The sequence below is a fragment of the Haliotis cracherodii genome, unplaced genomic scaffold (genome assembly GCF_022045235.1).
Source record: "Haliotis cracherodii isolate W230 unplaced genomic scaffold, xgHalCrac1.p SCAF_14, whole genome shotgun sequence".
NCBI classification, from domain to species: domain Eukaryota; kingdom Metazoa; phylum Mollusca; class Gastropoda; order Lepetellida; family Haliotidae; genus Haliotis; species Haliotis cracherodii.
Genome location: NW_027266269.1, coordinates 20,239,917 through 20,294,807, shown reverse-complemented (window position 1 = coordinate 20,294,807; position 54,891 = coordinate 20,239,917). Strand labels below are relative to the sequence as shown.

The window sequence follows — 54,891 nt, the reverse complement described above, 5'->3', positions numbered from 1 at the left end:
CAAAGGTACTGGTAGACGCAGTTTTTACATGCAATGTATACCGAAATTATCGTCATGTCAGTGAGCCTGACCACCTGTCCCGTTAGTCGCCTCTTGTGACAAACATGGGTCGCTGAAAACCAACACCAACCAAGATCTTCACAAGGCTGTTTAGGATATAAACAATAAGCATACCAAACAAAAGCTTACATAGAAGGAGACATATACCGATAAATTAATTGTGCTTTGTTACTGATATATACATAATTGTTATTTTGTTAAAGGATGTTAAAACAGGTTTCAGAAAATGTAAGGGCAATGTCTTTACAAACCTGTGTCAGAAGGAACTAAAATGAACTTCTTGTGTACCAGAAAACGTGTATCATACTTCATTGTGAGCGTATCGACGGTTCTCAGAAACACTCATGCTTGTTGAATAAATACGCTATGCTATCCTTTGACCTTTGTGTCATGTCATAACTAACACATCCAGTTCGCTAACAGACACCTCAGTTCACTGTTCAAATATTATACTTAGTTAACGTTATGAATGTTATTGATTCACTATTTAAGACTATTTTCCTTCCGTTTCATAAAACAATATTTAAAATCTTACACGGCTTAAGACTATATTACACTATCCCATGCTCTGAGTGAGTGAGTGAGGTTGTACGCCACTTTTAGCAATATTCCAGCAATATCACGGCGGGGGACACCAAAAATGGGCTTCACACATTGTGTCCATGTCGGGAATCGAACCCGGTTCTTCGGCGTGACGGGCGAACGCCTTAACCACTATGCTACTCGACTGCCCCCCATGCTCTGAAGATATTTTCAAAAATAAAGGTGATTAAAAGGAGTTTGCGTTACGCATAAAAAAGCGGAAGTGGCTCATTCGCTAGGCCTTCAGAATATCCCCAAAGTCGCACCACACTATAACATAGGACCTGTAACATCAAACACTCATCCCTCATGAATATAAACAATGAACCATGAACCATGTGACATCCAAAAAATCAGCTAATCTCGCTACTCACACCTTTTTAGATGGCATGGCATGTCCATTTTCGGGAATTATATAACTTATAATATTATATCTATGCACAAAGGTACTTGTGGATGTAGTTATTACATGCATAGCACAACACATTGAAGGTGACACATACCGAAATTATCTAGAGTGACGTCATGCCATATTGAGCCTGACCATCCGGTCCCGTCTCTTATGAAAAGCATGGGTTGCTGAAAAACAATATCAACCCAGACCTTCACGAGACTGTTTAGGATATAAACAATAAGCATACCAAACAAACGTTTAAATAGAGTGTTACATATACCGAATGATAAGTGACGTCCCCGCTGACACTGTCCAGATCTTTCGGGGGTTTTGAGGGCTATTTTAGAAGAATTCCCTTCATAATATAAATCTTTTCATGATTTTTTTGTTGTTGTTTGTCAAACCCAGCACTCAGGACAATTCCAGCTTTATAACGGCAGTATTTTAAAAAATCGAGTCATGACCAGACAAATCAGTGATTGACCATCGTTCTACGAAATTGGAACGCGATGGCATGCGAGTCACTGAGCAAACCCAACCGACCCTGATAGTCGCCTCTCACGAAAATGTATGGTCAATAGGCAATGTATGAAGCCCACGTCTAGTGTCCCTCACTGTGAAACAGCTAAAAGCGACATAAAACCACACTCACTCACGTACTAACTCATTCACGATACAACCTGTATGTATGAGAAATGTATGTTATTGATATAATCATTCTTGTGATCATGCAATTGCAACAGCAGATCTTACTATCATATATTTGTTTGTTGATAAAATGAGCTAACAATTAAAAATGTTGTTCCCGCTCATGTAAAGTTGCCTCGATCTTTATAGCACTAAACATATGTATGTTTTAAGTTGATGTTCCACATTATGACCGAAGCATCATGCGATAAGCTTCTGTTCTGAGTGGTAGTTCAAATTACATGTTTATGTGTTTAATACTCATGCAGATAACGCTTATCTCACTTCCTTGTCAACTTTTCGACTTTCCTCGCAAATAATACAAAAAACTTTACTTTGTCAAACAACTACATGTACCAACCTAAATCCGTTTTTAAAACTTATCAGTCCATAAATCATTTGAGGCGCAGCGTGAGAGCTTTACTAACATACACTGTATACGCATTCATTTGGGTTATGAGAAGAGAGAAAGGGAGAAAATATTTTATTAAGATGTCAAGTGCAAATAACATATACAGTTTAAACAATTATCAACATTATTGCACCCAGCCTTTACAGGCTTATGAGACATCGTATGTACATTAAAACATGTATAAAAGTATCTAAGTAAAACATTGTAACATCATCCTTTCTTATCCCAGCAGCCAAGGAACTGTCAATTTTGTTGGACACCATATTATAACGTTCTATGTGCTTATTAAGATCGTAAGTTACCAAATGGCTGACTATTTTTAGTACAAAATAATAGGAAAAATAACCATCAAAACACCTATTTATGTGTATGTTAACACCAGTATGATTAAACCATTTGATTAGCACCTACGTGCAGGTTTTAAATGTTAAGGAATATCTTCTAGTAAGAATACCAAATGTTAATTTCAAAAGACATAGTTTTAGACTGTTGTCGATGTGTAGATATCTAATAATATGAAGACTGTTACTTTTCAGGGAAAGTGACTTTACATCTCAGACAAGCACGTCTTTAGTCTGCGTCCTCCTGCGAAACATTTTTACAATTGTTGTAGCTAAAACACTTTGTATATATGGGTTATTCATCAAGAGCTTAAGTTTATCTACATCATGTACGGTCGCGTTGGCCAGATTTGCTTTTTCGAGTAGTAAGATTCTAAAATCAGAATAAAAGGGGCATTTTAAAAGGAAGTGCATTTCGTCCTCGACACATGAATGGTGACAGAATTTACAGACTCTATTTTGCAGCGGTACAGATGGCCTACATATTCTACCGGTCTCTATTTCTAGAGGGAGAGTTCCACAGCGAAACTTAGCTAGGATACTTCTGTGTGATCTTGGCATACATAGGTTTCTGTTGTCAGGTATGTCTTGAAAATCCTATACGTCCGTAACTTGTTTCCATTACTCTGTCCACTATCATCATGGAGACGTGTAAGCCACTTTTCTTTGTCAAGTTCTAACAGCATTGATTTGACACAGTTGAATTCAAATTCGTTCATGTTGTGTATATTCTGAATATTCAAGTTCAGTCTTTGAAGCAGAGTAATCACCGTGTTTGCCCATCCTTTCCTGTATCAAAAAGACCAAGCTAGGACCACTCTGGGCGTTCTATTTGGGTCAAGACGATTGATCCTTTTCCAAAGCCTGATTACTTCAATCTGTTGTAGGGTGAGGCATGAGTACCATCCCAGTTCGCCTCTCACAGCTAGGTTAGGGGTTTTCGCGCCAACTCCAAGGAAAAATCTGCAAGCACGGTGGTGAACATTATTTATGCATCTAAACTCCCTTGTTCCCCACACTCCAGCTCCATACGTTAGGATCGGTACGACTAAATTGTTGTAGAGTGTATTATAAACATCAAACGCCATGCCACCAGTTTGTTTGAATTTACTGATTATAACTGCTAGAGCTCTGTTAGCTGACTTAGCTAATTCGTTCATAGCGAAATTCATGTCCAAGTTTTCTTCGAACCACAGACCAAGGTACTTGTATGCCTTTGTATAGTGCACATCCTGTCCCGAGATTGAGAAACTAAAGTCAGATTTGTCTTTCCCTTTGCATCTGAAATGGAGAACATTAGTCTTGTTGATGTTTACTTGTAGTCTCAATCTGGAACACCAGGCGCTGACTGTGTCCAACATACGCTGTAAACTTCTTTCCATCTGGTTATGGCTGTGTGATGTATATTTGAACAATGTTGTAATTGTGTTGCATTGTTCCTGTTAAGATTAGGGGCGGTCGGGTAGCCTAGTGGTTAAAGCGTTCGCTCGTCATGCTGAAGACCCAGGTTCGATACCCGACATGGGTACATTGTGTGAAGCCCATTTCTGGTGGCCCCCGCAGTGATATTGCTGGAATATTGCTAAAAGCGGCGTAAAACCATACTCACTCACTCACTCACTCCTGTTAAGATTCAGAAAAAGTTCAGAAGATTGTATTTGAACAATAAGTAGTTGTCAGGAATGTAAGTAGTGGAGTGGAAGATATTAAGATGCTTTTAGGGGTCAAGTGTCATCTGTAATCTTCTAGAATAGTTACAGATTAATCAAGCATGGTATGGAAAGGTATTTAGACTATATTAGACTATAGATGCCGTCACAAGGGCCGCAAACCAATGTGCTAGAAACCTATGATCGTGGATACGAATCCAAGATTCGCCCTTGTTGTGTCAACACAATACCCCTGCTCGCTTGCCTCAACAAAGTGGTAACCTCTAAAACCTACATCAACTCGGTTTGATAGTTGAATAGGCTATACACGTGTCAATGCACAACTTGAATAGGAAGGCAAATACTTGAAAGGAGGGAGTTCAATTGGAATGCTATGTCGAGTTACACAAACGCTATTCAGGACAGCCCTGACACATAAAATGGCTGTCACCAGTCACGCAGCGAACACGACACGCACAGTGAAACGCGCACCTACACTACAGTAGCAAAGTGTACATTAAGTATATAAGTTTTCTTCTATCATCATAAACATTTTAACATTTACCACGTACACTCAAGGAACAAACTCTCAAGCGGTGTAACAATATATTAAACTTGAGGTCTCTTCAATATACTTCATACGACTTTAATTGTTGTTTGATCAGGGTTACATCATTTAAAGAATTGTGTCATAAGTTCCCGCGTTTGTCATAAGGAACACTTGACTTACCTTTGTATGGGAGATAAATAACTTGAAAAACGCGTTATTGTTTTGCTCATACTCTTGGACAAATACATAGCCGAGGGATATTCCTTTCTATGGATAGATCACAACGCATAAAGCACCTTAATGCTAGAATCTTGTTAAGTGTTATTGACATGGGCAAAGCACCTGTTGATATAATGTGTCATAAAAAGCTGGATGGTGGGGAAGCACGAACATAAATAAGAGAGATCAGACTTACCTTTTGCGTGATGTGGACGTGTTTGGATGCCTCGCCCTGAGACCAGAAAGTAATGAGGGTGTTGAATAAAACTGAATGCCTCTTAAGCATACGACTGTCAACAATGTTAAACCTGTTTTCCAGGATGGTATCAGTTTAGAAATAGAACATTGTTATTTGTTTATTTCCTGTTGCCATGTCACAAGCATTGCACGCACCACTGAGACTCAACACAGTGAAATGAAAGGGAGTTATCGAGAAGGAAATACATATTTTGATATATTGTATGTTTTGAAAGATGAAATCTCCAATATTGTATTAACAACACCAATCCACCTGACCAAAGCTTGTGTTAAGTAAAATCATTTCTGATAAGAGTAGCGTTATATTTCACTATGTTTTACTAATTCAATAGCATATCGTGATTTTTCAAAATTAGGCAAACACTTTTAATAAATCCGTTACATAAACGGCATCGGAATATGTGACTGTGATGTTGTGTTGCGATACTTTGCAGTCCTAATCTAATTGGGGATATGACTTGCAGGAACTACCTCGATAATAGCAATGATATGAGTCGCACTTAAATAACTCTGGTTTGATGTCGCATTCTCAACCAACGGTGAATTTTAACATGTTTAAATGTAATCATTTTGGGTGCATTTTAACCACATTGCATCAATTTCATGACTGCTGCTGCACATCTGTCGGGGCTTTGACGACAAATGAACGAAAGAGTGACTAATTCACGAAGTGTGATACAACAGTGTTAATACAACACTCAGGTATTTGTACTTTCAAGTTACTTTGATCCGAAGATTGTTTTTGTAACATTGGATGAGAAAATTGGCTAAAGTAACTGCATCAGACTAATTAACAATCAACAACTAGCTGGGATTATTCGCGAGTGTTGTTTTATGATCGATTATGTTACTTGGCCGAGTTGTATCAGACAGGTAATGTAAAGAGACACTCATATTTCAGTCATTTCCTGAGAGTCATTTCATACATTCATGCTATTTACAAAGCCATAGTGAAATACGTATCAATGCAATTACTATGGTGTGGGTTTCAATGATGAAATACACATTGGAGGTGAAAGAATTTCAATCAAAACATACTTCAAAGGTTGTTTCGCTGTTTTGATTTTTAGATGAAACTGAATGAAACAGAATGTAAAGAACATCGCAAAACGAGGACCTTTATTAAGATCTCACACTTACGGCATACTTGTGACGTATTTGAAACTGCAGGCGTTAATGGCTCTAAAAATGTTTTTTTTTTTATATACACTCAGAAGAAATTAAAATGAAAGCAAAGCACCAATTCGTCTCAACCACAAAATAGTTCACCCTGTTTTCTTAGATTTTAAACATATTCGTAGCCATTAGCTTGCTGGAATAGCGCTGACGCAAAGGACTAATTACAAAAGTACGTCAACCATTATCTTGGCAACTGATTTCCTACAATTATTTCACATTAAACACAGAATCCCCCCAACGGAAGTCCGTGTCCGAATAAGTATATGTTCTTAATTGTTATCATGTAAGTTTATGACTGTTGACATGGATTTGTTTAGGGGAAGGGGGGAAGGGGGGGAAGGGGGGAGGGGGGGAGGGGGGGAGGGGGGGGGGAGGGCGCGGTCGGGTAGCCTAGTGGTTAAAGCGTTCGCTCGTCACGCCGAAGACCTGGGTTCGATTCCCGACATGGGTATTATGTGTGAAGCCCATTTCTGGTGTCCCCTGCCGTGATATTGCTGGAATATTGCTAAAAGCGGCGTAAAACCATACTCACTCACTCACTCAATCACTAACTGTAGTGGGGGTAAGAACAGACGAGCTGACGTTTCACAACAATAACATAACGTGTGTTAAACATGCTTGCTCCATGCATGACCCAAGGTCACCCCACACCTCTGGGTTTCTTACACAATTCTGCATCCTGCGGGTGCATTGATCTTATCTAATTTGCATTATCATCGCCTTGATCATCCACAGATATACAGAAACCTTTTCGTGTAGAGTCACATTATTAAGGAGTGGTAAGCGGTACGTCGGGTGATGTCAACATCGGATGACCGTTGTATGATGTATTAATGCGCCACTGTGATCATGAGAATAGACAAAATGCATTGATTTGATACTAAAACTGTGCAATTTTAGGGTGTGTAAGAGACAGATTACTGCACTCGTGTCCGTCAGATACAATTTATCTTACGAGTTTTTTTCAAAACCTGTAACGAGCGAAAGCACACTCGTGTAGTAATCCCAATGTACCAACTCGTTGTTTCAAAGCGTATCTAAGTCGCTTTTGTTCTTAAGTATCAGTGTAGGCGAGAAATCGTGTGTAACCTTTTCAATTTTGTTTAATTATGTATAACTGTGTGGCCACAGACCCATAGTGCAGAACGCATGACAATGTGGAACTGGTTAAAATTTTTACAAGGATTTATTTCTTAATGATATCGCATGGTATATTAATAGAGATATATTTCATAGTGTTTTTGTTCAATATGTTTTTTATTTACAACATACAACTTAAACCATTAACATGTATCTAAATTGTGCCAAAATATATCTGCATTTTCTTATATTTACATCAGTAAAATAATTTTCTGCATTTGCATTTTAAAACATCTATAATATTCCCATTTACTGGAATATCTAGAACAGATCTCCATGTTAGAATATACATGTCTTCGATATAAACATAGAATAATTCTCAAAGAAACATTGGTTGTTCCAAATATAGCCATACACACATTTATAAAGGAGACATTTATATTAATTTTATCTTTTTAGCTTGGATGGCTGCATTGAACCTATGTTGGTTCCATCATAAATAACTTGCACCAAGAAAGTATCGCACCAAGAGATTTATAAGAGGTTTCAGTTTGAAGTAAATGCCCCCGAAACTTTTCATTATTTGACAGTGTATTTCCTTTGCTAAATACACCATTTTTGTCCTATCCAAATTAACATTAGGTTTCAACGTATCGCAATGCAATTAAAGCTTTATTGTCAAGGTTTGTACATTTTACAGTACTTGAGAAGATAATTCTTTCATCTACTAATAGTAACATGAATATTGTTATAATTTCAGGATGTAATTGTATACCATCATCATAATTTCTTTTGGTTGGAGCTGCAAGCTCAATGAAAATACCTAACAAAAATGGCTTAATACACATCCTTGCATACACCATGATTAACAAATGATTTGACTTCCTCATAAAAACTACATAACAATTTGCCCATTTCATTACTGACACAATGTAATTTAAATATAGATACCATCGAATGAATCGAATGCTTTAGAAAAGTCGACAAATATAGCGTACAATTTTCATGTTAACAATGAATATGCCTATCTATCAGAGCCTGGAGAAGAACCATATAACCAGTGGTAGTCAAAATCCTGTTTGCTCTTCAATCCTATCAAGGGTGTTCGACCACAATACGAACAATGCTAATAAATATCTTACTGAATATACAGGTACGTTGAATCCCCTATAACGCCTGTCATTAAGCCTTTGTTGTGAACTGGAATTATAGCAAATAATATTTCCAAATATGGCAGGATGTTATCAAGAGAGTATTAAAATAATTCCGTTATTAGTCCATCAATTCCGGGATTTTTCAAGCTTCTCAGGTTTTGAATTGCGGATTTTATCTTTTCTTTTGAGGTTGGGGAATCTAATATTTCTGTTGTAAAATTGGTGTCGTCATTATCAAAATAGTCCAAATGCAAGTTGTCTGTAAAATCATCACCGTTAATATCACCGTTCTGCAAACAGTTTTATACTTGTTTTTCGAAACAGTTTTCTTAGCTTGTGCATCGTTATCCTTTATTTTCCTGAATTGGTTTAAAAGAGTGCATCTTTTTGTCTAGAATAACCCACATTCCCAGTCAAAAGAAGAGTTACATTCCCTGCATATACACTAGCTTCTGTAAACAACGATACACTTTCATCAATATTTGTAAAAACAGAATCAATAGCTTTATGTAAGAGGCATGAGAAAGTGTCACATAACAGACGTTCTAGGAAAATCTCTGATTTGTTCTTATCCCACTTAAACATTGAATGACTACGGTGGGCTTTATCAAATGATGATTTTCCACATGAATGAAACGCTCGTAAAAACAATGTCATAAGCAGACACTGTGGTTCGTGTTGTGACGTAATATCCAAATTTTCACACAAGTAAAATATATTTATGGTGCTCACAATGTAATTAATAACATTTGCACCAGCATTGCCAACAAATTAAGGTTACCTTTCCCGGAATCACGTCCACAGCGGTCATTCATAATGTGTACATTTAAAACAGAACATATATTAATAGAATATTTTCCAAAATTATTAAGAACTGTATCATTTGAATATCTACAAAGATAAATCTGTCTGCGAGAAAGTCCAAGTATGAAGTATCCTGGTCATGGAGATATTCAAGTACATACTCCTCCATATTATCTGGCTCCTTACCAGTCCTTGCATTGAAGTCAAACCGAAATGTGCATAAAACATCACCTAGAATGTCAAGCAGTTATCCGGAAATAGAAATATACCATTCTTAGGTTCAACATTACTGCTGTACCACGTTGATCCTTCTAAGTGAATACATACACAGCAGTATAACACGATTCAAAACAGTACTTGTCAAGTGATAGATATACACCACTTTATGTGTTCCATGAATTTTTCATTCATCTGTAAGAACCTTTTTGATGAGAACACATATTCCACATGAATGTCTTCCAAAACTTGCGATCTGATGTTAGTATTTTCGCAGAACGTATCATCAAAATTCAGTTTTGGGTTCCACGTTTCCGTCAAACCTTATGTCAAGTGATTTTCAAAACTCACACTAAGGTTTACACTCACAATCAGATACCTTTGAGAGCAGTCCAGCTATATTCCAAAACACGAGTTTACAGTATTAATGATATTACTAGTAGGTTCAGACGGCTCTATATCCGGATGCGAACTTTTGTCCCACTGATTGTAACACATCGTCTTTGTTTACATATCGAATTCCGGACCGAGGTGTGGTGCGACTGTTTTGTCCTTGTGTATCATTGCTAATACACCTGTCAGGTGATGTTGAATCGAACCCTGGCCCATTTAGTAAGGATCTGGATGATATGAAATCGGCAATTATTCAACAAATCAAGGCATCCGAAGACAAACTATTAAAGGAAATTGGTTCAGTGAAAGAAGAATTACAAACATTACGCTGTGACGTCACAGATTTACGAAATCAAGTGAGTACGAACAAGGGAGAACAAGATATCATTCGGCTTGATGTGGATGCGGTCTGTCAAAAACTAGACGATGTATATTATGACTTTGACAATGTTGATACACGTCTAGAGAATCTTGAGAGAAGGGGTCGAAGAAATAATATCATTTTGTATGGTGTTCCAGAGGGACCGAGCGAATCCTATGCAATCTGCAAAAACAAAACTTTGGAAGTGTTGAACAATGCCAGGGAAGCCAATAACATAGATCTGCTTGTTCCAAGAGACATTGGGAGGGCACATAGAATAGGACAACGTATCACTGATAGACCACGCCCTGTGATCGCTAAACTTGTGCACTGGGAGGATAAGATGAAGTCTCTAAGTTTGAGAGATTCCCTTCGGTCAAAGGGATATGGAATTTCCAATGACTTAACTTTAAAACAGAGACAAGAATTAAAGAAATGTAAAGATGAAGACCAATCTAAACATTATTTTTATAAAGGTGGTAAAATTGTGTCAGCACCCAAACAGGTTACGGATGCTTCAATCAATGTCACGGATAGGAGAAGAGGTGGGGTCTCTGACACAATCAACAATTCACCCAGGAACGAGGGGAGTTCGCGCCCCACTACCCGCAGTCAGGCTACCAGCTCTAGGGGCAGCCAGCAGGACCGCACTACCTAGGGGTGTGGCCGGGGCCCATACCAAGACTCAGAGGATTTAAAAAGTGATGACTCTCCTACAATAAAACTCTTATACTGGAATATATCTGGATTGAAATCTAAATTAGATGACTGTGACTTTGTTTCATATTTACATTCATTTGACATTGTAGGCCTCACAGAGACGTGGATTCAGAAGTTAGACTTCCAGAACAAGTTTGCTGATGATTTATATTATAATAGACCAGGTGATAAGTTAGCAAAAGCAGGGAGACTCTCTGGTGGTATCATAGTTATGGTTAGAAAACAGCTGAAAAAATATATTAAGCGGAATTGGGTGAAAGAAAGTGGTATTTACATTCTATTAGATAAATTACTGTTTGGTACTGTAACAGATGTGTTATACTGTTGTGTATATATACACCCAGAAGGCTCAACCTATTATGATAAATGTGCTACTTCTAGAAATGGTGTTCTGATGTTTCAAGACGAGCTCCTGGATATTTTAAATCAGATCGATGACGTTTCATGTATTTTGGGGGGAGATTTTAACTCCAGAACAGGGACAGAACCCGACTTTGTGGAAGACGACATTTTGGATTATCTTGAAGGGCGTGATAACTCGTCTTGGGACTTCTTGATAGACTATTTTGAATAAGTTTGGTAAATGTTTGTTGAACCTATGTTCTGTTTTAAATATTCATATTATGAATGGTCGTTGTGGCAGTGACGCTGGTATTGGGGACTATACATTCATCAGTAGTACAGGGGCAAGCGTAAATGACTATATTATCTCCACCGTACATATGTTTGAACTCTGTAAAACATTCGACATAGACACACGGTACGAGTCGCAACATTTTCCATTAACAATGGCTTTACGTACGTGTAGGCTTCACTCAGTCATCGATGGTCAAGATGATATTAATTATGCAAGTACATTTAGATTTACGTGGAGAATTGATAAAGAAGAAATATTTCTTTGTAACTTAGCTTCGGACAAGTTTGTATCACTGGTTGAAAAAGCAGTAGATACCGTATTCACAAATATTGATGAAAGTATTGAGTTTATTAGAGAAGGACTCTCCTATGCTGGGAACGAAATGAAGAAAGTGGTTCACGTGGACAAGAAAACACAAAAATGGTTTGATTGGGAATGTCAGTTACTAAAAAAAGAGAGATGTACATGCCTCAACAAATTCAGAAGAGATAAAGATTTACGGTCATTAAGGGAATATACAAGAATTAGAAATCTTTACAAAACCACGTGCAGGGAAAAGAAGATTATATTTCTTGAAAAGAAAAAACAATATTTGGAAGATAACATTAAGTCGTCGAAAGAATTTTGGACAACCCTCCACAAGCTAAATCCACATTATGAGTTTAAAAATAATATTGAAATTGATAAATGGTATGATTATTTCAAAAATATGTTTAGTGGTAATGGTGTTGGGGATGATACCTACTTTGAATTATCAGATCAGGAAACATGTGATAATGACATAACTGCTACAATCCTTGACTCGCCAATCACAAGAGAGGAAATTCAAAAAGCTATCTACGATTTGAAAAACAGCAAGAGTTCCGGCATAGATGGTTTAATTCCAGAATTTTTTAAACATTCTGTTAATATTCTACTCCCATACCTTGAATTACTGTTTAATAAGATTTTAGAAACGTCTTATTTCCCAAAAGAGTGGACTATCGGTGTGATTGTTCCACTACATAAATCAGGATCACATACCGATACCAAAAATTATCGAGGAATTACCCTTCTGAGTGTTTTTAGCAAAATATTTATTTCCATTATTAATAAAAGGCTCACTTTTTGGTCAGATTCATTAGATAAAATTTCGGAAGAACAAGCAGGTTTTAGACAAGGGTATTCAACCACGGATAATATTTTCGTACTTAATGCGATTATTCACAAATACATGCAGAGAAAAGGTGGAAAATTTTATGCAATTTTTGTTGATTTCAAAAAAGCGTTTGATTCTGTAAACAGAAATATAATGTGGTCATTGTTTCTTTCAAATGGGGTGAGTAATAAAATGGGTAAACTATTATGCAATATTTATCAAAATGTAAAGTCATGTGTTAAAAATCGGGGAATATACTCTGATGTCTTCACATGTAACATTGGTGTACGCCAAGGCTGTATTCTTAGCCCATTTCTGTTCTGTTTTTTCATTAATGAACTAGCTGCACAAATTAAGGAAAATTGTACGGATGGTATACAGCTGCATCCAGATATTGTTAAGATATTTCTGTTGCTTTTTGCTGATGATATAGTCCTGTTCTCTAGTACGATAAAAGGTTTACAGAATTTGATAGATCAACTGGAGCTGTACTGTTCTAATTGTAAACTCCAAGTGAACACTGAGAAAACGAAAGTGTTAGTTTTCAAAAAGGGAAATAAACTATCAAGTAGGGAAAAATGGTTCTTCAACTCACAACCGTTAAAAATTGTCACTTCTTATAAATATCTGGGAGTAACCTTCACAGGCAGATTAACGTGGAATTATCACACCAGTAATGCAGCAATGCAGGCAAAAAAGATACTAATGGGAATCTTACATAGTTTGAAAACGTTCACTGATCTCTCATATCAAACCTTTTTTAAAATATTTGATACAAAAATTACTCCAATTCTTTTATATGGAGCAGAGGTCTGGGGGCATACTGAATACAGAACTATTGAACTGGTCCATCTATATGCTTGTAAACGATTCCTTGGCGTAAAAAACTCTACATCAAGTGTTATGGTATATGGTGAATGTGGACGTGTACCACTTTACATATTTCAGCATATTAGAATTCTCAAGTATTGGTTCAAGATTCTTAAAATGCCTATTGATAGATTACCTAGAAAATGTTACAATCTGATGTTATTGTATGAAAAACATGGAAGCCGCAATTGGGTATATGATGTAAAGTCGTTATTAAATGATTGCGGCTATGGGTATGTTTGGCGTAATCAATGTGTACCAAACAATCCAGATTCATTTTAAGTTTCTTTACGCCAGAGACTTAAGGATATATACTTGCAAAAATGGGCATCGCATGTTTTAAGTTCAGAAAAATGCAATTATTACAAGCTTTTCAAGACAACAATTTCCCCAGAATACTATTTGTTTGACATCAACTTTAAAAGGTTTAGAATAAGTTTAGCACAATTTAGATGCAGCTCTCATAGACTTAGGATCGAAGTAGGCAGGCATAGAAACATAGACAGAGAATTGAGAATATGTGAGCAATGTGATTTAAATGTGATTGAAGATGAGTTTCATTTTCTGTTAGTTTGTCCAAAATACGACCACCTAAGAAGAAAATATATTGATCTGCCTGGTTATGTACATCCCACTATACAAAGATTCACAACGATCATGTCAACAACTGATAAAGATACTCTAAAAAATCTATCAATGTTCATTTATCATGCTATGTTAATTAGAATATGACCTGTTAAACGGATCTGTAACCACTCCCGAAAACAGATTTGTACTATGGGCCTGAGGCCTTTCAGTATGGAATAAAACTTATCCTAATAAAACTTATCCTAATATATCCGGACGCTGGCCACACCCCTATCTCTTCTGTATCGGCCTCCTCCCCCTACCTGTGTTACCTCTGTCGGCCCGACGTTGATTGCTTCCGTCACGTGACTCGGGTCGAGTCACCTCTGTATTAACACGTAAAGCGTACGTATCACGTACAGTGGAAATAATGTTTGCTTGGGTCTTTCTCTTTGCTCTGTTTTATTTCTTGAGTGAGTGAGTTGGATTTAACGCCGCCTTATTAACACGGCGTGTCGGCGTGTTAGCCCGAAGTGATGCAGGTCTCAGACATATACCACTTTCGTGAAACCCCCGAGGACGGGCATGATGCTGACAAACCTTGAAACATAATCGGGGCGATGGGAGCAACTCTGCAGAGCGAATTTCGGCGCCTTAAACAAATGGGTTATTCATGCCCCCACAACGTGACAACAGAAGTCATGTGCACTAATCTGTGTTTGGTGACCACGTGTTGACCACCATGAACAGATCGACACATTCTAGGCAGACGCTAAAAGTGATTAGAGCGTTGAAACTGGAGGAATAGCTGAATATTTCGTGTAATGTTTTCAGGTTCACTCTAGACTTACTGGCATGGAACCGTCCTGACTGTTAAATGTTAAACGTTGGTTTGTAACGAAATCTCCCTCGAGCGAGACTCTGTTCAAGATGGCGGCTCCCAGCGAGTGCTTGCGTTCGATGTTGTCAGGGTAACTTGTGAGTGGGCAGTGATGTTCTGTGCGATGGTATATGTGGCGTAAGTGCGGTATGTTTGCTGGGGAATTGACCGTCAGACGTTAGTCTGATTCCAAATGGTGCTGGGTGCGCACGTACATGTCTGTTATCGAATATAACCATCGAATAAACAACATAGTTGTTTCACCACTGGGCATGATTCTGACCTAACACAACGAACGTCTTGCGAGCATCAACGCAAGGCAGCATGACTAATTTATGGATGGGTATTGATATGAGATGGGACCACTATGACTTTCAGAACTCCATTGTATATTATGTCATGCAAGAGTCACTGGACAAAACTACCGGAACTACATACAGCTACCAACAGTTCGGCCGTTTGCGCGCCACAATGGTCGACGTTTTATCTGTCAAGGCGATGACGGTCGTGCACACGTATCGTTACTGACTACAGCAGCACAACATCACCATGAGTTCGGACCTTTCCCCCAAAGATCACGTCTGGTCCTTTTCATCTATTACCCTATTACCCTTCTGTCCAGCAATATCAGGGCAGGGGACACCAGAAATGGGCTTCACTCATTGTACCCATGTCGGGAATCGAACCCGGGTCTTTGGCGTGACGAGCGAACGCTTTTTTAACCACTAGGCTACCCGACCGCCCCTCAAGGTGGGAGAAGAGAAGGGAAGAGACAGTTGTTATGTGCCAAGGCAACGACGTCACATTAAACGCTATTACGTTACATGAGCACAACTGACGGGGCAATCACAATGCAAGATTTAAAGACAAGTTATGATAAATGGTGTGTTTGAGTTTGATGTGTTTTTTTTCAGTCTTGGTTTTATTTAACTTGTACACTCGTTTCATTAAACATAGATCTGCTGGATAAACGAGGGTGGTTAACACGCTGGCCCGGGTTTGATCCCCTCATTGGCCATGTCTGTATACCCCGTACAGATTTGGATTGAGTATTATAAAAAAACTAAATACAAAAAAATACTAAAATACTAAAACAGCAGCGTGAACCCTGATGTTCAACACACATGAGGTTAGAACTTTCAGCTGGTCACGGCAACATTATTACAATCATCTCAACCCTAAAGACAACAATGACACACGAGTTGTGTGTAAGCGGTCGTCGTCCTGCGATATCGTTGGTCACCTGTAGGCATTAAATAAATAAACAAACACATAAAGATTAATTATAAGCTGGCATGAGAAGGATATTGTCAGAGATATGATCAGACTTACTTGTTGCTTGCTGTTGTCAGAGCTGGGAGGCCCGCGCTTGTAACAAGGAAGTGAATTGAGCGATATCTTATCTCTCTGATACATGTATATTGAAACTGGTAGAGACTAAACATCAGTGTTGAAACAGGAGCAGGTAGCAATTCTTTTAACTGGTAGTACAACTTTGACATTGCTGTTTAACATAAATAAATGAATTGACCAAATCCTATGTTGTAAGACTTGAAGACTATAGTTTATTAGTATTACAGCGGGGCATTACTATTGTTCACGTCAGTTTGCTGCAATGCATCGATCCATGCATGGATGCATTTTATGCTCAGACTAACTCGAGCTGTGTCATGAATTACTTTCTTTCCTGAAATGTCCCCTGCACAGGAAATACCTTCCAAACCATTATACTTTTTATGCTTTTCTTTAGTATAATTGCCTATATTAGCGACTGCTTCCACTGGATGGTGAAGGTTGTTTCTCTGTTTCATCATGTTGTGAAACAGACAAGCGATGTGTGCTTTAGAGTTGAGTAGAGAAGATACCGATGTCAGGGTAAGCTTTTTACATTCATATCCCGTTTAGGTTTTTCAGTTTATTGATTAATAAACTTCCTCTTGGTTTATTAAATGTTTGAAGCAACCTTTAAGAGCATTTACGTTTGTGAGCTAATGATGCTTGGACAGTTTGCACAACTAAATATTTTTGTCCAATTTGTTAAAAAATCTACGCAGTCTTTTTGTCCAATCCATCTTCCAAAAGTACCAGCTATCCGGGCCGCACGGTTTCTGAGAAAACGATGATTAAATAAGTTCAACTTTTAACCTCATTGCGGTCCCCTACAAAACATCAGTGTTTCAGATTCCTAAACCTTGTCCTCGAAAAATAAAACACATTGTGTTTTGTTACTGATGTATTCATAATTGTAATGTTGTCAAGGATGTTAAAACAGGCTTTAGAAAAAGTAGGGGCGAGGTCTATACAAACCTCAGTTTACTGGAAAACGTTTGTCTTACTTCCTTGTCAGGGTATCGACGGTTCTCATAAACACCCATTCTTGTTGAATAAATACGCTATGCTGGCTGGAAACAACTATCCTCTATCCTTTGTTCCTTTGTGTCATGTCAAAACTAACACGTGCTGTCTGCTGACAGACACCTCAGTCCACTGTTCAACTGTGATACTTAGTTAACGTTATATATGTTATTGAATCACTATTTAACATCATGTATCTACCATTACATAAACACATATATTCAAAATCTTATACGGATTAAGACTAAAGTACACTATCCCATATGCTGAAGATATTTTCATCAATAAAGGTGATTACAAGGAGTTTGCGGTATGCATAAAAAACCCCTCTGAAGTGGCTCATTCGCTTGGACTGCAGAATATCTTAAACGTCGTACCACCCTAAACACATTTGACTTTTAACTTCAAACACTCATCCCCTATGAATATGAACCTTGAACTATGTGACATCCAACAAACCAGATAACCTCGCTGATCACACCTATTCAGATGGCATGACATTTCCATGTTCAGGAATTAATAGTTATATAAGTTAAAAGTGATATAAAAGTTGCATTGGCGGATTTTCCAAACTAGATTTTGAAACTGACATGTTTTTGTGTGCTCCACTACATAGCAAATGCCAATTATACTTCCCTGACCGATGTACCTGTCACACACACATGGAAAGGCAAGTCAATAGTTCACCTGAAAATGGCATTGACCAAGGTTTCCCCACGTGATATCGCTATGACCATGTGTCACCGTTGGTCTACATTGTGAGGCGGCATTGGCGCACATTAGCGCTGTTTAGGATATAGATAATAAGAATACCAAAAAAAAGCTAACATAGAAGGTGACGTATCCCGAAAGATTAAGTGACGTCTTCGCTGACACTGTCCAGATCCTTGGGGGGTATTTTAGACTAATTCCCTTCACAATATAAATCTTTCTTTTTTTGTTTGTTATTCAAACGCAGCACAGCACTCTATTCAAGCTATATGACGGCGGTCCACAAATAATCGAATCATGACCAGTCAAATCAGTGATTGGCCTCCCGAGCATGTATGCTATTAATATGGGGTAAATACGGTAACGGATGTAATTTGAAGATGAAGGTTGTACACGTGAAAGTGGTGGTGTCACGTGGTTATGGTGCAGCGGAGAGGGCAAGGTAAATGAGACACAACTCAGAGCCTTCGCGTCTTTACTGGCAAGCTGTCTTTGTCTCTCTTAAATATATACATATAAAGATAATCAGTATTTTGGTATTTTGGTGTAATACTCGTTGACCGCCTGTTATTGTATTGGTGCCGAATGGTAGGTAAAACCGTTTGGAAAATTGCCGTAGGGCATTGAGTGCTGTTTAGCACGGCGAAGGGTGTTGCTTTCCTTCAGTGAGTGATCCCACAGAGAGGTGATTTAGGAGTCGGGGCATGGATTTGGATACACAGAAGCTACACGTCCAGATAAGTTATCTTTATATTTACGAAAAGAACATTTCGCGGTAATATTTCATATCATTAATAGTTCGAGCGTCATCTTACAAGGGTATTGCAGCCTTATTTCGTAAGGATTTAATGTGACAAAATTATTAAAACGTACGTTTTTGTTACAGTAAGAATACCGTAGAGAATTCGGAATGTCGTAGTTTGACATGGAATATAACAATACAGTCGCGTGTCTACATGTATGATTCTGTAAATAAACCCGCTCGACTGTCACCAGCGGTAGGCGTTGCCCATGAGTGGAGCATGTTGTCATCGTAAATGTTTTATGTTCAACAAAGTGGTAACCTCTAAAACCTACATAACTTCGGTTTCCTCACCCATCAATCTGGCATGCCATGATGTTACTTGAATATTGTTTAAAGCGTCGAAAAACAAACTCACTCACCCTAAGGTTACAAAAACCTGCCGAGTAGCGTCCCTGAGGCGTGCAGGGATCCCGAGATCCTGGTTTCAACTGCAAGGTGGTTATCCGAGGAAAATGTAATACCAGCATTTGAGCAGGGAAGCGATATACACAAACAGTGTTATCTTACTTTGTCCTATTCATATTTAGAATGATAAGCCAAAAATACATTCGAATAGACTATGCATGTGATAACTGAAATAGGAAGGCAGGAAAGTTGAAAGCCTGTTACGATTTTATCAACGGGTACACATGTATTGTTCAAATGGTGTAAGAGGTGTTTCAACTGAAAGCTATATCAAGCTATACAAATAAATGCTATTCAGGACAGCAGTGACACCTAAAATAGCTGTCACCATTAACGCAGCTTACGCGACATGAAAATTGAAACCCGGCACCTACACTACAGTAGCAAAGTGTACACTCAGTTTCCTTCTGCCATGGTCACATTTTAACATTTACCCCGTACACCACAGTAACACACACTCAAGAGGTGCAACAATATTTTATTATTTTTAATTCCAGGTTTCTAAACATATATTTTCTATGAAGGTTTCAAAAATCGTCGTATGACTTGACAGTCCGTTTGACTCCAAATGAGAACGATGAATTGCAAAATAACTCGAAATCCAGAAAAGTGTATGAAACATCAATACGGTACTTGACCATGAATACCCTGTACCCAAAAAAATTTGAATTTTGTTTATTTTAAGACCCATGACGGATGAAGTTCTTTAAGAAACTATCATGTAATTTTGTATAGAAATGTGTACATGACACGTAGGAGGACTAAACTCTTTCCATATCCCTTAGAATCTTGGCAAAAGAACAGTCATTTGTACGTTAAAGCACTCAGGAGAAATGAAAATGAAAGCACGACACCATTTCGTCACATCCGCAATATAGTTCACACTGTGAACTTAACCTTGCAACATGTAGCCATCAAAGTCTTGAATACTGCTAACGTGAAACACTGGGATATAAGCACCTAATATGTACCCATATACGTTCTTCTGTCCTATTGAGAGACAACCTGACCCATCAAAGAACATAACGATTATGTCATTTTTAGTTGCTGCAGAAATGGACCAATCATCTAGAATCTTGACATTATTAAACTTTACACTTTAACGAGCATACGGTCTGGTATTTAAGAGGAGTAAATAATCAGTTTCTCTGAGACTTTCCACTTAACGTTCCCACCACAACATCTCCATGCGGAAACGACCCGTGAAGATCCGGCGTAGAATAGGTCTTCAGCAACGCATGCTTGCCGTAAAACTCGACTATGCTTGTCGTAGACGGCGATTAACGGAATTGGGTGGTCAGGCCCGCTGACTTGGTTGATGCATGTCATCTAAATTCTTTACAATTGAAAGACTCTCATATTTCTCTTTCACCCAAACAAGAGAAGCCGACTTACTTTCATTCTTAATATTAACTAAGACCATTCTAATCTATGGGGCAATGCGTGCACTGGAAGAAACATCATACATACATCAAATAAATATGATTAATATGAATCTTGAAAGGACCGACTGTACTACGTAGTTGATGTGAACATCGAATTAGTAAAGAAACAAACATAATGGTGCTTAACAAACGATTACGCGCCCTTCACTAGACCAAAGCCTCACCCACAGAGGAGCCGCCTCGTAATTGTCAAAAGTTTTATCAGCGATTATACACACATGATGTTGAAAACATATATAAAAAGACAGATCGGTTGCATTAAAATTCATAAATACTAACAAATAACAACCAAGATAAAGCATTAAGCAATAAGTAAACAATTGACAATTGGACCATCACAGCGTGAGAGACCTCTAACAGGCAAATAAAGACAAATTAGCAACACTACTGACAGAAACTTGTCAGTTCTAATATACAGCTGAACCCAGCGAAATACACAGAGGGTATTACAAATCTACATAGGTATAAATTGCCATGACACCTGTCTTAATATATCAACGGACATTGGCTAAAACCACTTATTACATAACCAGCTTCTGTGTGTCAAGCTGGACAGCGACTTCGGTGTTTGAACTTCCGCCGGAACAATGACGCGGTCAAGTTCGGGATTTTCTTCAGAGGCATCAGTGCATTTTAACAGGGTTACCCAGCCATGTTTGAATAATTTCTAACACCATGGCTGCTGCTGCAAAGGCAGCACTCAACAAATCTGTTACACCCCTTCTGATACATTACAATGATTAAGAGCCTGTTATTAGACAATACATCAGAGAGCTAATTCAAAGGAATTGGGACACTATAGAAGTATAAATAAATTACATACATAACACCTACTTGAGGGAATAATACGACGATGACGTTTTGGCCATACTAGCTATAGATATACACATGAATATATATTGCAAGTTGAGGATCCTTCATTCTGTCTCCCTTGTGATGAGAGAATCAGTCAAGCCATCAAAGGTATAATTAGTTGATCGGATGTATAAGATGAAAGGGGGCGGTCGGGTAGCCCAGTGGTTAAAGCGTTCGCTCGTCACGCCGAAGACCCGACATGAGTACAATGTGTGAAGCCCATTTCTGGTGTCTCCGCCGTGATATTGCTGGAATATTGCTAAAAACGGCGTAAAACCATACTCATTCACTCACTTTAAGATGAATGTAATTTAACTTGATTTCCATCTTTGGTGTTTGTTGTTTAACTCCAGCTTTATGACGGCGGCAGGTATGTAATGGAGGGATCAGATTTGTAGGTTGAGTGGTTCTTTTGCCACGTCACTGTCATGACGAAGACGCATCTGTTTCATCGCCAACTCAAAAGACAAAGCTTGTGCAATCAGGCATCTTTCTAAAAACAGGTGCTTAATGAATCGAAACTGGTCCATCTTTTCAGCCTTTGTTCATATAATATGTGTAGGCCACACCAGATCCCCCATAATGTGACAATGTATCAACTTGAATTTAGATACGGAATTCCCCAACCTCTCTCATTTCCTTTCCTTACATAAAAGAAACAATAACGCAATGACAAATGAAATTTATTTCAATAGCCTAACTGAAAGCTAATACGCCACAAAATACACATGAATGTGTATGTTTGCTTAAATGAGCATAATTGTTTGTTCATGTACACTAGGTGTGGTGTGAGCTTGTTACATGCAACAATGACAAATGAAAGGTCCTTTATTTAAATAGCACAACTGAAACTGTGAACAATATATAGATGAACGTGTCTGTTTGCTTAAATGAGGATATTTGTATAACAAGATAATTACTATTTGGAATGAACACTTTTGCTGTGAAGCAATGAAAGAAAGCTTAAACGTAGTTGCAACAGAATAATCTTTTTATTGAAAACAACATGCTTACGAATATATGTTTGATCCATTGCATGTGTGGTTTATGCCATGTTACATGTCCATAAGGTGAACGATAACTATATGAATGTGGTGACGTGTATGCATCGTTTTTGTGATAGACATTACAACAACGAGCAGTTCCTACTGTCGACGCGGAACAAAATCAAGACGCGGAACTAAATCAAGATATATCTGAATGGTTTGAAAACAATCAACCGCCATTCAGAATGCAAAATATGCCAATGACTTTGATCTTTAAGTTTCAGACATATTAGAAACAGATCATCGAATATTTTCCATTTGTAATTTCGATTCTCAGTTAATGGGACAAATCAGATCTATGTGAGATAGCATGACACTGCTCTCTGTTAATATTGGTGCCTCTAACATAATGTGATACCAGAATCGCATGGGTTAATTAAGTGTCGTGACATTGTCAGCTATAAGCATTCTAGAAACGTTCACGTTTTATGTTTTTTAACAACAGCCCAGGATATTTCAATCGCATAGATTTGCTCTACAATATAACCCCTACCAAAATAATGATCTTACACACTATGATACCAGAATTGCATGGGTTAATCTATGTGTGATAACATTGTCAGCCATATGCATTCTAACAACGTTCACGTTTTATGTATTTTAACAACAACCCAGGGAGTTTAAACCACATAGACTTGCTCAACAATATAACCCCAATATGGCAGGATAAAGCCAACCGATAAAAGAACGATATCCGTTAGGGTCATATGCGGATAAGGATGCAAATAGCAAAGGTAAAGTAGGGACTACCTTCAGTGTTTATAAACATACATGGCGTTCCCTTGCCAATCGGTGATCGAATCAGAATTAACCATCGGGAATCTGGATAAACTACAGGGATAATTGCTATCATTGTCAAAAGAACAGTCTGATATACTGAAAATCAGTGTCTAACTGTGGCATAGCTTAGGCATTTTATAAGTTTGGGCAACTTTGGAGATATAAATTTCGAAACAACTTTGCGAGGGCCCTAGGCCTGGCCAAGCGGGATCAGTAGCCATATCTGTGCTTGTAGACTTCTGTGGCTTGAAACCTTTTCCACAAATTAAAATAGTTGGATTTGGCCGAAATATGTTTGAATTGTGACCTTGTTTCGTTTTGTCGCTGTGTGTACATCTGACTGCACTTCTTAACGTTATGCGCGACATGGGTAGAATGTTTGAAGCCCATTTCTGGTGTTCCCCACCGTGATATTGCTGGAATATTGCTTAAAGCGGCGTCAAACCATACTCACTCACTCACTTATGACAGGACAGGCCGACTGTCAACAACGTCTGAACGTGATCGTGACGTCTTATAGACTAGGGATAGTGTAGCTTCCCTTTGACAAAGGGCAGTTACTCCAGCGGACAAACCGAAGAAATGCCGCGAAAGGCAAGTAAAAACAATTGATGTTTTGCGTACATGTTGCTTCGCCACTGTATAAGAAACAGATTTCAGTCGGAAATATATTGGCTACTGTCATTGTCCGACTGACACATAATTTTCCCTGTGACGTAATAAATATTAATGCCCGCATTCTAGGAACACTCGCAAAGTTTCGGTAATGTTTGTGGGAGATGGAAAGCTATTTTCAAGCACAGAATTAAACAATTACATTTTATGATAAAGAGATTATCACGCTTGTGTGTTTTGGGATGGTAACTAACGTGTATTAGGAATAAACACTATGTATTTAGCTCGCCAAGCCTCTCTAAATACAATGTTTATTCCTAATGCAGGATATTTGTCATCCCCAAACATACTCGCGTGATAACCTCTATATATACTTATCGATGGCCTCTGTGGTCCGGTGGTAGAGAGTGGAGGGTCCGGGGTTCGATCCCTGGCCGCTTCGTACCCAAAAGACATTAACAGATGGTACTTATTGTTACCCTGTCTGCGCTCGGCATTAGGGGATAAAACAAGGACTGATTGGCTTGTATATTGTGACTGGGTCGGGTATTTATATGTAACTATGGATTGGTATTTAAGGTGGCTAGCACTAATAAAATCAGCCTTAGTCCGGACTAGTACAAGCAGTCACATACACATGCACCCCATTTCAAGTAACCTGTAATACCTATCCGAACCGAAACTGACATGTGCGTTTAGGATGCAGTGTGTTCCATTATAAAATGTCTGTGATGTGACTTTTTGAATGACATATATGTGTATGACGTTTCTGTATGATTTATTTTGTCCCTGCCATATAGCTTTACATGACACCCCGTGGTTTACAACGAGGCTGTGTCTTATTTCATTCAAAAGTTACAATATTCTATTTTATTACCCGTCATGTATAGACCCATGCAACATCGGCAAAGTTGATTGTATGTCATATTGCCCTTCTCTCTTGGATCATTGCTTGTGACTATTGTCATGGATTTTCCTGGTTCAGATTTTGTCATATACAGGGTCTAATAATATATTTTGAATATTGCTATGCGGCGTAAAAATAACATTAATTCACTTCACTGTAATTGGGTTATCAGGAGGTACTTCACCCATCGGAAATACGCCCTTGTCTGTCTGAAGGTGCATGGTGAATATATATATTTTAACAGTTGCACAGCTGAGAACACACGGAGTACTGTAATTATGTCAATAGAACAAATATAACGTGATAAGAAACTGACTTAATAGCCTCCCACCGATATGGTTAAGATCCATGTCGACCCACCCGTGTTACAGGTTGGCGTAGACACTGGAAGCCCTGTGGTATTCTTTCACCATGTCGTAACAGAACTTGTACTGATCCTAAAACAACAGAATATAACAACTAGAGATAATACATGTTGGCGTCTGCTCATCCAGAAGTGATGGGGAACTGAACAGATAACGTATATATGAACCTTAATTATTTTAAAACGGTACGCAACACTGACGCTATTCTATTCAACGTATTTCTATCCGAAATATGGCAATTTTTATGGAATGAAATAATAGCTCTGAAATAAAGTAATGTTAGCAGCGAGCTGATGTCATGCGGTTCATGTACATACTTAAAGATTTATTCACCGCAGCTTAAATACACAGGCTGTGATTATGACTACAGGCAAAAATAGGGTACTGCAGTCTCACACTGTAGTTCAAATCAATTTGGTCCTGTGGTTTAATGACGAAATATGTAAAAGGATTTTTTTTAATAATAAGTTTTTCAATGCAACATAAAATAACAAGATAATAGGTTTCGTCAGCAAATCAGTATATAACTATGACCTCTGCATACTGTTTCTGTGAGGTCACAATGAGCATTGGATGTGGTGCTGTGGTGAAGAAGTATTTAGTACTCACATACGACTGGATAAACTGGGGTCTGATACACTGAAGTTCCCGGATGGTCAGGTAGATGTCCACTTCTTTGTCCAGTCTGAGTCTGCTGATGATGTTGAGGACGCTGCAGAACACTCCACTGAGTCGGGCACCGTCACTGTAGCGAGACCAAGGGGATAGGATGGAACAAAGAGTGTGGTTATTTTGTCTTGAACTATCCTTACAAATGCTGTGGTATATTCATGTTCTTTAGAACAGAATCTGTACTCACGGACAATGCACAAGCGTCTTGTGGTCTTCGGAAGTAGCCTTAGTGTCGATCTCATTCACGAACTCCAGCATAGCTTCCGTGCTCCCAGGGATGCGGGATTTCATCTTGTACACTGTGATCAGGCGACTTGAATCGATCTGGAAACCATACACATTACAGGGAACTTGATATTGATGTAAGTAGCATTCTTCAGTCTTTACGTCCGATCAAAAGTTTGATATAATATGCACGATGTAAAGTGATAGATTGTAGTACATGAATACTCCTATCCTAACAAAGAACCTTAATGGAGATTGGGTAGCAATGCTCTATGAACTGACAGATTGGTGTCAACTCCTATTGGGCGTGGTGTGATCCAATCTCATTATAACCAGATCTTCATTATCGCTTCCGCTAAACAAGGATCTGTTGACATCTCATTAAGGGTCACGTCAGAAAGACCTTTTATCTGACAAATCAGAGCGTCGCCGACAAGATCATGTAAAAAACTGTTGGACTGCGATTTCTGATCATGCACGCTCCATAGATTTAACACTGGGTATTCAAAACGACAGTTACGGGTTTTACTACTGAATCCAGACAATCTAGGTCATCTACTAGCCATTCCAGAATGTTCGTTTGTTCCGTTTTCAAATTTTTAATAAAGAATTTGTCAAAACAAGTTTCAAAGCATAGCCGCCAGTTTGAAACTAAAGCTGCAAAGCATGAGAAAGCTCCCTTTCAGATTGGCTAATGTCGTCTCTTGTAAGTCATTCCATTGGTCAGTCAAAATTCGCGAAAGGTTGGTCTGATGTGACCCGTTACTTCCGCAGAAGTGAAAACTAAGATCTGATTGAATGAGACTGGACCAACACACCAAGCAGCAAATTCTGATTTAAGTGAGATTGTGCGTCGGTCATGTTTTCAGTCAGGGGTTTGTCTAAGACAGACTCGATTATCTACAGTACACCCTGACATAGCTAGAATGTTGTTAACTACATTCACTCACAGACTTCCTGATACATAAATGATATGAACTGATATGATGCAATCATGTCATCTTAAATATTATGTGCTTTCATATGGCACAATATGATTTGTCGACTGGTGAATGAGGTCTCACCTCTCCATTCAGTGTTACTGTTATCTGATCGATGGTAAAGATGTCTCTTGTAGTGTCCTCTGTGCTGTGTGTGACTCGGATAGGTCCCATCTCCAACACTTGATCCTTCATGGGATACAGTCTCTGAAAGGTTAACCATGAGATGAATGCCAAAATAAACGCATTTGAGATTGTCATTAACTCAAATAAGACATATATGAAGTTCCCAATGATCACCTGCAATTTCGTCACCAAAGAAAACCTTCACACATATCAAAACTGAAGATGTTATAAGAAACCACAGTATTTATTTAATACATCAATGACTTATACTGTGTATGAAGCACGTGTTTATAGCATTACATGCCCCATATTTGTAGTTTGAAAGACCTGCAAAATAGTCTAGGCTACGTTTGTTTCCTTCAAATAAACATATTCTGAATAAAGGAAAAAAAAACAGGGAGCGTTGGATGGTACATTAATCGAAAATGATCTGAAGTGTTCGCAAACTATTGACTGCGCATTTTATTAGGCTTTTGCAAGGGTGTTGTTAGGCTCTCATGCCATTTGCAGCAGTGTCTGATGACTACTTCTTCTTCTGCAGTGTAGTGTGACGAGCTGATGCCCATGTTTGATGTCACAACTGAACACTATGTTTACAAAAGCAGAGTAAAATCCTTGTGTCCGATACCAACCTTATCGTCTTCGAGACAGACAATGGTGAAACAGTCGTGATCATACACCAGCCTCCAAAAGTCAACAACAGTCGGTGTCAATGGTGTCTGGGTTGCTATTATACCTTGAGCACGTGTGGCAGACTGGAGTCAAAACAAATCAGACAACTATCATCGTTATCATGCATGGAACAAACAGTGGCAAAGGATTTTAACATGAATACTGAAACAGATCCCTGCAGATAAACACTATTACCATGTGATATTTCATGATTTCTACTGATGCAAAGAAGACAGCAGTCAACTTACTGGAAGCACTACTGCGTTGATGTAGTCATTATGGCCTGGCACGGGAGTGGACAGGTAGGGTCGTACATTGTTCCCTGAAAGAATAATGCGATTGTTATTTCATAAAGAAGATAAGGTTAGTAATTTGGGTGTTCCCTAAACTGAACACCGATAGTGTGGCAGTATATATCAGACTATCTAAACATAGATTACGACGCAAGAACGAACATATATACTCATGTCTCTCTCGTTAAAATGGAGACGTCTTTGTCAGTTTAATCTTGGTCCTCGTGCTTTGAGGATGGAGTTAGTCTAACCTAAAGTGTAATAATGTTATATTCATCTGATGCAGTCACAGTGATTAGGCAGTGTGTATTTTGTGTCAAAAATTGGAATTGCATATCTTTGTTTGTTATTTCTAAACATTAATAATCCTGTATGACGATTGCACGTACAATCTTGTGGATTCAAATTTTGAACAAGGTGCGTGTTATTTAGAAAAAATATTAACTAATAGTACGTACAAATATCTTAATGTCAATGTGGGTGGATGGAATGCCCGTTGACCGACACAAGTTCCAATCGTCCTTATGACAGGACTTTGATCCTTCAAACAGATTGCAGAAGGGACAGAATGTTAACATCGACTCGTTGACTCATACAATGTCAACACATAGAAGTATTCTGATACTGACTTCACCTGGTACAATGTCTTGATTCCTGTTTTTGCTTCTGTTCTCCGGTAGTTGAGCTGCAGACACTGCATCATCATCTACGTCCTGCTGCATCGCTTTGAGTGACTGAGGAAACAAGCAATGTAAGGTACGATGTGTTCATCTTTGATGACTAATTAATATGGGAGAAAACATATATAGACAGTATACATGTAATCCAAGACATTTAATAAACACACACACACACACATATATATATATATATATATATATATATATATATATATATATATATATATATATATATATATATATATATATATATATAGTGATTTTAGAAGCTGAAGCACCAGGATTAGCTTTAATAGTACTCACATTATTAGACAGCAGGGTATTCATTGCATCGGCTTACCTTGACTACATCACATAGAATCACATAACATCACTGTTGTAACATGATGTTGTTAGTCTCTCTGTGTGTGTATGTAACGTTAGGTATATAACCATGTCCTACCTACGTGTTTGATACAAGCATCTGTACCAAAACATGACATAAATAAAATAAATAAAAGTTTAAATCCTTGAGTCATTTCCGTCATCACATTCAAGCTGGTTAGATTATTTACACAAATGTTATTGGTCCAGTCAAAACAGTTAGTGAGAGAGTATGTTTTACACCATTTTTACCAAGAGTCCAGCTATATCACAGAACCGTGACGTGTGAGCATTTTATCCACTTTGGAAAGCCCCCTTCCAACAACATAAGAACGAAGCATTGTTTTTGTGTAGCTATTTCATGGCCCATTAGTTGTACCTGATACTGCCTGCTCATCTCCGCCTCTTCATGTCTGGTATATGTCAAACCACTTCCAATTGTTTTCTCAAATTCAGCAGAGGTATAAAAAGTCCCCCTGCTCCCAAGAGCTTCAAGAAGAACATCATGAACAAAGCGGTACTGCTCCTGGAAACATGCAAAACGTATTTATAAAAAATGTCGTCATTAGAATGTAGTCTCTTGCGGTTATCATATATAATTGAAAAAGTAACATAATTGTCATAATGCTACCAAACAATAATGTTAAGCCTGTTCACAGTTTGGACTTACCACAGTTTGCACCATGTTCATCCTAGCCTCTCTCATCTTGGACACACACGAGAACACGTTTACTTTGTTCAGAGACTCGGCTTCGTCAAAGAGGTTGTCCAGAGCAATGAACGTCCCCGTACGTCCAACGCCAGCGCTGAAGACATAAAAAATAAGTTGCCAGAAAATCAGATATACAGGTGACTCATTTGGAGATCAGATACACAGTAGGTCACAAAGAGAAAACAACAGCAAGTAATACATTACCAGGCAATTATATACAAAGGTGAAGTACTCGGAGATCACAAATACAGTGACGATGAGGCAATACAGAATTTTCAGTCAGCAAGGGATCACTTATTAGAGAAACAGTGTTAACCTATTCTTCATTTCTCATTACGTTCTTGCAGATACGTTTCCCAAGTTTACATGGCAATAATGCATTAATTCGATATTATTATGGTACAGTAAATTGAGGCACAGAATGTTGTAGAAAAAAATGAAAATGCCTACACACATCCCATCTTTTATTAAGCATGGTTTGATATGAATCCTGCATTTTTGCTGTCCAAAAAAAGATTAAATCTTTAAAATGAGAATTACATGATATAAGTAAAAAGAATATGTAAAAGTGAAAGGATCAGTGTATCCGACTGTATATCACTGGATATGCTGGATACATACGAAGGTATAAAGACATCCTCTGGAATAGGGTATCACTGTGCAGGTCTTCAAACGGTGCCACTTGAATGGCTAGAGGTATTTTGTTTCTAGTTGAAAGCGCAAACATATCTTGGAAATGTCGCAGGCAACATACCTGCAATGAACTACAACAGGTCCGGTAATGTCCTCCCCTGATGACGTCAGACTCCTGTACTGCTTCCAGAAGCCGACCAGAGCCGGCGCTGAAGGAACATCATGGTCAGGCCAAGACGTGAAGTGAAGCTGCGTCACTTTCCTCTTGTCAGAGGGCTAGAAATAACATATTAAATGAAACAGATCTACATGTCTCATATGGGATAGGGGCGGTCGGGTAGCCTAGTGGTTAAAGCGTCCACTCGTCATGCCAAAGACCCGGATTCTGATGTACCCTGCCGTGATATCGCTTGTATATTGTTAAAGCGTCGTAAACCATACTCACTCACTCACTCACTCACTCACTCATATGGAACGGAGGAAGTGTCAGTTCCGATAACAAGATATTGCACAACTCCGATTTCCTTAAATTAAGTATATTTCAGCACTACTACTGATAATGATAAAAGCGACAAACCCATTTTTAAAAGCCACAAGAAATATCTGATAAAAGCAGAGAACGATTCCGACTATATAGTAAATATTATAAAATACCAATTATATTGGGCTATATTTCAACACAAGCATGCTCAAAGCGCTACACTGTTATTACTCAGATCACAGCATTTCACAGTTCACTAGGGGGTATATGACCAAAGCTTCCTGTTGGGGGCTAGATGGTAAACAGTGAGTGTCACATTACTATTTCATCTTACCGGGTACCCATTCCCAGCTGGGTAAACAGAGGCATATTTCGAACAAAGTCACATGCCTCAGGAGACACCCTATGTGCAACATGTGCTTCAGTATCGCGCAGAACCAAAGGACCTACTTTCGTAGAATGGTGAACACTGTATTTTCTGATTGTAAAGTCCGCCCTGACTGTGGCCAACAGTGGCTTGATAACAATGCGACCACACATCTTCTGTTCTTTCTCGTCAGGCCAGTATTGTTCGCACTTTTTCTGAAAAGAAAGTGGATGGTTATGTGCATCCTTCACTGCAAAATGTAATGTTTTAACACTTAATATATAGGTAATATAATTAATATCTGAAAAAGTAAATCATGCGCCTCTGATTCTAATTTTAGACGGCTCTCAACACCTATCAGTTATATCAAGGTTATTCGAGGAAAGGGCAAAGGCAAAGGGATACAGACGTTTGTTGCCATCACAGATTATTACGAGAGGAATGTGTTCAAGTAAACTCTTTACTCTTCAGTTCAGCTTACCCTGTTTAGTTCCATGACTCTAGTTAGCATGATGATTATCGAGACGTTTTCCTGCCACACCATCCTCCAGAAATCGTTCACAGTTACAGGGTTTGGTCCTGGAATAAAATTACCATGACCATGAGATTACTTCAACTTTCAGGTTTGAAAATAGTGTGTATCCATGAGTAGTGAAGAAAGGTATGACTTTGGTAGTGCGATGGGGAATTCCGAGTCAGAGGAGGCCTACGCGTGAAGATCCGCCGGGTTGGAACAGGTCTCCAGCAACCCATGCTTGTCGTGAGAGGCGACCAACGGCATCGGGTAGTGAGGCTCACTGACTTGGTTGATGCATGTCATCATATCCCAATTGGTTCGATGCTCATGATGTCAATCACTGGATTGTCTGGTCCACACTCGAGCATTTTAAGACAGCCGTCATATAGCTGGAATGTTGTTGGTTGTGGCGTTAAACAACAAACAAATAAACAAATAAACAGAGGAAGTCATCGAAAACCATGTATGTAAATAAAACCGTTCAAAGATCCACTTTGTAGGCTTGCAATGAATGAAATGATATAGCAATAGTTTGTATATGTGTTACAGAGGAATTAGTCATCTATGTACCGAACATATAATAACGTCCAAGACATATACCTTGTGCAGCAATGAACACACTGGATTCGGAGAAGCCCTGAAACAAACACACGTATTGTGCAGTTACAGATGACAAACACATTATACAAAATTAATTTTCGCTCACTCTTTTATTGGCAAAGGGCAGTTTTGAGTACGGGATTAGCTAACCATTTTATTAAGTGTGGCTTACAGTTATGTAGCTGGCGTGGATATAGTCCCATGTGGCATCACCGTCTTGCATCAGAGCAACGCGACTGTCGTCATCTGTTCAAAAGAGAAATTAGGATATGTTTTCATATGACGAAACACACACACGATGATATCTACTTAATAAACATGTTTTAATAGATACGCTATTTAGAATACTAGTGTCACATCATGAAGGAAATTCAATAATAAATTCATATTGTATAGCAAAGTCAGGACGTTCAAAATGAAATTTCCTGATCGCTGCATGAGGCAAATATGAATATGAGGCCAGTCAATATGTTTATTCTACCAATCATATATAAATCACCCCAAACGTATAAGCTGAAATCCTGAAACTTTGATTGACATATGACTGCAACATTTACCTATGTAGCAGGACATATATATGATATCTTCTTTAGAATAAGTAAAAGTAAATATACCCGGAAGTGCAAATACAAGAAATACGGATCTGATGATTGTTTTCTTTTCAGATTTGAGGGTGTAAGTGAGCATGTGATGTATGAAATGGAGCACGTTTTCAAACGGGGTTAAAATCCTATTTAGTTATTGATTTTATTAACCAGTAGATTGCAGCACACACGATTCATTACAAAACAATACCCCAAAAACGTACATATACGCCAATAATAGGCTCTTTAATGTACATTATTATTTCACTAAAACTCACATGGAAATAGTTCCAAGAAACGGTTCCTCTTTTTGTTTTCAGGCTTTCTCCCTTCGACATGAGCTCCGTGTATTCCGTAACGGAGTAGCTGAAAATATCAAACATCAATGCTATAACTAGTCTTGATTCTCCTCTGAAACAGATTCCATTTGGCGTAAAGGGCAAAATAGCTGTGGAAACTGTGTAAATGGATCACTGATAATCAGTGATGACACCAGGTGTTCGCAGTTTTTACGTCTCGAAAGAATTGCATCCTTCTATACCATACTGATAATATGTATATTCATGCTGACCATGCCATATACAAAACATGAGGGTGACCCTTAAGGTATCGTAAGATTTCGATTGGCGAAATTGTTAGGGATTTACATACTTTCCTCTGTTATAACACCACTCCTTTGCGAAACGAATGAACATGTGCTTTTAAAGAGACATGTGTCTTTACTTTAGATTACAGTTGTATTTATCAATTTAACCACGCCCTACCTTGTACTCGTGTTCGAATCCCACGCCCGTCACTCTGTCCCTGACGTACTGCTTGAGTCTGTCCAGGGACACAGGAGCTGGGACGACGTTGTAGTATGGCTCCGAGTTCTCGTACACGTTGTCTGCAGGAGGCTTTGGTTTCTTAGCAGGCTTCTCAGGTGGCGCAGGCTTACCTGCAGCAGGAGCGTCCTTCTCACCTTAAACAAGAGCAATCAGATATTAATGCAACATCTTGTTCTTTCATTTCAGGTAAATGCCCTTAAAAAGATATGCTACTAAATAGGGTGTCTGATGTATTTACTATGTACGTGTACTTATACCCTATGTGTCATGGTTGTATTGAAACACACGCGACACGACGTTGTCACTCTTATATCGTAATTATTTCTATCACATTCGGTGTTTGGTACTCCTGATATAGAAAGAGATAAAGCATAGCATGATCATCAATACGAGCAAATTGTGGTTCCTGATTTGCTATAAAAAGGGAAAATTCTAAGACAAGAATAATAGTTCATAATCGTAGTACTAACATGTTAGGACACACCTTTTACTTTACCGAGAGAAATTGTATTTTCCTCTTGTTGAGACTTCATATTACGTCTTCTGGAACATAAACCATCCTCTGTTTTATTGTGTATGTACATGGTAGTACAATTAATGGTAGTTTCCGTAGAACTAATACTCATTGCATACACGTCTTTTAGAAGTATGGTACAATGTGCAAAGCCAAACAACGATTATAATGTTTATTACTGTCATAGTGTGTTCCGTTGTGTATATTCAAGTAAAACCTTTCATATATGCTTCAGTGGTTGTGTGACTGAATATTGTTTGACGTCAAAGTGAGCAATATTGCGGCTATATGTCACGATCTGTAAAACATTGAGTCTGGCAAGCGGGTGACTGAAGGCAAGTTGTTCGGATCCATGCCATCTAGGTCTTTGTGTCTGACTACCCTATCCACATTGTATGCTGCCTTAGGTACTTAGGACCTACTCTGTTGTGGATTCAACCACAAGGTAAGAGACTCATCTTTCATGAATATAAGATGTTACAAAACGATATTATAAGTATGACACATACCTCTTGATGACGACCAACAGGACTACGAGGATCACTGCCACTAGTACAGCTACTACCGCTCCACTCACTGCCCCAACGGTAGAACTGGATATGGAACCGTCGCCCCTTTGAGAGCTGGTAGACACTATAATATTAAAAAGTCAAAAACATTTTCATGCTTTGGTTCATGAGTGAGTAATTAAGGTGTTACATGCGATTAAGTTTAATATATCTATTTCATTTCGGGGTAGAATATGAAAGATATTGGCACTAATCAAAGATGTATCGATATTCCAAAACAATTTCTAACGGTCGCAAATAAATAATATCAAATGTCTTTATTAAGGTCTTGCATAAAGGAGAGGAAAATTGGGAGAGGGAGGCTTCCCTTGTTGACATAGTGGAGCTTCATAGCCAGGCTGACATCCTTCAGGACACTCTCCATCTTGGGACTTGCAGTTGCCTCCCTTGCATTGCCCACAAGCAGTACAGTTAAAACCATAATAACCATCAACACATTCTGAAAGTAGATGTTGTAAGAGGCTTAATGACGCACATTCTGAATGCAGATGTGAGAGGCTTAATAACGCACATTCTGAAAGTAGATGTTGTGAGAGGCCTAATGACGCACATTCTGAAAGAAGTTTGTTGTGAGAGGCCTAATGACGCACATTCTGAAAGCAGATGTTGTAAGACGCTTAATGACGCACATACTAAAAGTAGATGTTGTGAGAGGCTTAATGACGCTTATTCTGAAAGGAGATGTTGTGAGAGGCTTAATGACGCACATTCTGAAAGTAGATGTTGTGAGAGGCTTACTGACGCTTATTCTGAAAGCAGATGTTGTGAGAGGCTTAATGACGCACATTCTGAAAGTAGATGTTGTGAGAGGCCTAATGACGCACATTCTGAAAGTAGATGTTGTGAGAGGCTTAATGACGCTTATTCTGAAAGGAGATGTTGTGAGAGGCTTAATGACGCACATTCTGAAAGAAGATGTTGTGAGAGGCTTAATGACGCTTATTCTGAAAGGAGATGTTGTGAGAGGCTTAATGACGCACATTCTGAAAGTAGATGTTGTGAGAGGCCTAATGACGCACATTCTGAAAGTAGATGTTGTGAGAGGCCTAATGACGCACATTCTGAAAGAAGTTTGTTGTGAGAGGCCTAATGACGCACATTCTGAAAGCAGATGTTGTAAGACGCTTAATGACGCACATACTAAAAGTAGATGTTGTGAGAGGCTTAATGACGCTTATTCTGAAAGGAGATGTTGTGAGAGGCTTAATGACGCACATTCTGAAAGTAGATGTTGTGAGAGGCTTACTGACGCTTATTCTGAAAGCAGATGTTGTGAGAGGCTTAATGACGCACATTCTGAAAGCAGATGTTGTGAGAGGCCTAATGACGCACATTCTGAAAGTAGATGTTGTGAGAGGCTTAATGACGCTTATTCTGAAAGGAGATGTTGTGAGAGGCTTAATGACGCACATTCTGAAAGAAGATGTTGTGAGAGGCTTAATGACGCTTATTCTGAAAGGAGATGTTGTGAGAGGCTTAATGACGCACATTCTGAAAGTAGATGTTGTGAGAGGCCTAATGACGCACATTCTGAAAGGAGATGTTGTGAGAGGCCTAATGACGCACATTCTGAAAGCAGATGTTGTAAGACGCTTAATGACGCACATACTAAAAGTAGATGTTGTGAGAGGCTTAATGACGCTTATTCTGAAAGGAGATGTTGTGAGAGGCTTAATGACGCACATTCTGAAAGAAGATGTTGTGAGAGGCTTAATGACGCTTATTCTGAAAGGAGATGTTGTGAGAGGCTTAATGACGCACATTCTGAAAGAAGATGTTGTGAGAGGCTTAATGACGCTTATTCTGAAAGGAGATGTTGTGAGAGGCTTAATGACGCACATTCTGAAAGTAGATGTTGTGAGAGGCCTAATGACGCACATTCTGAAAGTAGATGTTGTGAGAGGCCTAATGACGCACATTCTGAAAGGAGATGTTGTGAGAGGCTTAATGACGCACATTCTGAAAGTAGATGTTGTGAGAGGCTTAATGACGCACATTCTGAAAGTAGAAGTTGTGAGAGGCCTAATGACGCACATTCTGAAAGCAGATGTTGTAAGACGCTTAATGACGCACATACTAAAAGTAGATGTTGTGAGAGGCTTAATGACGCTTATTCTGAAAGCAGATGTTGTAAGAGGCCTAATGACGCACATTCTGAAAGCAGATGTTGTAAGACGCTTAATGACGCACATTCTGAAAGCAGATAATGTGAGAGGCTTAATGACGTACATTCTGAAGCAGATGTTGTGAGAGGCTTAATGACGCACATTCTGTACGCAAATATTTTGGGAGGCTTAATGACGCCCATTCTAAAAGCAAATGTTGTAAGACGCTTAATGACGCTTATTCTGAAAGTAGATATGGTGAGAGGTTTAATGACGCACATTCTGAAAGTAGATGTTGTGAGAGGCTTAATGATACTTTTTCTGAAAGGAGATGTTGTGATAGGCTTAATGACGCACATTCTGAAAGCAGATGTTGTAAGAGGCTTAATGGCGCACATTCCGAAAGTCGATGTTGTGATAGGCTTAATGACGCACATTCTGAAAGCAGATGTTGTAAGAGGCTTAATGACGCACATTCTGAAAGCAGATGTTGTGATAGGCTTAGTGGAACACATTCCGAAAGCAGATATTGTGAAAGGCTTAATGACGCACATCCGAAAGCAGATATTGTGAGAGGCTAAATGGCGCACATTGTCTTAACATTAAGCCAAAGTGTGATAAAGATAATCTACATGAATATTGGGCAGGATCTCTGGTCTTTAGTCTATGACTGGAGGCACTGAGCAACATCCCTGCGAACACCTGGTGTCATAACTTAGTTTCAGAGGCCCATTCGTATAATTTTCACAGCTATTTTGCCATTCACGCAAAAATTGAATCTGTTTCGGCGGACAATAATGACTGGTTTTTCTCTTCCATTGACGCTTAAGATGTGTTTGTTACACTATCTTGGCTCTTTTGTGAAACGTATCTGGTCTTTGACAGTTGTTTACACATTGGAAACATTTATATGGTGCTCCTTAAAAGTTTGATTTTGCACTTAAGGAATTGTGTCATTACTCAAATATACGTGACAAAACTCTTGCCATAATCCTGAGAAATCGCTGTCCATTGTACGATTCCCACTATTTCATAGCATGTGCTTATGAAACTCATTATATAGCGTTTCATTCCATCCAGTAAAATCACCATCAAACAAGGCTTCAAGATGAAGGTCAGTGCTGCTGAGTAGGAAAGATTGGTGGATGATCGGGGTTTTTTTTTATTAAAGCTCCAAACATGTCATTCTTCTTTTCTATTTTAGTGTCTGTAGAACATGATAAGAAACGTAATCTACCCATTTGTCATTTATTTGAGATAATGTTGCTATATTATTACCTTTACATAAAGGGCCTTTGTAACCATTGCTGCACCCTTCAAGGCAGCTTCCATTCACATGGTGACAAGTTGTTGATGTACGACACTGGCCACAACTTGACAAACAGTCCACTCCATACAATGTGTCTGGACACTCTTTTAAAATGGTATAGAATGACCATATAAATGATAGGCAGATAAGAGAATAATAATTACTGTGTGGGAATGATCTCCCCTGATGTTTAACTTTTATCACAAACCTACATCAAAGAATACAGTTGTGGCAATGAAAAAGATGGGTGTGACTCGTGTTAGTTATCGGTTCAGTCGGAGGCAATCATTAATGTAGGTTACCACTTTCTTCTGATGTTAAACATTTTTTCATTACACTGAAAATCTTAAATATTGTAATTTTTGTCACTTCCTCAGAGCACACCAACTTGTAGTCTTAGACATTTCATAAGAAGGCATAAAAGGCATATATTCTATTAAGTGCAGTAGATATCGCACAGCAGTCACTACAATAACCTACAGTTCTCCACAAAGTCTGGCGAGAATGTGTCTATGTTGTTACATACTCTCATGGCACAGTGGGCGTCGATATCCAGCCTCACACCCAGTAGAACATGTCCCATCTTGCCTGGAGCAGTTAGTGTTGTCCTGACAGTGTCCACACTGCCTGCAGGGCGACCCATAGGAACCAGCGGAACATGCTGTGTATCAAGTACAAATTGAAACTGACATTGTGATGCCAATATAATGTATTTATTTCCATGTATGCTCTAATCACTACGTGTTAATATATTAACTCCAGATGGAATAAGATATGTTACCTGTGTTACAAAGTGGAGGTTCATATCCAGATATACAACCAGCCATGCATGTCCCATTTAGCACAGAACATTGGGTATCGTCCATACAGTGTCCACAACGTTGGCAGGTAGGCCCGTAGAAGTGGACAGCACACACTGAATGGAAGATTATGTTAAAAGCTTGCTTTGAAAGGATGAAACTACCACATCGTAGGATTTATTTATTTTGGAAAATGACAAAATACAGTATACGTATCATAAGACAATGTTTGTGCAATTTGAAATTGGATTATAAGTTGAATGTCATATTAAAATCTTTCATTGTGAGATTGTTTAGTAACAAGTCACATGTGTAAAAGGTGGATTGAAGTATGCACTAATTCACGAATGGAGATGTACAGATCAATGTGCAGTCACTCTCTGGGAACTGAGAGGGTGTAACTTCAACTGTAAGACTTTACTAGTTAAAGACGCGACTTCTCGCAGTTGCTTGGCTGATGTAGATTTTAATTGCCTTTTTGAAAGATTTTGAAAGCTACTTGGACTATTTAGAAACTTCATCGGAATAAAACAACCGAAACAGGTCGTAAGCTAATGCTTAAATATTTATTTTCCAAGGTATGCATAGCCAGTGCCATTAATTGAAGATGTAACTAATTTCACATTCTTTGTAACTGCATTTTAAGAGTAGACAAAACTGTTGCATAAGGGGCACTGATATTCAGTTTGACACCCAGTATGACATCTCCAATTTGTGGTGTAAGAAGCAGCCATTTTCCAACATCTTGTACACGGGTTTCCATAATAATCAGAAGCACACGTTGTATCAGGGTACGACTTTTTCAGTAAAAGATCATCTCAAGGATGTTCCTGAATAAACTGTTATGAGCTGTTAAGACAATTATTTTGTAAATAAATTTCTCTAATTGAAGATTAAATCTAAATTCGATATAAACATCTAGAAATGAATTGTATGTGATTACGTGGCATTTGATTGGTTAACAAAGCAATTTTTTCCCACGTTTGTTTCCATAGGCCTAAAACAATACAGGCCACGCCAATGTGTTCGGCATCCCCAGTGTCTAGCCCATGAGATGCAGAGCCTCCAGTCCAATAAGCTCAAAGAATAAAAACTTCAATTGGTGTTTTTACCTACTTTTTTATGTCACACGCATTATGATTCGATCGCTTAAAATACAATTTACACACAAGCATGAAATGTATTTTCACAACTAAACATATTTACGCGATTAATAGGACGTCGTCTGCTACAGCTTAGTCATGGCCGATGGCGATTTTGGTTTTAAGAAACAATGAGACTGATGTTGTGAGGCGGTGAAGTTAGCGGTGGCAACATCAACATGAAAGATATTATGCCTGAAAAACTATGCCTGAAATTAAGGCAATTATATGCGTAAGCCAAACCAAAGAAAATTTCTCAAATACCTGAATATTTCCCCCAATCAAGCTGCCGAGTTCCACAAACATTAGCTTAAAAATGTGAAATCGCCAATAAACAGTCATTTGCAACTGCGGGACATCGGCAGAGACATGGATCTTGTTAGAGACAAACAGCTCAGACCAGCCAATGACCTTCTCGATGGGAATCTAAAATTCAGTGCTAAAAATGGGCTTTCACGGCCTATGGATCCTAAAGCTTTAATTCCACCGGCAGATTTACAACACTTTTTCTCATACCTTCATTTAACCACAAATGTAGTTATCCGTTACCCAGTACGGTACGAACTGTCAATTTCCTTCATCACCAGGGGCATAGGTTTTCACGAATGGTGACGACTCACGAGACAAAACAGAAAAAATGTCACGGTTGTCTCCAAAGTGAAAACGCGACATCCGATAAACGGGTGTACGCTTCCGGCAATGATAATGCTTGCGCCGTTGAGTCCCTGTGCCTTTTTGTCAACAAATCCTTCTGTCGAATCACTGTTTAAGCACTGTTCAAAAGGAGCAAGAGCAACACCAAATCTTGAAAACACTTTGTACTCTGAAAAACAATTCTAACCCTATCAATGTTCGAGATTCATGAATGAAATATCGCGCAATGCAAGTGTCTCCGAGCCACAAGCATTCAAGCAAAGAATGATGCTGGCTTTAAGCTAAGGCATATCATGGTCATGTGTGGACACAAAAGTAAGAGGTCTTAGAGAAATTATAATCGCCATTGCTCGACGACACAGACATCACCCCTCAGCCATGCTCTGACCTCTGTGGTTTTTCACCTCGGTTCAGACTCCGCCTCACGCCTCACGCCTCACGCTAACCACCAGGCCTTGATTCTTTTTTGGAATAAACCTTGTCATTTGAACACCGTTGCATCTACAATGGTGATGTCATCAGGCTTTCTCTCACATTCAAGCTTTAACAACTGTGTATTTAACTTTGCATGTGTCGCTACGATCAGTATACCTCAAACACCATGGTCTTGACCATAATCTCTTTCTAGTTTACTGTTTTCTGATTGGCTAGGTGGATTTACACAATGTGCACACAGGTTTTTACGTTTATACCTCTATTAACGCAGAAAACATTAAAGTCAGTCCTTAAATACAATATACTGAGAGACACATTGAATGATGCTTGTATTATCTAACTATCTCGCGCCCAACTGTAAGTACTCCATAATACCTTCTTGATGCTCAGCTAAACTATACAGACTGGTCTGGATTGAGAAAGAGTGAGACGTATTACAGATGGACCAGAGGTGTTCCTATATATTTAGGTTTTGATAAATCAAATTGTAAGTGCTAACTACAATGACAGTATGGGTTCTGATACCAAAGTTGACGCCATGCATCACATCTCCAACTTAAACTTTGGTGTTATTCCAACTATATATAACTGAATGTCTCACTTTTACACAAAGGGGGACTGTAACCCTGTTGACATCCTTGTGTGCAGGTTCCATCATCCTTCTTACAGTCCGACGACCCGCTACACTGACCACACGTGAAGGAACACTGGATGCCATAACGATTTTGGCCACAATCTGTGGAAGATATTGTCACGTCTTTTCAGAAGGAAAACTTGATAACTAAGTTCATATGAAACATGAAGTACGAAATGAATTTTTTGAACTATTACTTGGTTTATGACTTCGTGTAAAATTCACTATTAAAGGATCAGTTGGAACTGCTTGTGAATTGCTGTCTTTTCATCAGATTGTTACACTTAAACAATACTATTAGTATTGCGTATAAACACCACACTTTTCTAACCTTGCTGACAGCCCAGTCCGTGTTTCCCGGCAGCACATCCATTCCTACAGTTGCCAGTCTCCTTGTTACATACTTCAGCTGTATCCTGACACTGACACTGCTTTTCACAGTCAGAGCCAAACCATCCATCGGGGCATTCTACAAGAACACATACTATGAGATGCAAATCATAGCACAACTAATGGACCAAATCCAATACATGTCCAATACATGGGGTCACGTGTAGTACAATTATATCCCGATTAAATACTCCAACTGATAACCTCTATAAGTCAGTACTGCTCCGGCTGGATGTACATGGAGATATTCACAGTCGCTAGGGCCGGGGCCTCGTGGTCCAGTAGTTGAAATTGAGAAGTGCCCTTTGCCCGACTTCTTCTGTATAGACGTTCATACGCTATACTATGTGGAGTTGTGGGCCAATAGTTAAAGTGAAAAGAGCCCTTTGAGCGAACTGTTCACTACAGACGCCCATATGCTATTCATGGTAGCCGCTTATTTGGCTGTCCTTTAAGACAGATGGAGGAGTTGTGACATTACTTTATCAGGATAAATGGAATGGTTTCTTCATCTCGTTCTTTGGTCTTGCAACTGTCCTTTTATATCCCGATACATACCTTCATTGAACATCTATCTATAACTTAGAATGTGATTTTTCACAGTCAGCTGTCATAGTAATTATCTTATTTTCGTGTTTTTATTCTGATATGATTTTTCAATGCCATAAAATAATAATATGTATTGTTAATAAGTAATATGACATGTCACCATGATAACTTATGGAAGATCTGCACCTCACATATTGTCAGGTAGGTTCCAGGAACACTTATTGATACAGATGAACCAGTCAAAGCTTCGTTACATTCTATATTTAGAACTGTCTGTTGTCTGGACAATGTGTAACACAGCTGGTCACCCACTTTCACCTGAAGGCCAGAGTTTTGTAGTGGCATACACCAACTGAGGTTGGTTCAGTACTAGCCTTCAATAAAGGCGACTGTGAAGCAGACTACAGACGTGTTCTCATTCTAGTTGGTCAAAACAAACAATGGCTTTGTCTCTGGTAGCTAACATACTCCTCTGTTCCAAGATTCAACAGAACCTGTCGTTTTCTATCATAATTTATGTTACACAATATGATCTAACCCATAAAGCTCAAATAATAAAGACAGATATTTATAAAATTCAACACTGACAATTATGTAAATATGACACTGGGTTTTACACCAAGCAACACTAATCTCCACAACTAAATCCACAATGTGACAAGAGATACATGGACCTTGTGGTGCTTGTGAAGACATGATTGGGAAGACGACGCCATTGTTGCTGCAAAACGGTGCCAAGATCTTGCAAATTCTGTGGTTGGTTCTGGAGAGTGTGCAGACTTCTGCCAAGAGCATCCAAGACGTGTTCAATGGGATTTAGAACGGGAGACCTTGACGGCCAGTCCATGACGATGACTCCGGCATTCTGAAGGAAATTCCTTGTCAAAATTGCTGTGTGGGGTCTGGCATTGTCGTGTTGGAAGATCAAACAGGGTCCATGTGCTGCCATAAAAGGCAGAAGTTCTGGTGCCAGTACCTGGTAGCGGTAAGCAGCAGCGATGAGGTTGCCACGGATGACAAGAAACCTGGAACGTGCATTGCCACAGAAAGCACACCACACCTTGACACTTCCGCCTCGAAATCTGTCAACTTACTGTACACAACACTTGGCGTAACGTTCATGACGGCGCCTCCACACCCTCGCCCTACCATCAGCAAATCGAAGATTAAATCGGGATTCATCACTGAAGACGACTTAGTCTTAGTCCATCGTAAGTGTCGCTGTGCCCACAATTGACGTTGACGTCTGTGTAATCGAGTCAGAATCGGCCCGCAGTATGGCCGTCGTGCTTGAAGGTGAGCAGTTCTCAGACGGTTTCGAACAGTTTGCGCACTCAGTCTATCCCTAAACAGTTCATTTCTGGTTGGTGTAGCCGTCAAAAATCGGTTACGGAGGTGAGGGAAGACAATCTGACGATCCTCTGCATGTGACGTCACACGTGGTGGACCTGGCCGAGGGCAATCAGCGGTAGTACCTGTTTGCTGTAGACGCGTCTGTAAATCATAAACAGTCCGTCGACTACAACCCGTCGTCCTTGCGACTTCAGCTACGGACGTTCCCGTCTGCAACATGCCGATTGCACGTTCACATTGCACAATTGAAAGACGTGGCATGACAAATGGCCGTAAAGACTTTTGTTTTCTTGTGTTTTTCTTTTTTGCTAATGAGTGCTAACAAGTATGGCTGAAAACACGTGCGGTATTATGGCCACGCGACCAGTTGCACGTGAAAAAAACACTTTTGCCACTATAGTGCTGTGCACATGATTTTGATTGATTCACCTGCACAAAAACGGGTGTTATCTGAAGACAATACGTGGTCATTACTGTTTATATAAACAATAAGGGCCCACAATGATGACTGGTCAAAATTTTAAATTTTAGGATTGTGAAGTTTTTAATTTGGTTCAGTATATATCTAACTATCTGGCGCTGAACTGTAAGTACTCAATAATACCTTCTTGATGCTGAGCTAGACTATACAGATTGGTCTGGATTGAGAAAGAGTGAGAAGATTTACAGATGGACCAGAGGTGTTCATATATATTGGGTGAGTTTATAATCATTGTGCAGACTGGTTGATTTAGGTTTTGATAAATCAAAATGTAAGTGCTAGCTACATTAACAGTATGGCTACTGGTACCATAAGTTGACGCCATGCATCACATCTCCAATCCGCCCTGTGAGGAAAACACCGTTTCACAGCGGCAACATCTTGTACACATGGAGCCATAAATACCAGAGTCACGCATTATAACGGAGTGAAGAAAATACCTACAGGGTCAAAACAAATGTTTGAAATGTGCAATGAATATATTTGTAATTTAAACATATAGATAATGTTTTTCATCATAGTGTTAATCTGTGTCGTTGGATTTTTTAAATCAAAATATCAGAGGTATCTTACCTTGACACAGTGGCCCCTGATATCCAGTTTGACACCCAGCTTCACAACTCCCATCTGCCGTTTTACAAGGAGCATTGTTCTGACAGCGGCCACATCCTGTACACGTGGACCCATAATAACCAGAAGCACAGGCTGTAACAGGATGGAGAAATTTCGACTCCTAGCACATGTTCAAATGAAGTATTTTTTAGGGGTGAACGCAGTGAACACATTTGTGATTTATGCATATAAGCAATATCATTTATTTTAGTGCAGATCTGTGTCATAGTGAACATATGCAGCCATGATAATCAGAGGAACCTATCGTTAATGTTAGACAACACGTGTGATATGTTGATCTGTTAGATAGTCATTCATAAACACATGTACATGATACAGTCGAAATTGCTCAATTAACTTTGTTATCAGCAGCGATTTCTTGTGGTTTTGGAAAGTATTGCTGATTATATTTATTGTGTGTTAATAATTCTTCGCTTTATCACATTCTTGAAATGTGGAATGATAATCGAATTAATGCTTGAGAAGCGGTATATTTGTCTTGTCAAAGTGATAAATAGTTTGCTTAATGTTCGCTTAAATGGTTGTGCCTAAAACAGAAACCAATTTGATGGAGATGCCTTATTAAGGAGATACCTCAAGGAAAACAAGACATTTCTAACACTGTTACAAAAAATGTAATAAAAGTGACAAAAATTCTTTCCATAATCATAAGAAACTTAAGCCTAAAGCAGTTTCCTTTGTGTAATCCCAACTATCTATAACTGAATGTCTCACTTGTACACATAGGGGGACTGTAACCCTGCTGACATCCTTGTGTGCAGGTTCCGTCATCCTTCTTACAGTCCGACGACCCGCTACACTGACCACACGTAAAGGAACACTGGATACCATAACGATTTTGGCCACAATCTGTGGAAGATATAGTCACGTCTTGACTTTAAATTCTGTCTTTTCAGAAGGAAAACTTGATAACTAAGTTCATATGAAACATGAAGTACGAAATGATTTTTTAAAACTATTACTTGGTTTATGACTTCGTGTAAAATTCACTATTAAAGGATCAGTTGGAACTGCTTGTGAATTGCTGTCTTTTCATCAGATTGTTACATTTAATCAATACTATTAGTATTGCGTATAAACACCACACTTTTCTAACCTTGCTGACACCCTGGTCCGTGTTTCCCGGCAGCACATCCATTCCTACAGTTGCCAGTCTCCTTGTCACATACTTCAGCTGTATCCTGACACTGACACTGCTTGTCACAGTCAGAGCCAAACCATCCATCGCTGCATTCTACAAGTACACATACTATGAGATGCAAATCATAGCACAACTAATGGACCCGATCCAATATATGTTGTTTTTTGGGGTCACGTGTAGTACAATTATATCCCGATGATATACTCCAACTGTTAAACTTTATAAGTCAGTGCTGCTCCGGCTAGATGTACATGGATATATTCATAGTCGCTAGGGCCGGGGCCTCGTGGTCCAGTAGTTGAAATTGAGAAGTGTCGTTTGCCCGACTTCTTCTGTATAGACGTTCATATGCTATACTATGTGGAGTTGTGGGCCAATAGTTAAAAGTGAAAAGACCCCTTTGAGCGAATTGTTCACTGCAGACGCCCATATGCTATTCATGGTAGCCGCTTATTTGGTCTGTCCTTTAAGACAGATGGAGGAGTTGTGACATTACTTTATCAGGATAAATGGAATGGTTTCTTCGTCTCGTTCTTTGGTCTTGCAACTGTCCTTTTATATCCCGATACATACCTTCATTGAACATCTATCTATAACTTAGAATGTGATTATTTACAGTCAGCTGTCAAAGTAATTATGTTATTTTCGTGTTTTTATTCTGATGTGATGTGATTTTTCAATGCTATAAAATAATAATATGTATTGTTAATTAGGAGATAAACATACTGTGTTTTCAATGTAGAGCTAGGTTACCTGTAGATTTAACTCCGCTAAATTGAATTTGGAACCGAAATACTGTATGTTTATCTCCATTCTACCATGGCTAAATAAAATGCGAACTCTTTGGCGTGAGCAAATGTACTGGGTGAAGCGTCATGGGTTGAGGTCAGTGTTTTGAGTGGGTTGTCGATCTGAATTACGGAATCACCGAACAAAATATGGTGCTGTATATACTCAAGCAGTTTGTTTACACCGTTATACTTCACTCGAACAATATGACAGGCATTGAAACCATATAAGCATGGCAGCTTGGTAAGCTAACATGATGTGGGCATCCCTAAAGAAAAGAAAGTAAGCTTTGCAAGGCTTTCGCTCTACATCGCACGTCACCATTATGACGTCATATCGCTCATTGTGACGCAAAAGATATGACGTCACAGTCGTATATAGAAAGGCGCCAAAATTCCAAGCTCTCTGTTGTCTCCAAAACGTAAATTCATTCCCTTTGTTGATTTTTGTGGTGTTTTTCTGCACGAAATGTATTGCCACACATCCTTTGAATATTGTAGTAACCGGATCTGTGCATTTTGTAACCCGTAATTGTAAATAGATTTATTCAAATATGCCTACCGACAAAGACTGAAAATAGTACTATTCTGTGAATATTAGCTTCCGCGGTGATGTGGCTGTCAAACCAGCTGTTTCAATCAGAGGGGGTTTATTGTGATGTAATAGCCTCTGATTGACCAATCAGAATCGAGTAAATTCCAAATTCATGATAGAATAAGTAATATGACATGCCACCATGATAACGTACGGAAGATCTGCACCTCACATATTGTCAGGTAGGTTCCAGGAACACTTATTGATACAGATGAACCACTCAAAGCTTCGTTATATTCTATTTTTAGAACAGTCTGTTCCGAACAATGTGTAACACAGCTGGTCACCCACTTTCACCTGAAGGCCAGAGTTTTGTAGTGGCATACACCAACTGAGGTTGGTTCAGTACTAGCCTTCAATAAAGGCGACTGTGAAGCATACTACAGACGTTATATGTCAATGTGTTCTCATTCTAGTGGGTGAAAACAAACAATGGCTTTGTCCCTGGTAGCTAACATCCACCTCTGTTCCAAGATTCGACAGAACCTGTCGTTTTCTATCATACTTTATGTTACACTATATGATCTAATCCATAAAGCTCAAACAATAAAGACAGATATTTATAAAATTCAACACTGACAATTATGATAAATATGACACTGGGTTTTACACCAAGCAACACCAATCTCCACAACTAAATCCACAATGTGACAAAAGATCCAAGGGATTTCCAACACAGATACAAAAAATATAGTAAAAGGAACAAAAAATCCTTTTCCATGCTCTGCTCTCTGTCACCTCGGTTCAGTCTCCGCCTCACGCTAACCATCAGTTGACCATGAATTGGTTCTTTTTTGGAATAAACCTTGTCAATTGAACACCTTTGCATCTACAAGGGTGATGTCATCAGGCTTTCTCTCACATTCAAGGTTTAGCAACTGTGTATTCAACTTTGCATGTGTCGCCATGATCAGTAGACCTCAAACACCATGGTCTTGACCGTAATCTCTTTCTAGTTTACTCTTTTCTGATTGGCTAGGTGGATTTACACAATGTGCACACCGGTTTTTACGTTTATACCTCTATTACCGTGGAACACATTGAAGTCAATCCTTAAATACAATACACTGAGAGACACATTGAATGATGACTGAGTCAAATTAAAAACTTCACATTTTTAAAAGTAATCCCATATATGATAACGGACAGATGTATCAGAGAAGGCAATTTGTAATCATTAATGTCCAAAGAAGGATTTTAATTAACAGTGGTAACCATAGTTGGTTCCATGCACCTACGGCATTCGGTAATAACATCAACAGTTTAAGTCCCAAGCACGAGAATCTGATGGCACACAAGTTCAGAAGCGTGCATGGCCACCATGTGCGTTGACAACTGCCACACAACGCCCCCGCATGGACCTTGTGGTTCTTGTGAAGACATGATTGGGAAGACGACGCTATTGTTGCTGCAAAACGGTGCCAAGATCTTGCAAATTCTGTGGTTGGTTCTGGAGAGTGCGCAGACTTCTGCCAAGAGCATCCACGACGTGTTCAATGGGATTGAAAACGGGAGACCTTGACGGCCAGTCCATGACGTTGACTCCCGCATTCTGAAAGAAATTCCTTGTCAAAATTGCTGTGTGGGGTCTGGCATTGTCGTGTTCGAAGATCAAACCGGGTCCATGTGCTGCCATAAAAGGCAGAAGTTCTGGTGCCAGTACCTGGTCGCGATAACCAGCAGCCACGGATGACAAGAAGCCTGGGACGTCCATTGGCACAGAAAGTACCCCACACCATGACACTTCCGCCTCGAAATCTGTCAACTTCCTGTACACAACACTGGGCGTAACGTTCATGACGGCGCCTCCACACCCTCGCCCTACCATCAGCAAATCGAAGATTAAATCAGGATTCATCACTGAAGACAACTTGATTCCAATTCCTCTGAGTCCATCGTAAGTGTCGCTGTGCCCACAATTGACGTTGACGTCTGTGTAATTGAGTCAGAATCGGCCTGCAGTATGGCCGTCGTGCTTGAAGGTGAGCAGTTCTTAGACGGTTTCGAACAGTTTGCGCACTCAGTCTACCCCTAAACAGTTCATTTCTGTTTGATGTAGCCGTCACGGATGTGACGTAAGACAATCTGACGATCCTCTGCATGTGACGTCACACGTGGTCGACCTGGCCGAGGGCGATCAGCGGTGGTACCTGTTTGCTGTAGACGCGTCTGTAAATCATAAACAGTCCGTCGACTACAACCCGTCGTCCTTGCGACTTCAGCTACGGACGTTCCCGTCTGCAACATGCCGATGGCACGTTCACATTGCACATTTGTAAGGCGTGGCATGACAAATGGCCGTAAAGACTTTTGTTTTCTTGTGTTTTTCTTTTTTTGTTAATGAGTGCTAACAAGTATGGCTGAAAACACGTGCGGTATTATGGCCACGTGACCAGTTGCACGTGAAAAACCACTTTTGCCACTATAGTGCTGTGCACATGATGTTGATCGATTCACCTGCAAAAAACGGGTGTTATCTGAAGACAATACGTGGCCATTACTGTTTAAATACACACTAAGGGCCCACATTGATAACTTGTCAAAATGTTAATTTTTAGGATTGTGAAGTTTTTAATTTGGTTCAGTATATATCTAACTATCTGGCGCCCAACTGTAAGTACTCAATAATACCTTCTTGATGCTCAGCTAAACTATACAGATTGGTCTGGATTGAGAAAGAGTGAGGAGATTTACAGATGGACCAGAGGTGTTCATATATATTGGGTGAGTTTACACTCATTGTGCATACCAGACTGGCAAGTTGTAACAGGATGGAGAAATTTCGACTCCAAGCACATGTTCAAAACAAGTATTTTTGGGGGTGAACGCAGTGAACACATTTGTGATTTATGCATATAGGTAATATCATTTATTTTAGTGCAGATCTGTGTCATAGTGAACATATGCAGCCATGATAATCAGAGGAACCTATCGTTAATGTTAGACAACACGTGTGATATGTTGACCTGTTAGATAGTGATTCATAAACACCGTCGCTGAATTCTACAATCCACATAATATGAGATGCAAATCAGAGCACAACTAAAGGACCAGACCCAATAAATGCTTGTCATTTGGGTCACATGCAGTACAATAATATCCCGATTATATACTCCAACTGATACACTTTATAAGTCAGTGTGTCTCCGGCTGCATGTATACAGTCGCCTGTTGGTCAGTAGTTAAAAGTTAAAAGATCCCTTTGAGCGAACTGTTCACTACAGGCGCTATGATTTTCATGATAGCCGCTTATTTGGCTGTGCTTTAAGACAGATAGAGGAGTTGTGACATTACTTTATTCGGGGAAAATGGAACGGTTTCTTCGGGTTGGTCTCGCAACTCTCCTTTTATACCCCGATACAATACTGTCATTAAACATCTATCGATTACCTATTATGTTTCATTTTTATTATCGTATGTTCGTGGTTATATTCCGATGTAATTATTCAATGCTATAAAATAATAATATGTATTGTTAGTAAGTAATATGACATGTCACCATGATAACTCACGGAAGATCTGCACCTCACATAATGTCAGTATATTTCCACTTATTGATACAGATGAACCACTCAAAGCTTCGTCACATTCTATATTTACAACAGTCTGTTGTCCGGACAATGTGTAACACAGCTGGTCGCCAACCTTCACCTGTAGGCCCACGTTGCGTTCAGTCACTGTGAACAACAATGATTATGTGATGATACAAGTATAATGTGTAACCCCGACTGGGTCCTGGCGGTATGTGGCGCGGCATTAATGCATGTTGGAATTTAAACTTTTCATGTTGATAATTGTAAATGTTATGAATTTTGAACTATGGTGTCTGAAAAAGTTGAATTTAGAAAAACAAACACAATTTGCAGAACAATGAGAATAATAGTGTGATGTGATATATTTACTATTTACAGACTATCGTCATATAGCTGGAATATTGCTGAGAAGGGCGTTCAACAACAAACAATGGAATCTTTCAGGAAAGCGACCCATTGTGTAATATACGGGGATAGGGGCTTAGGATCCTGCCACGCCTGAAGGACCCAACGAACGCTACACGCATGCCTCACTTTTCATGAAAGGGATATATACTAAGTAGTCATATGTCACTCACAGACATCACGCAGATATATTCTCATCCGTCTAATCTCCAATTGGGTAGTGAAGTTAACACGCCACTCTGCTCCACTAGACAGCTTGTCGTCTGTGTGCGTACAACTTTCACCCTCAAACTTTTGGTCAGTATTGCCATCGACTGCCTTGTCTGGTGAAGCATAATCATATTCTTTCAATGTGCTGCTCTGCGATGTCGGCTTTCCACGTGCTATGTTGCCTTTAACGAAATATATAAAATATTAAAACACAGTCGAACTCAGCAGCACTATCAATCTAGCAAAACCCGCACTAAGAATGCCTAACACATTAAGCAATTCAACTTAGTTTAGTTTATTAAAAAGTATAGCTCAAAATGAAAACGAAGACAATGTACTGTTTAACATCGTCTGACTAAATAAGAACTAAGCATACAAATAGCTATGCGTGACAGGTTTGTTACTGTACTGTCAGTTTCACAACGTAGACAATCTCATTGTGGACATTTCGTGCATTTCTGATACTTCGACATTTGTTGATTTCTCGTGTTTAAACCAGTTCTAGGACATCTAGCCTTTGACTGGCAAGATGTTGACCACCCGACCGATATATATCTAATTACAATGTATAAATATTCACAAGTAATTAGGTACAGGTAGGTGTGTGTATCATGGATATTCAACTATATGAGTTGCCTATAAACTACTATTTTGTTGCATACATAATTTATATACTTACATGTACAGTACATGTTTTGGTTTCTTTTGTTTGTTTGTTGTTTAACGCCACAAACAGCAAATTTCAAGCTGTTTGACGACGGTCTGCAAATAATCGAGTCTGAGCCAGACAATCCAGTGATTGATATCATGAGAATCGATCCGCGCATTTTGGATACGATGACATGCATCAACAAAATCAACGAGTCTGACCACCCGATCCCGTTAGTCGCCTCTTTCGACAAACATAGTCGTGTATACATGTACATACATATTATCTCATATTATAATTTGAGTAATTTATATTTCCAAAATATCCCATAACAAAATAATTGCATATGTTAAGTTGTAGTAACATAGTCACAATTGTCATAACTGGATGGCTGCATACAGCTTTCCCAATCAAAACATTTATATGGTACTTTACTCACGCTTTTGGCAGTAATTCCCAAACCAGCCTGTTTGGCACGATGTTCCTGGGCAAGGTGAACCAGGGAAATTTGTGCAATCACTCAGACAGTGACAATCTTCTGTAGAAACAAAAAGAATGACTACAAGTATCTAATATCAAAGCATGTCTCTTGTTTAACTTTTCCCTAAAATCTCCTTTTTGTACACTTGTGATATAGTTATACAGCAACATACACTCCTCACCTGGAAATGGTATCATAATTTCATAAATTCTTTAACAACACAATGCATGTTTTCTTTATCACGTTACGTCAATTTCTTGTATGTAACTTCACATTAATATAAGACTGTATTCATTATGTCTTAGGACCGGAATTCCATTGAAAAGTACACACTGTAAAGATGGTGCCTTAGAGTGAATGTTTGAGCGAGGGGACGTTTGAGTGAACAGTTTTACATCGTGACGGAGTATAATCGGGTATGAAGCAGGCCAACTAATGCCTGACAGCATGACAGTGACCCAAGCCACCTGACCACCAGCCAAGTCCCGTAGCTTCCACGATGCCCCTTTGTTGGCTCGTGCGACAAGTATAAGGAACTGTAGACCAAGCCTGATTGGGAATCCCCACAGTGCCCATGCCTTAGAAGTTTGGTTATAAGACAGGGACCTACCTTGTAAGGAGTCCGGCAATGAGACAAGCAGTAGAACAAATGCCAGAAACATCGTCCATGTGTTTGTCCGATGAATTCTGAAAACAAATTCAGCCAAATTTAGCCAAACAAAACCACTTTACACGTAAACAGCAAGTTGATCTACATTTAACTGTTGGTGCAACTTTGAGATTGCTGGTTAACATAAAAAATGAATTGGCCAAATCCTACGTTGCAAGATTGTAAGACTGTAGTTTATTACTGTTACTATAGGGCATTACTATTGTTAACGTCAGTTTGCTGCAATGCATCGATCCATGCATGGATGCATTTTATGCTCAGACTATCTTGAGCTGTCAAATAAATAAATTCTTTTCTCAAATGTCCCCTGTAGACAAATATCTACAAAGTCATTTTACTTTTTTATACTTTTCTTTTGTATAATTGCCTACATCAGCGACTGCTTCTACTGGATGGTGAAGGTTGTTTCTCTGTTCCATCATGATGTGAAACAGACAAGAGATGAGTGATTTAGAGTTGATAAGAGAAGATACCGATGTCAAGGTAAGCTTTTTACATACACATCCCGTTTAGGTTTTTCAGTTCATCGATTAATAAACACTCCTTCCTCTTGGTTTATAAAATTATTGAAGCAACCTGTATGTGCATTTACGTTTGTGAGCTAATGATGCTTGAACATTTTGCACAAGTGAATATTTTTGTCCAATTTGTGAAAGAAATTAACGCAGTTTTTGGTCCA

General features: G+C 39.0%; 1 protein-coding gene across 1 annotated transcript; it reads right to left on the bottom strand.

Moving 5' to 3' along the window:
* Positions 1-22,429: 22,429 nt before the first annotated feature.
* On the bottom strand, positions 22,430-54,210 carry LOC139460269 (receptor-type tyrosine-protein phosphatase alpha-like). Its single transcript, XM_071241774.1, has 30 exons — positions 54,153-54,210; positions 53,501-53,599; positions 52,376-52,594; positions 51,777-51,941; positions 46,837-46,974; positions 46,455-46,589; positions 45,681-45,812; positions 42,666-42,803; positions 42,302-42,436; positions 39,451-39,585; positions 39,196-39,330; positions 38,639-38,773; positions 35,196-35,319; positions 34,657-34,715; positions 34,110-34,306; positions 33,624-33,711; positions 32,934-33,007; positions 32,762-32,798; positions 32,126-32,223; positions 31,728-31,859; positions 30,918-31,072; positions 30,122-30,257; positions 29,831-29,977; positions 29,043-29,142; positions 28,364-28,437; positions 28,076-28,198; positions 27,402-27,524; positions 26,300-26,436; positions 26,050-26,185; positions 22,430-25,512 (listed from the first exon to the last, which is right to left on the bottom strand). Exons 1-30 carry the CDS (start codon positions 54,202-54,204, stop codon positions 25,441-25,443), a joined length of 3,630 nt encoding a protein of 1,209 aa, XP_071097875.1. The 5' UTR covers positions 54,205-54,210; the 3' UTR covers positions 22,430-25,440.
* Between the last annotated feature and the right edge of the window lie 681 nt (positions 54,211-54,891).

Excerpts from the sequence above, each read along its gene's own strand:
- LOC139460269 (XM_071241774.1), bottom strand. The coding sequence starts at position 54,204 with ATGTTTCTGGCATTTGTTCTACTGCTTGTCTCATTGCCGGACTCCTTA. Across the intron at positions 35,320-38,638 it reads CAAAGGCCCTTTATGTAAAG|TGTCTACCAGCTCTCAAAGG; the intron begins GTAATAATATAG and ends TTAATATTATAG. Across the intron at positions 33,008-33,623 it reads TTTCTTGGAACTATTTCCAT|ATGACGACAGTCGCGTTGCT; the intron begins GTGAGTTTTAGT and ends TCTTTTGAACAG.